This window comes from Triticum urartu, chromosome 4 (genome assembly GCF_003073215.2).
Source record: "Triticum urartu cultivar G1812 chromosome 4, Tu2.1, whole genome shotgun sequence".
NCBI classification, from domain to species: domain Eukaryota; kingdom Viridiplantae; phylum Streptophyta; class Magnoliopsida; order Poales; family Poaceae; genus Triticum; species Triticum urartu.
The window spans coordinates 153,348,503-153,420,591 of NC_053025.1; positions in this window are offsets into that span (position 1 = coordinate 153,348,503).

A 72,089-nucleotide genomic window follows, 5' to 3' on the forward strand; every position below is an offset into this window, starting at 1 on the left:
TGTCAAAGCAGAGATCGTGTCCCCTTATCACGGGATTCTCATCAATACGGGCGTCGATTATGGCGCTTGTGGGATAAGCGAGTTTTACAACGCTAGTGGGGATGCATAGTTTCATCCGCCCATATAAAGGGATAAGGATTCACCTTTTCATCCACGCCTTCTTCCTCCTTTGCTCATCCATTTTCGCACACTCGAGCTCCAGCGCCCATGTCCGCACTTCCCATCTCAACCTTCTCCAACCATGTCCGGAGCGGGAGGCAAGTGGATGGTCTCCTCCGTCACGGAGGGACACATCAAGAAGCTGAGGAGAGCCGGATACCTGCCCGACGACATCTCGCACCGGCTCCCAGATGAGGGGCAGCTTATCCCCACCCCCAGGCCCCATGAGAGAGTAGTGTTACTTACCCATTTCCTCTATGGACTGGGATTCCCTCTCGACCCATTCGTCCGGGGGCTCATGTTCTACTACGGCCTGGATTTCCACGATCTGGCCCCGAACTTCATCCTCAACATCTCGGCGTTTATCGTCGTGTGCGAGGCCTTCCTCCGCATCAAGCCCCACTTCGGCTTATGGCTGAAGACCTTCAATGTCAAGCCGAAGGTTGTGAGCGGCTGCCAGGCGGAGTGCGGAGGCGCCATGGTGGGCAAGATGCCCAACGTCACATGGCTCGAGGGCTCCTTCGTGGAGACCGTAAAGGGGTGGCACTCGGGGTGGTTCTACATCATCGAGCTGCGTGACACTAAATGGGCAGCGGCCCTCGAGTTCCGATATGGCATCCCCACGCGGCTCACCTCCTGGCAAGAGAAGGGCCTATCCTGGGGTAGTTCGGGAGAGCTGACCGGACTCCAAACATGTATTCAAAACATGGTGAACAAGAAGGTCAAACTCATCGACGTAGTCCAGGTCATGCTCATCCGCCGGATCCTCCCGTGCCAACAACGGGCTTTCAACTTGTGGGAGTTCGACCCGGCCCAGCTCCGAACTCTAAACAGGCTCTTCGACACAACTCACCAGGATGCCTGGAAGGTTCTATTCAAGGGTGCCGAGGTTCCCCCTCCTACTAACGAGGATCACGGATTCTGCGTGAAGTGCCAAGCCAGCGCGGTAAGCTGTTTTACCTCTCACAGGATACTTGTTTTTCATAGATTGACTCTATGCGGGATCTAAGCACCCGTACCTTTGACAGGACTGGCAGGCGGCCGGACAGATTGACTGTCCGGCTCCTTTGCCCGAAGGCCCAGCGGACGCTCTCATGACGAAGATGTTGACTCTGGCTCCTTACAAGGTGCCGGAGAAGACCAAGAAGGCCAAGGGAACCCGAGAGATCTCCCGACGCCAGGCATCATCGGACTCATTGTCTGATAACTCTGCGACACACTCCTCCCCCGAAGACGAGGAGGAAGAAGAAGATTATCCCCCTTTAGATGGGGAGACAAGAAAAGGAAGGCCGCCCCAACTGGGGAGATCGAGGGGTCCAAGAAGGGAAGGACTCTCCTTCCAGACAGTTCCACCACCGACGCCGAAGGCGAAGACGACTGGTTGCTCAGGGCCAAGCCCCTGGCGAAGTCGTAAGTATTCGGATACCAGAGTAACTCATAGCATTCCTTTGTCGCACTACTTCCCATAACGCCGAATATGATTATGCATGCCACCATGAGCCAATATCGATGTATCATTGGACGGATCCCTGGGCTCGTCGGATATGGATAGCGATCCACTTCCGACCGCCACCTCCCCTTGCCCTACGGACGACGCCGAGGTATTGTCTCAAGAGGCAACGGGTCGAGGGGAGACAGTCCCGGAGGCGCCTCAAGGCGACCTTCCGGACTCCGGGAGCAGAGGGGACAAGGCCCCTGAGGGCTCTGAGTTCGGCCCTCAGCCGAACACCGTGCCAGAACCTCCAGTGGTTGCGGACTCGAGCAGGCGGCCTCCTTCCAAGAGGGGAAAGACGCTTGTGACGATGACCTCTGTCCATCCAGAGGCGCCGGACAATCTGCTGGGAGCGCTTCGCAGCGCTTCCATCGACGAGGAGCACCGTACCATTATGAGTACGGTGGTCCAGAATGTTCAGTCCGCCAAGAGCGGATTGACTGAAGCCTGTGCCAGCCTTCTAACAGGCTTTGAGGTAAGTGTTTGAAATATAGGAAAAATATTACCGCATTGACAATAGCCCCTGATGCTCTGTTCGGTGTTCAAAAAGAAAAGCCGAATAGAGGATCAAATAATACCGCAGGAGTCTTACATAATTATGTCTATGTGCGTATGCAGGCTTCGCTGTTGGCCTCAGCCGCACTGACTGCGGAGGTCGCCACCCTGAAGCAGGACCTCGAGGGGTCCAAGAAAGAGCTCGGCCTTGCCAAGAGACAGCTCAAGGAGAACAAGGGTAAGTAGTACCCTGTCTATAGATATGTATATATAAAAGAAGACGCGATTGCAAAATGACAGGATCATCATATGTTTGCCAGGGGCCATGACCGAGGTGGCGACCCTGAAGCAAGCACTATCCAAGGCTGAAGACAAAGCGGCCAAGGAGCGCACCGAGCGGGAAAGGCAAGAGGCACGGGTGGGCGAGGTGCAGCAAGAGCTCCAACCTCTCGTGTCGAAGCATGAGGCGTTGGAGCGTGACTCAAAGACGCGAGAATCTGAGCTTGCCGCCGCCCATGACAGCGCAAAGAGTGCCAAGGCCGAAGCCCAAAAGGCCCTCCAGGAGATTGACGCGATGAAGAAAATAGTGGCGGGTAAGGCATTCTATATGCGAAGCAAGCATGTGAAAGTAAATTACCTATTACTTACCCAAATCCGGAGCTCTGGAGGAGCATTCGCAGATTTGCCCCGCGGCGTGTCGGATGCCGCACAGTTTTACTAGTCCGAGGAGGGGAGCTCAAATGGAGAAGTTGTTCTGGTCTCAGTATACTGGGACCGAACACCCGGTGCCTATGAGCGACCAGCTGAAGTAGTTGGTCGATCTACACAAGGCGGCCGAACAGGCCATGAAGGGCTTTATAGTCCGGCTGTGGCCTGGTGACGCCCTTCCGAACAGCTACTTTGGCATGGTGAGGCAGATTTTGGATGCCTGCCCTCGGCTGGAAGTCGTCAAGCGGTCCGTCTGCATCGAAGGTGCACGCCGGGCTTTCGCCCGTGAGAAGGTGCAATGGGCCAAGCTAGACGCCGTGAAGCTGATCAAGGAAGGACCGCCGCAGGGCAAGGAGCATCGCACCCCCGAAATTTATTATGAGGGTGTCCTGAAGGGTGCCCGTCTTGTAGCGGATGAATGTCCAAAGGATGTAATATTTAAGTAAACTTGCTCGTGTGATCCTGTATGATGAAAACTTGTTTCATATGCGCTATGCAATGCTTGTTTGAATTTAAAATATTACCTTCTGTTTGGTTGTTTATCCAATCTGAGAGATGGCTAGTCCTCGGCTTCTGCCCCCATGCCGCGAGTGCTGGGGTGTTCGGGATAAACCTGAGCACTCTTGTTCCCATTTTTGGGTCCTTCGAGGGAGGTGCTCAGCACAGCGAACAAGGCAATCGGACTAATAATGGTTTATCAATCTCACTTAGCAATAGAATCCTATAATTTAAATTTCGGCGAAGCCCCTGGTATTCGGAAGGCCGAATTCGGGGCGCGATACACGCCTTTAAGCCGGACAGGACCGGCTCCTCGCTCTAAGCGGCATAAGTCTTTAGGGACTCGAAACCTCACCGAACAGCGACCAGTCTCTCGCCTTATCATGACAGTCAGTTTTACCTTTCTCTACTGAGGTGCTTAGCCTAGCAGAACGGGGCACAATCACAGTAGTTCTCCTAGTGCTACCTTAGCCGATAGAGCGAAACGTAAGGTACCAAAACATAGGAGCCGGGCAAACCCAACATTTGACCAAAGACATGATTAGGAGCTGATGCATATAGTGCTATAAGTTCGGGGTGCCGCAATTGTGAAAGTGTTCGGACTTCTCACACCATATTGTGGGGTACTTAAGCCCCTAGTGTATTGGTCGTACCAAAGTGTATGGTTGCAAGGCGTCATTAATGAACACATATATATAAAACAAGAATGCAAGAATACTCATAATGTTATGCATTGTTTATTCAAAAAGGTGCGTTAAAGCAGAATGATACAGATAGTGCGGTAAGCAAAAAGTAGGACTATGTCCCTTCCAAGGGCAAGCTGAGGAATAGTATTAAAACAAATACTTCACTCGTTATCGTAATCCACCTGGGAGTTATGTGGTGTGACGTAGCTTTCTGCCTCCTTGGTTGCTGCATCATGTGTTCGGCAATCATGCTGCCGGACAGGGTTTCCAGAGATTAAAGTCCTGAAAGAGAAAAATAACAAAGCGAGAAGCCCCTAGTGCGGTTTAAGCCGCGTATTGGGGCGTGCCGTAGTTGTGCCCCCCTCCCCACCTATGCCCATGGTATTTTTAATGCGTAATTATGTATGCGTGGCACGGATTTCACCGTTAGGCTGGGATTGGGGTGGGGGCGAATTGCTACGCGAGAATGGGTCATGCCAGGCGGTCTAGTTGCCGATTAGTCCGAGCGCGCTTGAAGGTGTCCGGGTCTTGAAACGCCGAACTAGTGGATTGCCTTGAGAGGCTGCTTTGCGCTTCTGCTGTGAGGGCCGCAGTGTGCTCCTCCATGCAGAGAGAGCGCTATGTGTTTCCATTAACTGTGATGACCCCCCGAGGTCCTGGCATCTTGGGCTTGAGGTATGCATAATGCGGTACCACATTGAATCTCGCAAATGCGGTTTGCTCGAGCAGCGCATGATAGCCACTGTGGAACGGGACTATATCAAAGATTAATTCTTCGCTTCGGAAGTTATCCGGGGATCCGAAGACCACTTCCAGTGTAATTGAGCCTGTGCAATGGGCCTCTACACCTGGAATGACACCTTTAAAGGTCATTTTTGTGGGTTTTATCCTTGAAGGGTCTATAACCATTTTGCGCATCGTGTCCTGGTAAAGCAGGTTCAGGCTGCTGCCGCCATCCATAAGGACTCGAGTGAGGTGAAATCCGTCAATAATTGGGTCTAAGACCAGTGCGGCGAATCCGCCATGACAGATACTAGTGGGGTGGTCCCTGCGATCGAAGGTGATCGGACAGGATGACCATGGGTTGAACTTTGGGGCGACTGGCTCCAACGCATATACGTCCCTGAGCGCACGCTTCCGCTCCCTCTTGGGGATGTGGGTTGCGTATATCATGTTCACCGTCCGCACTTGTGGGGGGAACCTCTTCTGTCCTCCAGTATTCGGCTGCCAGGGCTCTTCCTCGTCATCGCTATGTGGCCCCTTATCTTTGTTTTCGGCAATTAACTTGTCGGCCTGCTTGAATACCCAACAATCCCTATTGGTGTGGTTGGCTGGCTTGTCGGGGGTGCCGTGTATTTGGCACGAGCGATGGAGTATGTGGTACAAACTGGACGGGCCCGGAGTGCTTCTTTTAAATGGCTTTTTCCGCTGACCGGGTTTAGAGCCTTTGAATCCGGCATTGACTGGCGTATCCTCGGTATTGTCATTGTTAATGCGCGCTTATGTTTATTTCGACGTGACCTGCCATTGACGTCCTTGGTATCCGAAGTACCATGGTTCTTTGATATGTTATTACTGCGAGCCACCAGCTGTCTTATCCCGCACAAAAGCGGGTCATGAGTGTCGTGAGGGCTGCCATAGATTTCGGCTTTTCCTGACCAAGGTGCCGGCTAGCCACTCGTTGCGTATGTTGTGTTTGAAAGCTGCTAGGGCCTCTGCATCCGAACAGTCGACGATTTGATTTTTCTTTGTTAGGAACCGTGTCCAGAATTGCCTGGCCGATTCTTCTGGCTGCTGAATTATGTGGCTCAAGTCATCGGCATCTGGTGGTCACACATAAGTGCCCTGAAAGTTGTCAAGGAATGCGGCCTCCAGATCTTCCCAACAGCTAATGGACTCTGCTGGCAAGCTTTTAAGCCAATGCCGCGTTGGTCCTTTGAGCTTTAGTGGGAGGTATTTGATGGCGTGTAAGTCATCACCATGGGCCATGTGGATGTGGAGGAGGAAATCCTCGATCCATACCGCAGGATCTGTTGTGCCGTCGTATGATTCAATATTTACGTGTTTGAAACCCTCTGGGATTTGATGATCCATTACTTCGTCTGTGAAGCATAGGGGGTGTGCGGCGCCTCTGTATTGGGCTATGTCGCGACGCAGCTCGAATGAGTCGTGTCCGCTGTGGTCGGCCCGGACGGACTTACTTTTACTGTATCCGGCGTGACGTTTATCGTCTTGCATAGTGGCGCGCCCTCGTGATCCGTAGATCGATCTTGCATGTTTTGCTTTGTCCTCCAATACGTCTCGCAGGTTTGGCATATTTCCCCATGCCTTTTTATTTGAATGGCGTCGGGGTGCAGGCTGATTTTTTGGCTGGAATGCCTCTCTATCGTGGCCACGAGGTGGCCGATCAGCCGCGTCATACGCTTTTTCCTCCAATCGGGGTAGCAACCTGCATTTTGGGTAACTCTTGGAGGGGCGCTCGAGTTTATATTCCTCGGCTTCGAGGACTTTAGTCCATCTGTCGGCTAGCAGATCTTGATTAGCTTGAAGCTGCTGCTGCTTTTTCTTAATGCTATTTGCCGTGGCTATAAGCCGGCGCTTAAAGCGCTCTTGTTCGACGGGATCCTCTAGCACGATGAATTCAGCATCGTCGAGGCTTGCCTCGTCTTCAGAGGGGGGGCATGTAATGATCATCCTCCGTCTCTCCATCTGCCGCTCTCTCAGGAGGGCTGGCTCCTCCATCCTCCTGTTCTAAACCTTGCTGGGGGGGATTGTTGTTGTCTTCGGCACTATCTGGAGTGTTATTATCTCCTGTGCCGGTATCACCACTTTTGCTTTTGCGGGACTTAGAGCGGCGCCGGTGACGTCGGCGCTTGGGTTGCTTCTTGGAGGGGTCATCCTCCGTTGTCTCATCGCCATTGCCTTCTTTGGGTGTGTCCACCATGTATATATCATATGATAAGGTGGCTGTCCAGTGCCCTGTGGGCAGTGGTTCCTCTTCGTCTCCCGCATCGTCGTCCATACCGTCGATGTCTTCGGAGTCGAAGTCGAGCATGTCGGTTAAGTCATCGACAGTGGCTACTAAGTGGGTGGTCGGTGGGGCGCGAATTTCTTCATTGTCCGCATCCCAATCCTGTCAGACATAGTTCGGCCAGGATCCTCCTGACAAGGAGAGAGACCTTAATGAGTTCAGTATGTTGCCGAAGGGCAAGTGCTGAAAAATAACCGTGGAGGTAAACTCCATGATGGGCGCCCAATCGGATTCACTAGGAACGGGCGCAGGCGGTTCGCAGTCCGTGGCCGGAGAAGGATCCGGCAGTTTGACGACACGGCTCTTGTGCAGGGTAAGGTCGATGTTCGGCTCGATCACCGATGAGGGTAAGGCCTCCGTGGCGGGGTCCATCCACCTGTCCATGGACGGCACAACTGGCTCCGAATTTAGGGTCGGAGCGGCTGCCGGTGCGATCTCCTGAACACTATATGATGGTAGAGCCAAATCATACTCATCGTGACCGCGTGACGCACAAGGCAGAGGATCAAATCCGTCGAAGATCAAGTCTCCGTGGATATCGGCCGTGTAGCTTAAGCTTCCGAACCTGACCTGGTGGCCAGGGGCGTAACTTTCGATCTGCTCCAGATGGCCAAGCGAGTTGGCCCGCAGTGTGAAGCCGCCGAACACAAAGATCTGTCCGGGGAGAAAAGTCTCACCCTGGACTGCATCGCTATCGATGACTGTAGGAGCCATCAAGCCTAACGGCGATGACACAGAGGAACTCTCAATGAAACCACCAATGTTGGTGTCAAAACCGGCGGATCGCGGGTAGGGGGTCCCGAACTGTGCGTCTAAGGCGGATGGTAACAGGAGGCAGGGAACACGATGTTTTACCCAGGTTTGGCCCCTCTTGATGGAGGTAAAACCCTACGTCCTGCTTGATTAATATTGATGATATCGGTAGTATAAGAGTGGATCTACCACGAGATTAGAGAGGCTAAACCCTAGAAGCTAGCCTATGGTATGATTGTATGTTGTCCTACGGACTAAAACCCTCCGGTTTATATAGACACCGGAGGGGGCTAGGGTTACACAAGGTTGGTTACAAAGGAGGAGATATGCATATCCGTATTGCCTAGCTTGCCTTCCACGCCAAGTAAAGTCCCATCCGGACACGAGACGGAGTCTTCAATCTTGTATCTTCATAGTCCAACAGTCCGGCCAAAGGATATAGTCCGGCTGTCCGGAGACCCCCCAATCCATGACTCCCTCACACGTCCCTTGGCACAAGTGAAGGAGCTGGAAATGACACATAGGCCAAATTACGGACGAGCATCGGATCATATTGGTGCTAGTGGTGAAAGCGGCCGAAAGTGCTAACGACGTCTGCAATATACTATGTGCGTCTGTAATCTAATGGCACACCTAACATCATGATCCATCCATGACAAAAAAAACCCGGGTGGCTCTGTAGTTTACACCCTCATCATGCGGAACAAAACGAACTAATCTATCATTGCCCAGATTATAGGGAGGGTGATCAACTAAAGCTTGTCTAGCCACAGCACTATGAAAGCGGAAGAGCCCAACCCCTTGAATCCATGGCTGCGCATCCAGGACCGCCCTCCCAAGAGTGTTAACAACAAAATCACTGACCATGTTATGGAATATGAGAATCTCTTCAGGCAACAGAGCCGGCTCGACGATGGCGATGGCGTAGCCCTCATGCTGACCTATATATATATATATGTGTGTGTGTGTGTGTGTGTGTGTGTGTTGTGCTAAGAATGATCATGATGCCCTCATGTCCGTATTTTATTTTATTGACACCTCTATCTCTAAACATGTGGGCATATTTTTCGATATCGGCTTCTGCTTGAGGATAAGCGAGGTCTAAGCTTGGGGGAGTTGATACGTCCATTTTGCATCATGCTTTTATATCGATATTTATTGCATTATGGGTTGTCATTACACATTATGTTACAATACTTATGCCTTTTCTCTCTTATTTTACAAGGTTTACATGAAGAGGGAGAATGACGGCAGCTGGAATTCTGGGCTGGAAAAGGAGCAAATATTAGAGACCTATTCTGCACAACTCCAAAAGTCCTGAAACTCCATGAAAGTCACTTTTGGAATATATAAAAAATATTGGGCGAAGAAATCACCAGAGGGGAGCTAGCCACCGTCCATGATACGTGTCCAATGTATCTATAATTTTTTATTGTTCCATGATATTATATTATCTGTTTTGGATGTTTATGGGCTTTATTAAACACTTTTATATTATTTTTGGGACTAACCTATTAACCCAGAGCCAAGTGCCAGTTTCTGTTTTTTCCTTGTTTTAGAGTATCGCAGAAAAGGAAAATCAAATGGAGTCCAATTGACCTCAAACTTCACGAAACTTATTTTTGGACCAGAAGAAGCCCACGGAGTATCGGAGATGGACCAGGAGAGTCCCAGGCTTCCCACAAGGGTGGGGGGCGCGCCCACCCCCTGGGCGTGCCCGCCTACCTCGTTTACAGCCTCGAGATCCACCGACGTACTTTTTCCTCCCATATATACCCATATACCCTAAAAACATCGGGGAGCATAATAGATCGGGAGTTCTGCTGCCAGAAGCCTCCGTAGCCACCAAAAACCAATCTAGACCCGTTCCGGCACCCTGCCGGAGGGGGGAACCCTCACCGGTGGCCATCTTCATCATCCCGGCGCTCTCCATGACGAGGAGGGAGTAGTTCTCCCTCGGGGCTGAGGGTACGTACCAGTAGCTATGTGTTTGATCTCTCTCTCTCTCTTGTGTTCTTGAGGTGATACGATCTTGATGTATCGCGAGCTTTGCTATTATAGTTGGATCTTATGATGTTTCTCCCCCTCTATGTACTCTCTTGTAATGGATTGAGTTTTCCCTTTGAAGTTATCTTGTCGGATTGACTCTTTAAGGATTTGAGAACACTTGATGTATGTCTTGCGTGGCATTCCCGTGGTGACAATGGGGTATTCTATTGATCCACTTGATGTATGTTTTGGTGATCAACTTGCGGGTTCCGCCCATGAACCTATGCATAGGGGTTGGCACACGTTTTCGTCTTGACTCTTCGGTAGAATCTTTGGGGCACTCTTTGAAGTACTTTATGTTGGTTTGAATAGATTAATCTGAGATTGTGTGATGCATATCGTATAATCATGCCCACGGATACTTGAGGTGACAATGGAGTATCTAGGTGACATTAGGGTTTTGGTTGATTTGTGTCTTAAGGTGTTATTCTAGTACGAACTCTATGATAGATTGAACGGAAATAATAGCTTCATGTTATTTTACTACGGACTCTTGAATAGATCGATCACAAAGGATAACTTTGAGGTGGTTTCGTACCCTACCATAATCTCTTCGTTTGTTCTCCGCTATTAGTGACTTTGGAGTGACTCTTTGTTGCATGTTGAGGGATAGTTATGTGATCCAATTATGTTATTATTGTTGAGAGAACTTGTACTAGTGACAGTATGGACCCTAGGCCTTGTTTCCTAGCATTGCAATACCGTTTGTGCTCACTTTTATCATTAGTTACCTTGCTGTTTTTATAATTTAAGATTACAAAAACCTTTATCTACCATCCATATACCACTTGTATCACCATCTCTTCGCCGAACTAGTGCACCTATACAATTTACCATTGTATTGGGTGTGTTGGGGACACAATAGACTCTTTGTTATTTGGTTGCAGGGTTGCTTGAGAGAGACCATCTTCATCCTACGCCTCCCATGGATTGATAAACCTTAGGTCATCCACTTGAGGGAAGTTTTCTACTATCCTACAAACCTCTGCACTTGGAGGCCCAAAAACATCTACAAGATGAATGTTGTGTAGTAGACATCATGCTCTTTTCTGGCGTTGTTGTCGGGGAGGTTAGCGCTTGAAGGTATGTCTTTAGATCTTGCAATCGAGTCTTTTAGTTTCTTGTTTTATCACTAGTTTTGTTTATAAAAGAAAATTACAAAAAAATGGAATTGAGTTTTCCTCACACGCTTCATCTTTTTAATATCTTTCATGAGTATGATGGAAAGGAAAATTGTGCCAAAGTGTTAAAAGAAGAATGCATTAAAACGTTTGGCACTAAATCTTTGAATGATGAGCATGATTGCAATGTTGTTAGTATGAACCCCTTGAATATCCATAGTACTAATGATGATTGCACTAGTTATGATGAAAATGTCTCCTATAAACATGTCAATTTTTGGGGAGTGCATTGGGTTTGCAAGTACACACAAAATAGGGAAGATAGATATTGCAAGAGGCATAAGCATTTAGAAACTAAATTGTTGCAAGAAAGGCTAGATGTTTGTGCTGAAAGATTCAATATTTATCGCCATCCTTGTGAACTTTGCAATGAACATGGTCATTTAAAGCTCCAATGCTATTTGTTTCATGATCAAGTCATGTCCAAAAATTGTGATAACTTGATTACCCTTGAGCATCATAAAGAGCTTAGTCTTCTTTTGGGTTATGAAGAAATGAAACGTATAACTGAGGGTATTCCAAAATTTAATCTCGATAAATTTCTTGATTTTGATCTAGAGGAAATTTATATGTATTGTGCGGTAAATTGCATTGAAAACCCTTATATTTCCAATTACATAAAGAAAAGAAAACAAATAGAGGATGAAGAGAATACTAATGAAAGGGAAGAGACTTCCTAATATCCTCCTATTATTTCTTATGATGAATCAGGTAACAAGGAGGAGCCTTCTATTCAACCAATGTCATTAATAAGGAGCTCCAAAAATAAGATTAAACCCACACATGATGTGAAGAAGAAAAACAAAATATGGAGAAGCAAAGGTAGAAAGGTATCTCTCCCAAATAATGTTGCTCCTATTACTCATTGTGATGATGATAATTGCTATACTATCGGTGCTATCCATACTATTGATGATGAGAGTGATTATGCTTATGATATGAAAAGGCCCAAGCTTGGGGATGCTATATTTCATGAAGATGATGTTTTTGAGAATATATTTGCTGCAATTAATGTTTGTCCCAAGATTGGGGATGCTATGTTTAATGAATATGATATTTTTAGTCTCCCAAGTTTTGATATGAAAATTTACAATGATGATAGCATGCCTCCTACTTATCATGATTATATTGTTGAAAGTGGATTTGGAGAGGTCATGACTTTATTTAGTAATGATTCCACTATCTTGGAAGAGGTTTCAATTGATTATGATGAGAACAAAGTTGCTAGTTATGATGATTATTGTGATGACACTTATGCTATAAAAAGTAGTGATGATTATATTTATAAAACTTGTCATGATTATGATTAACCTTTTTCTGAACATTACTCTTTTAATGTGGAAACAATTTATAGTATTTGAGTCTCTTATGATACTCCCACTATTCTGAATGAGAAGAATTTTGCTTCTGTGGAGAGTAATAAAATTTCTATGCTTGTAGATCATGAAAAGAATGCTTTAGGTGCTGGTTATATTTCTGAATTCATTCATGATGCTACTGAAAATTATTATGAGGGAGGAATATATGCTTGTAGGAATTGCAATAATATAAAGTTTCCTCTCTATGTGCTTAAAGTTTTGAAGTTATGCTTGTTTTACCTACCTATGCAAGTTGATTCTTGTTCCCACAAGTTGTTTGCTCACAAAATCCCTATACATAGGAAGTGTGTTAGGCTTAAATGTGTTAGTCATATTCTTCATGATGCTATCTTTATGTTTCAACTTTTATCCTTTATGTGAGCATCATTGAAATCATCGTGCCCAGCTAGGGGCGTTAAACGATAGCGCTTGTTGGGAGGCAACCCAACTTCATTTTTGTTCCTTGCTTTTTGTTCCCGTTTAGTAATAAATAATTTATCTAGACTATGTTTATATGTGGTTTTATGTTTATTTACTGTTTGTTCCAAGTAGAACCTTTGGTAAGACTTGGGGAAAGTCTTTGCGATCTTGCTGTAAAAAACAGAAACTTTAGCGCTCACGGAAATTACTGCCATTTTTATGGGAAAGTGATATTTAGTTAATTCTTTTTGCAGCTGATTAATATATAAATTATTCAGGTCCACAAATTTATTTGATAATTTTTTGGATTCCAGAAGTTTGCGTTAGTTACAGAGTACTACAGACTGTTCTGTTTTTGACAGATTCTGTTTTTCGTGCATTGTTTGCTTATTTTAATGAATCTATGGCTAGTAAAATAGTTTATAAACCATATAGAAGTTGGAATACAGTAAGTTTAACACCAATATAAATAAAGAATTAGTTCGTTACATTACCTTGAAGTGGTGTTTTGTTTTCTTCCGCTAACGGAGCTTACGAGTTTTCTGTTAAGTTTTGTGTTGTGAAGTTTTCAAGTTTTGGGTAAAGATTTGATGGACTATGGAATAAGGAGTGGCAAGAGCCTAAGATTGGGGATGCCCAAGGCACCCCATGGTAATATTCAGGGAAAACCAAGAGCCTAAGCTTGGGGATGCCCCGGAAGGCTTCCCCTCTTTCGTCTATTTCCATCGGTAACTTTACTTGGAGCTATATTTTTATTCACCACATGATATGTGTTTTGCTTGGAGCGTCATTTTATTTTATTTAGTTTTGCTTGCTGTTTGGATAAAATACCAAGATCTGAAATCCTTAAATGTTAGAGAGTCTTCACATAGTTGCATAATTATTCAACTACTCATTGATCTTCACTTATATCTTTCAGAGTAGTTTGTCGTTGCTCTAGTGCTTCACTTATATCCTTTTAGAGCCAGGTGGTGGTTTTATTTTATAGAAATAATTGGTCTCTCATGCTTCACTTATATTATTTTGAGAGTCCTTTAGAACAGCATGGTAGTTTTCTTTGGTTATGAAACTAGTCTAATATGATGGGCATCCAAGATGGATATAATAAAAACTTTCATATAGAGTGCATTGAATACTAAGAGAAGTTTGATACTTGATGATTGTTTTGAGATATGGAGATAGTGATATCAAAGTTCTGCTAGTTGAGTTGTTGTGAATTTGAGGAATACTTGTTTTGAAGTTCGCAAGTCCCGTAGCATGCACGTATGGTAAACGTTGTGTAACAAATTTGAAATATGAGGTGTTATTTGATTGTCTTCCTTATGAGTGGCGGTCAGGGACGAGCGATGGTCTTTTCCTACCAATCTATCCCCCTAGGAGCATGCGCGTAATACTTGGTTTTTGATGACTTGTAGATTTTTGCAATAAGTATATGAGTTCTTTATGGCTAATGTTGAGTCCATGGATTATACGCGCTCTTACCCTTCCATCATTGCTAGCCTCTTCGGTACCATGCATTGCCCTTTCTCACATTGAGAGTTGGTGCAAACTTCGCCGGTGCATCCAAACCCCGTGATATGATACACTCTTTCACACATAAACCTCCTTATATCTTCCTCAAAACAGCCACCATACCTACCTATTATGCCATTTCCATAGCCATTCCAAGATATATTGCCATGCAACTTTCCACCGTTCTGTTTATTATGACACAAATCATCATTGTCATATTGCTTTGCATGATCATGTAGTTGATGTCGTATTTGTGGCAAAGCCACCATTCATAATTTTTCATACATGTCACTCTTGATTCATCGCAATCCCGGCACACCGCCGGAGGCATTTATATAGAGTCATATCTTGTTCTAGTATCGAGTTGTAATCTTTGAGTTGTAAATAAATAGAAGTGTGATGATCATCATTAATAGAGCATTGTCCTAAAAAAGAGAGAGAAAGGCCAAATAAAAAAATACAAAAGGGACAATGCTACTATCCTTTTTTCCACACTTGTGCTTCAAAGTAGCACCATGAGCTTCATGATAGAGAGTCTCTTGTTTTGTCACTTCCATATACTAGTGGGGATTTTTCATTATAGAACTTGGCTTGTATATTCCAACAATGAGCCTCCTCAAGTGCCCTAGGTCTTTGTCGTGGAATTGTCACGGCAGATGTCCTAGAGCAAGGACTTAGTCGTAGGGCCATCGCACTAGGAAGCTTAAAGGGGTTAATCGGGACAAAGGACACGAGAGAGTTTTATACTAGTTCGGCACCTTACGATGAAGGTAAAAGCCTACGTCTAGTTGGGTTTGATATTGCTGAGGTTTCGATCACCAAGAGGCTTAACTCGCCAGCTTGGTTATCGACTTCTTGTTTTTTTTGCCCTAAACCGCCACCGGGTCGTCCCCTTATATACACGGGTTGACGCCAGGTGGCCTACAGAGTCCCGGTCGGCTCATAATCGTGTCCGGCTCGGTGACTTCCTCTACATGCCTTTATTTACAAGTCTTTCCATTCCTATGGCAGTTTACAATAACGGGCTTTTAAGCTAGCCCGAGGCCTTTGGGCTTTTCTATATATACTAATAAACTATCATCTTGACTGTATATTGGGCTTCTTATGTAACCCGCCATTTAGGTTGACCCGGCCCCTCCTGGGCGGGTCCCGGCTAATAATAATATCCCCAACATTAGGCCCCAGGTTGACTTTGAACTTTGTTCTTTGTCAATCATCAATATTTAGGCAAAATCCATCCTCTGTCTAAAAATTTCCTTAACCCACCGTCACGTCATCTTTTTGAAACACAAAAAACTTTCATGATGTCATCTTCCAACGGATCTTTCATTTTTAATGCTTTCTGGGAATCGAGGCGTCTGTTCAGTTGGATAATCATTATTGGGTCTCCTCAATTTTCGCGCCCGCCTGTTCGCGCATTCCCTTATAAATAGGCATAACTTAAGTCCTTCTCATTCTCCTTTCTTCCTCATATTCTTCCTCTCGCAACCTCCGTCGCTGCTTGAGCTCCTCCATCACCGCAACTCTCATCGTCGTCGTCAAGCTTGGCCACTGCATCACCCTGAGTTCATCCAGAGAATGCGGCGACTTTTCATGGCAGGCCTGCTTCCTGTAAGCTTTCCTCTCTCTCCCGCACCTAGATCTGTTTCTAGGTTTCACGAGTTCTTCGTCGTTCTTCATCTGTTCATCACGGGCCATCTTGTAGATCTTCTCCGCAACTTATTTTGATCCAAAAAAGAGATATAACTCGCACGGTAGTTGTTTGGCATTCGTTTTTGATATCCGTAGATCCCTTTTACCTGTACAGATGCTTCGTTTTAGTCGACGAACTCCTCTGTACTATGTTTTTTAGGTCTAGAATATTTCCCTTTTTGAAACAGCCCTTTGATCCAAAATGATAATAAGAACTTGGTGAAACTTGTTTATGCCAACACTTAACTGAATTCTGCCTTCTAAGAAAATCTATAGTCATGGCGGCTTACCACTCCGGCTTTATTTTCCTTATATACCATTAGCCCTTAGTTAAACCACCATTACTTGCTTTATAATTGATCATAGACTGAACCACCATATTGTTATTTATTTTTCAGTTCATTGCTCATCATGCTGTCGAAGTCACCGACCGTCCGTAACTGGGTCCCTTCTTCCGTAACTGAGGAACGGTTAAAAGAGTTCTTCATCGTTGGATTTCTGCCTTCAAAGAATGTCATGTCCTATCATGCTCCTGACCCGGAGGAAGAACGTCCCAATCCGAAAGATGGAGAAGTGATTATCTTTACTGACCACATGAACCGGGGATTTTCACCACCCGGTTCAAAATTCTTCAGAGAGGTCCTTCATTTTTTCAAACTCCATCCTCAGGATCTTGGACCCAATTCTATTTCCAATATTTGTAACTTCCAAGTGCTCTGTGAGGCGTATCTTCAGCAAGAGCCCACCGTAGAATTGTCTAGAGAATACTTTTATCTGAATCGCCAGAATGAATGCACCAACGGTTCTAGCTTAGAACTTGGAGGCATTTCAATTCAGCGCCGTCAGGGTGCTGTTTTTCCTCTCATCGTCTTACCGATCCACCCAAAAGATTGGAACCAAACTTGGTTTTATTGTTAGGATACTTCTCCAGCAAATGAGAAGCCTCTACCGGGTTATCGCTCTAGCCGTCTTGACTCCAAGTTCACCCTTCCGGATAAGCTTACCGTCGCTGAACGTAGGAAGCTTCTTCCCTCCATTAGAAGAATCAATGGCTTATTGGGTAATGGTCTAACCGGAGTAGATCTGACCCGTTGCTGGATTTCATGGCGGGTTATCCCATTAAGTCGTCGATCTCAACTGATGTATGAATATGACGGTAGCCGGGACCACCCTCTTCGTCACAGCCCAGTTGTACTCACCGAAGAAGACATTGTTTTGATGTCAACCCTTTTGGTAAATGGGAAGTACGAAGATTGCAGTATTGTTGGGTTAAGTCCCTTCTGCAAGATTAATCCGGTGCCAGAAGTAAGTATATTCTGATCTCTTTTTCTTTGTGTTTTGCCCAGCTATTAGTACTTAATACTGATCTTTCTTCTTGTCTTTATAGGCCAATTCTGACTTCTGGAAGGTGAAATATGACCACGAAGCTGCCAAGAAGGCGAAACTCGCCGCCATGAACGCCAAGAAAACAGCCCGGAAATCCAAGAAGAAGAAGAAGAAAACCACTGCTGAACATTTAATGACGCTTGACGACTCGTCTAACTCAGAGGTAGCCCTTGACTCCCTTGGCCAATTTTTAAACACTCTTATTGACACTTGGGCCAGTCAGGCTGAGGAAGTAGAGGTAACTATTATTTCCTCCGACTCAGAGCCCTTACCAAGACACAAAGTTCGTCGAGTGACCCGTAAAGTAAGGTTTTCTAACCCTTTAGCTCACTTGGATCCCAACTTTCATTTGAAAAAGCAGCAACATGAAAGCCACCGTGAAGTTGGAATTGAGGATGAACCGGTTGTTGTCCTTCAACAAACCCCTCGGAAACGCCCGAACGAGGTTTAATTATTACTGTCTTTAACCCGTTTTGATGAATCCTGCTCCTTACATTTCTTTTAACTCTTTCCTTTATCCTTTCAGGAGGTGTCTCGGTCTTCAGATGACTCATCTCAAACACAATTGTCGGCTTTCAAGACTGCTCCTGGGTAATCAGAACTTTTTCTTTCTTCCAGGTTGCTCAACTGTATCTTAACGCAGACAATTCTGCTATATTATTCTTTAGTGGCCAGGCTAAATCCAAGAAATCAAAGGTGGCTAGACTGGCAGAAGACCCGCCAATACCAGCATCTGAGCCGGCCAGACCACCTTCTCCATTAACTACCGCCCCAGAAGACCCGTCTATCAATGAAGCAAATCCTTCAGAGCTGTCCCTTGACAACACCACTATGAATCCTTCCACCGTTGGACCGTCAAGCTCAACTGACCCGCCGTCTCCATGTGTTCAAGATGTTCAAATTACTAGGAGTCACTTCATTGAGCCGGGGAACCCAACGGTGTTGGCTAAATGCACAGCTAAGTAGGAAGCATTGGAAAGGCAAAAGGTTTGCTTTGATGTTGCCAACTACGACCGTCTTAATGCCAGTGATATCTTATCCGGCTATCTCAGTCATGTCCACTCCAGTCGTGATTCTGAGATCGAGATGGTCAAGCAACTTCAGTTGAAGTATGAGGTACGTTATTTCCGGTTTACCAATATTCCTTCAGCCCCAAGTCTTCAACTTTATGAGAGAAGCGAAATAACCTGTAGACTTAAAATATAAGCCGAGACTTTTTACCTCTGAATCATTGCCTGATAGAAACAAAACTTGACCCATAGTCCCCAAGGACCGGTTTATTTTGAGCATAAATGAATCGGTACATTTAGAATTAAAAACGCCTTCAAAATACTTAACACTCCGGTTTAAACTTTAAAAACTTGCTGAACTGCATGCATTAGCCCCCAAGTGCCAAGTGTTGTTACTTTGTAAAGGACTTGGGACTTCAAATATGTTGGTAGAATCATAAAAATTTAATTTAGCATACATTAGCCCCCAAGTGTCTAGTGGTTTATTCATAAAGTATTTGAGACTTGAATCTTGAAATTGGATACTGGAATTTGAAACCAAGTCTTGATTTATCTGAATGTTTTCACAGAATGCATTGTCTGAACTGAACACCGAATTGACTAATACAAAGACCCAGCTAGCGAACCAGGAATCAGAAATTAAATCTTCCACCTCCCAACTGCAAATAAGCCTTTCTGAAACGGAGAAGTTGAAGACCGACTTTGCTGCCAAAGAGAAAACTTGGGCAGATGAGAAAATACTTCTGACCCGGTGAGCTGAGACAGCTGAAACAGCTCTGAAGGAAATTTCAATCGAACTGAACGGTTTAAAAGGCCGGGTGTCTCAGATGGTCGCTGCTATCTTTGGTAAGCTTCCTGATTTGATCTTTCATATGTGTTTCTTATCAAACCGGAATATGATCCGTCAACTGACTGTGAAAAATTCATGTAGGTCCGTGAAGTAAGAATCTAAACCAAAACCCGTTGAATAAGATGAAAGCCGTGTACACTTTAACTGCACAATTGTATATCGGCGCACAACGAGCTCTGGCTGCCATCTCTCCTACTAATCAAGGGTCTAACCGGATCAGTGATGTCTTGAAGAAGCTGTCCATTCTCCCTGCCAGATTCCAAGAGGTGAAACGCTCTTGCGCGTGAGCCAGAGCATTGACTGCCCTAAGCTGCTCCAAGGCTTGGGTACCAGATCTAGACCCGGCAGACGTGGCCAGAGGTTATCCTACCGTGAAGGAGGACGGGTCTCCTTTTGATCAGGACGACTTTATAGCCTGCATCCGCGAAGTCCGGCCTCAGGCGACTAGCCTTGGAGATGATACCAATGTGGACAAGTATCAGCCGGGTTTTGATATTGAGAATAAGAAGATGACCCCTCCTTCCTATAAAGTAACCGACTTGATCCCACCGGTGAGAGAAGACACATTTGCCTCGGAAATTGATCCGGTTGGCCTGATTGACGACGAAGCTGAATTTGTCGCCATGAATGGCTATGACTGGTCAGAATCCAACTTCCAGCAGATTCAAGATGTTGAACCGGTGAGGGCAGGACAATGATCATGTTCATGGGCTTTAGAAAGCCTTGTAATGGCTTAGCTGCTAAAAATACCGTATGTCTGCTTATGCCATCGCGCATAAAACACTTCTATGTGAATCTGTGCTTCCGGGTGCCTCGTTTAATGCTTTTCTTATGCCTCGTTTAATGCTTGTCTCTGCAATGTTTAAACTCTGTTCCTGTGAACACAAGGAAAAAAGAAAGGCATGGCAAGGTGGTTTAGAAACAACTGGGTTTAAACACCTCTTTTACAGCCCATATTTCCACCTCAGAAACAGAGACAAATATAAATAAAGGATAAGGTTTAATACCAACTCTGAAGTTAACGCAGCCGATAAGCGCGTGTAAGTAAAAACCATACCTTGTCCTTGGTGATCCTTAGATCGCCGGTTTAAATAACCCGGGTGATGAATTTGAGAATTCAATATAAAAGTTAAGACTCCTTGAACATTCAAGAATCATCGTATCGCAGTAGCTCGTACCTTCGGATCTTTAGACCACCGGCTTGGATAACCCGGCAAAGAGAATCAGGCCATCTCATTTGTAATATTGAAACAACAAAAACTCAAAGGCAAGCAACAGATAACAAACATAATTTTAACTCTGTATTTAAAAGATTGGGGGTTTCTGATTCGAATACAATCAGTAAACCGGACCAAAGGGGTTAAGCTAAGGTTTGAATACGACCATATAGCCCCCAGTGGCTTTGGCGTTGCGCCGATCAAGAGGGTACCGACAGCTATGTTCTCTTTGGTTCGAATACGACCTATGTTTGAACAGGAAGCCCCAAATGACCTTGAGAGGTTTTTAACGACCCTAATTCAAATACGATCCAAGTCGGCTCAGAAGGGGTTAAGCTATGATTCGGATACGATCAAGAAGCCCCCAAGTGAGTTTGGACTTGAGCCGATCAAAAGGGTTAACAGCTATGTTCTCTTTGGTTCGAATACGGCCTATGTTTGAACAGGAAGCCCCCAAGTGACCATGATATTTACAGCTAGATTCGAATACGATCATAAGCCGGACTAGAAAAGGTTTAAACTTGATTCAAATATGATCAGCTCCTTAATAGTCATTTGTGAAAAAGTAATAAAGATGCATAATCTTTGAAAAGAAAAGAGACCGATGGTCTTACTTTATTGCTTATCATCGTATATACAGGATGAACGTATGTACAGGATGAGAGCCGGTGGCTCAGGTATAGTACGGCCGAAGTTGAGCAATGTTCCACGGCCAGCGGGTCTCCTCTTCCAACTTACGTGAGTCTGCATGCTCTCGAACGTCAATGAGGTAGTACGACCCATTGTTTAAATTTTTACTGACCACAAAGGGTCCTCCCCAAGGTGGGGATAACTTGTGTCCATCTGAAAGATCTTGGATGAGCCAGAGCACCAAGTCGCCTTCCTGAAAAGTCCTGGTCTTAACCCGGCGGCTGTGATAACGACGCAGGTCCTGTTGATAGATTGTTGACCGTGCTGCTGCTAAGTCTCTTTCTTCATCCAACAAGTCAAGCGCATCCTGTCTTGCTTTTTCATTGTTAGCTTCAACATAAGCTGCCACGCGGGGCGAGTCATGATGGATGTCACTGGGCAATACTTCTTCTGCCCCATAAACCATGAAGAAGGGTGTGTAACCCGTAGACCTGTTGGGTGTAGTATTGATGCTCCATAACACTGAAGGCAACTCCTCTACCCAACAACCCGGTGTTCGCTGTAAAGGAACCATAAGCCGGGGTTTTAGCCCTTTCAGAATTTCCTGATTGGATCTCTCAGCTTGACCATTGGATTGAGGATGAGCTATAGAAGAAACATCAAGCCGGATGTGCTCTCGCTGACAAAACTCTTCCATAGCCCCTTGGGATAGATTGGTGCCATTGTCTGTGATAATACTGTGTGGAAAACCAAAACGGAAGATTATTTTCTTCATGATATGAACCGCCGTGGCTGCATCACACTTACTCATAGGCTCCGCCTCAACCCATTTAGTGAACTTATCAACAGCCACCAGGAGATGTGTCTTCTTGTCCTTAGAACTTCTGAAAGGTCCCACCATGTCAAGCCCCCAGACTGCAAATGGCCAAGTGATTGGAATCATCCAGAGCTCTTGAGCCGGCACATGCGCTCGCCGTGCAAATTTCTGACATCCATCACATCTACTGACCAGATCTTCTGCATCAGCGTGAGCCGTCAACCAGTAAAAACCATGACGAAATGCCTTGGCCACTAAAGATTTTGACCTGGTGTGATGACCACAATTGCCTTCATGGATCTCATGAAGGATTTCTTCACCTTCTTCGGGGGAAACACACCGTTGAAACGCTCCGGAAACAGTGCAACGAAATAACTCTCCATCCGAAATCGTCATGGATTTGGACCACCGGGTTATCTGTCGAGCCAGAGTCTCATCTGCTGGCAATTCTCCCCGGCTCATGTAAGCCAAGAACGGCACCGTCCAATCTGGGATGACATGAAGAGCCGCCACCAACTGCGCCTCCGGGTCAGGAACAGCTAAATCTTCTTCTGTGGGCAACTTGACAGAGGGGTTATGCAAAACATCTAAAAAGGTGTTGGGTGGTACCAGCTTACGTTGAGACCCCAGCCGACTCAAAGCATCAGCTGCTTCGTTCTTTCGACGGTCAATGTGTTCCACCTGATAACCTTTAAAATACCCTGCAACAGCATCGACCTCTCGACGATAAGCCGCGATGAGAGGGTCTTCGGAATCCCACTTGCCAAACACCTGCTGAGCCACTAGATCTGAATCACCAAGACATCTGACCCGGCTCAAGCTCATCTCCTTTGCCACTCGAAGACCACGGAGCAATGCTTCATACTCTGCTGCGTTGTTAGTGCACGGAAACATCAATCGTAACACATGACAAAATTTATCACCTCGTGGGGAAGTTAATACAACTCCAGCCCCCGAGCCCTCCAATTTCCTGGACCCATCAAAATGAATAGTCCAATATGTGTTGTCCGGCTTTTCTTCTGGCATCTGCATCTCTGTCCAGTCATTGATGAAGTCAACCAGGGCTTGAGACTTAATCGCAGTGCGTGGAACATACTTTAGCCCATGAGACCCAAGCTCAATTGCCCACTTGGCAACTCGCCCTGTAGCTTCTCTGTTTTGAATAATGTCTCCCAAAGGAGCAGAGCTAACCACAGTGATTGGATGTCCTTGAAAGTAATGCTTAAGCTTCCGGCTTGCCATGAACACCCCATAAACAAGCTTCTGCCAATGTGGATATCGCTGCTTAGACTCAATTAGCACTTCACTAACATAATAAACCGGCCGCTGAACCGGATGCTCCTTGCCAGCCTCCTTGCGCTCTACCACCATAGCCACACTAATGGCCCGTGAGTTGGCAGCTACATATAACAATAGTGGCTCTTTCTTAATTGGAGCAGCTAGGACCGGCGGCTCAGCCAATTGCGCCTTCAGATCCTCAAAAGCGGTGTTCGCAGCATCGCTCCAAACAAACACATCTGTTTTCTTCATCAACTGATACAGAGGCATAGCCTTTTCCCCTAACCGGCTTATGAACCGGCTCAAAGCAGCCACACGACCCGCCAGTTGTTGAACATCATTGACGCGGGTTGGTTTAGCCAGGGATGTAATTGCCTTGGTCTTCTCCAGGTTAGCTTCAATACCTCGGTTGGACACCAGAAAACCCAAAAGTTTGCCGGCTGGCACTCCAAAAACACACTTGGCCGGGTTAACCATCATCTTGTAAACCCGAAGATTATCAAAAGTCTCTTTCAAGTCTGTGACCAAAGTTTCCTCTTCCCTGGACTTTACTACTATATCATCCAAATAGGCATGAAAATTGCGCCCAATTTGATCATGAAGACAATTCTGCACACACCGTTGGTAAGTCGCCTGAGCACTCTTGAGCCCAAAAGGCATAGACACATAGCAGAAATCCCCAAAAGGAGTTATAAATGCCGTCTTCTCTTGATCCTTGACTGCCATCTTAATCTGATGATACCCGGAGTAAGCATCTAAGAAACTCAACCGTGCGCAACCCGCCGTAGCATCAATGATCTGATCAATACGGGGAAGAGCAAAAGGATCAGCCGGACAGGCCTTGTTTAAATCTGTGTAATCCACACACATATGCCAGGTGCCATTCTTTTTTAGCACGAGCACCGGGTTAGCTAACTGTTCTGGGTGAAAGACCTCCACAATGAACCCGGCCGCCAAGAGCCGGGCCACCTCTTCTCCAATGGCCCTACGCCTTTCTTCATTGAACCGGCGAAGAAACTGTCTGACAGGTTTGAACTTTGGATCGATATTAAGAGTGTGCTCAGCGAGTTCCCTCGGGACACCCGGCATGTCTGAAGGTTTCCATGCAAAGATGTCCCGGTTCTCACGGATGAACTCGATGAGCGCGCTTTCCTATTTCAGATCCAAGTTTGCGCTGATGATGAACTGTTTGGATGAATCGCCAGGCACAAAGTCAACCATCTTAGTGTCATGTGCCAATTTGAACTTTAACTCCGGCTCATGCTCTGTTGTTGGTTTCTTTAATGACGTCATGTCCGCCGGGTCAACATGATCCTTGTAGAATTTCAACTCCTCTGTTGCACAAACAGATTCAGCATAGGCAGCATCCCCCTCTTCACATTCCAAGGCGATCTTCCAGCTCCCATGGACTGTAATGGTGCCCTTGTGACCCGGCATCTTGAGCTGTAAATACACGTAACACGGCCAAGCCATGAACTTGGCATAAGCCGGTCGCCCAAACAGAGCATGATATGGGCTTTTGATCTTAACCACTTCAAAGGTTAATTTTTATTCCATGGAGTCATACTCATCCCCAAAGGCTACCTCCAGCTCGATCTTACCAACTGGGTATGCCGACTTACCGGGTACTACACCATGAAAAATAGTGTTGGATTTTTTAAGATTTTTATCCGTCAATCCCATCCGGCGGAACGTCTCATAGTAAAGGATGTTGATGGTGCTGCCTCCATCCATGAGTACCTTAGTAAACTTGTACCCACCAACCTGAGGTGCCACTACCAAAGCCAAGTGACCCGGATTATCAACCCGGGGCGGGTGATCCTCTCTGCTCCACACAATAGGCTGCTCTGACCAACGTAGATAACGTGGGATTGCCGGTTCAACGGCATTGAGGGCCCTCTTGTGGAGTTTTTTGTCTCTCTTACATAAACTGGTAGTAAAGACATGATACTGTCCGCTACTCAACTGCTTCGGGTTGCTCTGATAGCCGGATTGTTGCTGCTGTTGATTCCCTTGGTTGTGTTGCTGATTATATCCTCCTTGGTGACCGGGATGTCCCTGACCATGAAAACCTCCTCCGCTTGAACTGGCGCCCGGGCCCTGAAAGCTGCCTCCACCTGTGCCGCCACCCGGGCCGTGACCCCCATCAAATGCATTTGAATTTTTAAAAGCCTTCATGATCATGCAATCCTTCCACAAGTGGGTGGCTGGCTTCTCTCGGGTGCCATGTTTTGGACAAGGTTCATTCAACAACTTCTCAAGGGTGGGGCCTGACCCACCCGATCGAGAGGGTTGTCTTCCCTAGCGCCGCTGATTACCACCTTGCGCATTAGTATTAGCAACAAACTCATCAGCCTTATGCTTATTACCTCCTTGATTTGCCGGGTTATGCTGGTGAACTTTGCCGTTCTTCTTTCCCTTCGTTGATTTTTCTTCATCAGATGCCGGGTCTTTGGTGGTGTCAGAATCGGCATACTTGACAAGAGCCGCCATCAACGTTCCCATGTCATTACAGTCACGTTTATGCCGCCCCAACTTCTGCTTCAGAGGCTCAAAACGGCAATTCTTCTCCAACATCAAAACTGCTGAGCCGGCATCCATCTTATCAGATGAATGTATTATCTCCTTGACCCGGCGCACCCAATGGGTTGTAGATTCTCCATCCTCTTGCTTGCAATTGGTCAGATCCACAATCGACATTGGCTGTTTACACGTGTCTTTAAAGTTCTGGATGAACCGTGCCTTTAACTCTGCCCATGAGCCGATGGAGTTGGGTGGTAATCCTTCCAACCAGGTCCGAGCCGTTCCATCCAACATCATGGTAAAACACTTGGCCATTGCAGCATCACTAACCTCCAATAGCTCCATAGCCATCTCATAACTCTCAATCCAAGCCCCCGGCTGTAAGTCAGCCGTGTAGTTAGGCACCTTACGAGGTCCCTTCAAATCCTTGGGCAACCGCTCATTGCTTATGGTAGGGACCAGGCAAGGTACGCCTCCAGTTCTTGTAGCCACCCCTGCCTCAACCGAGGTCGATGGATAAGCCGGAAAGGTTTTGTGAGCCGTCTGCTCTGCTGCTATCTGAGCCTCCCATTCCGCCTCTTGACGAATCCTCTCCTGATCCGCCAAGTTAAGAGCTCCAGCCCGCACCAGCTCATACCTATATGGCCGGTTGTGACGTTGAGCATTACTTGACATTTTTGCAGATTCCATGCGCCTACTGTAACTCGGGCTCCGGCTTGAGCGAGGAGTTGAATGAATCCTGTCTTAGCTATAGGAGTATGCATCCTGCTGGGCCAAAGCTATCTGAAGTAGTTCTCTTACCCTCCGGGTTTCAATTGCTGCTGGCGAGTCACCTTCCATCGGGAGAGCTGCCAATCAAGCCGACGCCGCAATGAGGTTCTCCATGGGGTTGGAGAAGTGACCCGGGGGTGTTGATATATAACGAGGATGAGTTGTATTCATGCGTGGCGGCTCCACGGTGCGTGGCTGAACTGGTGCTCCGGGCGTCTCGACCCGGTTCACCTCCGGCAGGTTGCTCCCTCCAGCTCCGGGTGTATGGAACAGATTCCTCGGATCCAGTGTTAGAGGCAGACGCGACTGAGTTTTCTGACGCCTCCTCCTCATGAATTCGTTTGATGCATTAAGATCCACGAAGAGTCGGAAGGTTTCTGTTTGAAGTTGCTGAGCACGAGCATCCAAAGCTGCTCGTTCTGCTGCCATCCGGGTTTCCTCCGCAGCCAAATTTTCCCTAGCTTGCACCATCTCCTCCCGCACGCGTGCTACTTCCGCGTCATGCTGGGCTTTATCCGTCGGCTCTACCGCAGCTGTTAACAGAGTCGTCAATTTATCCATGAGGTCCATGAGAACCTGAGCCAGGGGGAACGCGGGGTCTCCTGACCCGGCAGCTGCCGTCCCGGTGGCGGCTGCTATCGCTGCGGTGGAGTTCTGCCCGGGTTGTGTCCGTGCCATGAAGACTCCGGCCCAATTTGGCGGCTCAAGGGGGTCCGGAATACTGCTGCCGTCGGAACAGCCCCCGAGCAAGCCGTCTTGCAGTTGGTACAACCGTATCAGAGCAGATGGTCGTCTCCCCACCTTCCATTGATCCTTCGGAGTATTCACCTCCATGGATGCAGCCTACGAAGGCATGCTTCACGACAGATTGAACACGGGTGGACCCGGCGCGCCGAGCTGTTTCGATGAGGTCGGTATGGACATCCGGCTCAGGCTCTGACTCGCCGATCCGGCCAATGAAGACGTGATTTCCGCCGAAGGGGACCCGGTACCCGTACTCGATTGAGCCGGCCTCGGGGCCCCAGCCTTCATCGTCGATGTAGATATTGCTGCAACGACTCTTGGTCATCCGGCCCACAGCGTATCCCTTGAGCCCTTCGAAGTTGCCCTTCAAGAACTCAAATCCACCATGCGCTGGCCCCACGGTGGGCGCCAACTGTCGTGGAATTGTCACGCCAGATGTCCTAGAGCAAGGACTTAGTCGTAGGGCCATCGCACTAGGAAGCTTAAAGGGGTTAATCGGGACAAAGGACACGAGAGAGTTTTCTACTAGTTCGGCCCCTTACGATGAAGGTAAAAGCCTACATCTACTTGGGTTTGATACTGCTGAGGTTTTGATCACCAAGAGGCTTAACTCGCTGGCTTGATTATCGACTTCTTGTTTTTCCCCTAAACCGCCACCGGGTCGTCCCCTTATATACACGGGTTGACGCCAGGTGGCCTACAGAGTCCCAGCCGGCTCAGAATCGTGTCTGGCTCGGTGACTTCCTCTACATGCCTTTCTTTATAAGTCTTTTCGTTCCTATGGCGGTTTACAATAACAGGCTTTTAAGCCGGCCCGAGGCCTTTGGCCTTTTATATATATACTAATAAACTATCATCTTGACTGTATATTGGGCTTCTTATGTAACCCGCCATTTAGGTTGACCCGGCCCCTCCTGGGCGGGTCTCGGCTGATAATAATATCCCCAACAGTCTTCGTGAGCAAGCAAGTTGGATGCACACCCACTTAGTTCTTTTGTTGATCTTTCCTACATTTATAGCTCTAGTGCATCCATTGCATGGCAATCCATACTCCTTGCATTGACATCAATTGATGGGCATCTCCCTAGCCCATTGATTAGTCGCGTCGATGTGAGACTTTCTCCTTTTTGTCTTCTCCACATAACCCCCTCATTATATTCTATTCCACCCATAGTGCTATATCCATGGCTCACGCTCATGTATTGCGTGCAAGTTGAAAAAAGTTTGAGATTACTAAAGTATGAAACAATTGCTTGGCTTATCATCGTGGTTGTGCATGATGAGAGCATTCTTGTGTGACAAAAATGGAGCATGACCAAACTATATGATTTTGTAGGGATGAAATTTCTTTGGCCATGTTATTTTGAGAAGACATGATTGCTTAGTTAGTATGCTTGAAGTATTATTATTTTTATGTAAATATTAAACTTTTGTCTTGAATCTTATCGATCTCAATATTCTTGCTACAATAAAGAGAAATACATGATGAATATGTTAGGTAGCATTCCACATCAAAAATTATGTTTTTATCATTTACCAACTCGAGGACGAGGAGGAATTAAGCTTGGGGATGCTGATACGTCTCCAACGTATCTATAATTTTGATGGTTCCATGCTATTATATTATTTGTTTTGGATGTTTATGGGCTTTATTAAACACTTTTATATTGTTTTTGGGACTAACCTATTAACCCAGAGCCCAGTGTCAGTTTTTGTTTTTTCTTGTTTTAGAGTATCGCAGAAAAGGAAAATCAAATGGAGTCCAATTGACCTGAAACTTCACGGAACTTATTTTTGGACCAGAAGAAGCCCACGAAGTATCAAAGATGGACTAGGAGAGTCCCGGGCTGCCCATGTGGGTGGGGGGCGTGCCCACCCCCTGGGCGCGCGCCCCTGTCTCATGGACAGCCCGGAGATCCACTTACGTACTTCTTCCTCCCATATATACCCATATACCCTAATAACATCGGGGAGCACAATAGATCGGGAGTTCCGCCGCCATAAGCCTCCGTAGCCACCGAAACCCAATCTAGACCCGTTCTGGCACCCTGCCGGAGGGGGGAATCCTCACCGGTGGCCATCTTCATCATACCGGCGCTCTCCATGATGAGGAGGGAGTAGTTCTCCCTCGGGGCTGAGGGTATGTACTAGTATCTATGTGTTTGATCTCTCTCTCTCTTGTTATTGAGGTGATACGACCTTGATGTATCGTGAGCTTCGCTATTATAGTTGGATCTTATGATGTTTCTCCTCCTCTACTCTCTTGTAATGGATTGAGTTTTCCCTTTGAAGTTATCTTATCAGATTGAGTCTTTAATGATTTGAGAACACTTGATGTATGTCTTGCGTGGGATACCCGTAGTGACAATGGGGTATTCTATTGATCCACTTGATGTATGTTTTGGTGATCAACTTGCGGGTTCTGCCCATGAACCTATGCATAGGGGTTGGCACGCGTTTTCGTCTTGACTCTCCGGTAGAATATTTGGGGCACTCTTTGAAGTACTTTTTCTTGGTTTGAATAGATGAATATGAGATTGTGTGATGCATATCGTATAATCATACCCACAGATACTTGAGGTGACAATGGAGTATCTAGGTGACATTAGGGTTTTGGTTGATTTGTGTCTTAAGGTGTTATTCTAGTACGAACTCTATGATAGATTGAACGGAAATAATGGCTTCATATTATTTTACTACGGACTCTTAAATAGATCGATTAGAAAGGATAACTTAGAGGTCGTTTCGTACCCTACCATAATCTCTTCGTTTGTTTTCTGCTATTAGTGACTTTGGAGTAACTCTTTGTTGCATGTTGAGGGATAGTTATGTGATCCAATTATGTTATTATTGAAGGAAATATGCCCTAGAGGCAATAATAAAGTTATTATTTATTTCCTTATTTCATGATAAATGTTTATTATTCATGCTAGAATTGTATTAACCGGAAACATAATACATGTGTGAATACATAGACAAACAGAGTGTCACTAGTATGCCTCTTCTTGACTAGCTCGTTAATCAAAGATGGTTATGTTTCCTAACCATAGACAAAGAGTTGTTATTTGATTAATTGGATCACATCATTAGGAGAATGATGTGATTGACATGACCCATTCCGTTAGCTTAGCACCCGATCGTTTAGTATGTTGCTATTGCTTTCTTCATGACTTATACATGTTCCTATGACTATGATGTTATGCAACTCCCATTTACCGGAGGAACACTTTGTGTGCTACCAAACGTCACAACGTAACTGGGTGATTATAAAGGAGCTCTATAGGTGTCTCGAAAGGTACATGTTGGGTTGGCGTATTTCGAGATTAGGATTTGTCACTCCGATTGTCGGAGAGGTATCTCTGGGCCCTCTCGGTAATGCACATCACATAATCCTTGCAAGCATTACAACTAATATGTTAGTTGTGAGATGATGTATTACAGAACGAGTAAAGAGACTTGCCGGTAACGAGATTGAACTAGGTATTGGATACCGACGATCGAATCTCAGGCAAGTAACATACTGATGACAAAGGGAACAACGTATGTTGTTATGCGGTCTGACCGATAAAGATCTTCGTAGAATATGTAGGAGCCAATATGGGCATCCAGGTCCCGCTATTGGTTATTGACCGGAGACGTGTCTCGGTCATGTCTACATTGTTCTCGAACCGTAGGGTCCGCACGCTTAAGGTTTTGATGACAGTTATATTATGAGTTTATGAGTTTTGATGTACCGAAGGAGTTCAGAGTCCCGGATGAGATCAGGGACATGACGAGGAGTCTCGAAATGGTCGAGACATAAAGATCGATATATTGGACGACTATATTCGGACATTGGAAAGGTTCCGAGTGATTCGGGTATTTTTCGGAGTACCGGATAGTTACGGGAGAAGCAATGGGCCTTGATGGGATTTAGTGGGAAGAGGAGAAAGGGCCAAGGGGCTGCTGCGCCCCCCCTCCCCTCTGGTCCGAATTGGACTAGGGAAAAGGGGGCCGGCCACCTTTCCTTCTCCTCCACTTCCTTCTCCCTTCCTCCCCTCTTGGTGGACTCCTACTAGGACTTGGAGTCCTAGTAGGACTCCACATCCTGGCCGCACCAAGCCTTGGCCGGCCTCCTCCTCCTCCATCCTTTATATACTGAGGCAGGGGGCACCCCATAGACACACAAGTTGATCTTCGTGATCGTTCCTTAGCCGTGTGCGGTGCCCCCCTCCACCATATTCCACCTCGATCATATCGTTGCAGTGCTTAGGCGAAGCCCTGCGCCGGTAGAACATCATCATCATCACCACGCTGTCATGCTGACGGAACTGTTCCCCGACGCTTTGCTGGATCGGAGCCCAGGGAACGTCATCGAGTTGTACGTGTGCTAAGAACTCGGAGGTGCCGGAGTAACGGTGCTTGGATCGGTCGGATCGGGAAGACGTACGACTACATCCTCTATGTTGTGTCAACGCTTCCGTTGTCAATCTACCAGGGTACGTAGATCACACTCTCCCCTCTCATTGCTATGCATCACCATGATCTTGCGTGTGCGTAGGAAATTTTTTAAAATTACTACGTTCCCCAACAAATATTGTTGAGAGAACTTGTAGTAGTGACAGTATGGACCCTAGGCCTTGTTTCCTAGCATTGCAATACCGTTTGTGCTCACTTTTATCATTAGTTACCTTGCTGTTTTTATAATTTCAGATTACAAAAACCTTTATCTACCATCCATATACCACTTGTATCACCATCTCTTCGCCGAAATAGTGCACCTATACAATTTACCATTGTATTAGATGTGTTGGGGACACAAGAGACTCTTTGTTATTTGGTTGCAGGGTTGCTTGAGAGAGACCATCTTCATCCTACGCCTCCCACGGGTTGATAAACCTTAGGTCATCCACTTGAGGGAAATTTGCTACTGTCCTACAAACCTCTGCACTTGGAGGCCCAACAACATCTACAAGAAGAAGGTTGTGTAGTAGACATCAGTCCACGAGGGTGCTGTCGGTGTCAAAACTGGCGGATCTCGGGTAGGGGGTACCGAACTATGCGTCTGAGGTTGATGGTAACAGGGGACAGGGAACTCAATGTTTACCAAGGTTCGGGCCCTCTCGATGGAGGTAAAACCCTATGTCCTGCTAGATTAATATTGATGATATGGGGGTTACAAGAGTTGATCTACCACGAAAACATAATGGCTAAAACCCTAGAAGTCTAGCCTATCTGATTATGATTGTCCTTGTCCTTACGGACTAAGCCCTCCAGTTTATATCGACACCAGAGGGGACTAAGGTTATACAAGGTCGGTTACATAGAAAGAAAATAGTATATCCGTCCGCCTAGCTTGCCATCCTCGCAAAGAAGAGTCCTATCCGGACATGGGAGAAAGTCTTCCATCTTGTATCTTCATGGCCCAATAGTCCGGCCCATGTCCAACAGGCCGGACGCCCGAGGACCCCTTAGTCCAGGACTCCCTCAGTACCCCCTGAACCAAGCTTGAATGACGAGGTGTCCGGCGCATAAATGGTCTTCGGCATTGCAAGGCCGGTTCCTCCTCCGAATACTCCGACACTGTTTCCGAACATAAAGATCATGTCCAGATCTGCAAAACAAGTTCCGCACACCACTACAGAGAATATAATATTTCATGAGTCCAATCCGCTGACAACTTTCTGCAACGTAACACTACACATCACCTCCCGGTCGTTATTTCGAACCGTTTTTCGGCCCGCAGGTCCATGTTTCGAGACGCGGCTTTATTGGCACGTCTTGTCAAAGCAGAGATCGTGTCCCCCTATTGCGGGATTCTCATCAATACGGGTGTGTGGGTAATCCAACTGCGCCATTCGCATCGCCCATGGGAACAGAAGAATTTTAAGGCGAGTTGGGAGGCGCTTGATATTCACCGCCTTTATAAGGGGATAAGGATTCCCTTATTTCACCCACGCCTTCTCCTTCTCTTTGCCCTCCCTTTCTCAAGCTCCAGCGCCCGATTCCTTGTCTTTTCCGCCTCTAGAAAGCACTCGACCATGTCTGGATCTGGAGCGCAAGGCAAATGGATGGCCTCCTCCGTCAAAGAGAAGGACATCACCAAGCTTCGGGAGGCCGGGTATCTGGCGAAGGAAATTGCCCATAGGCTTCCGGCCAAGGGGCAAATCGTCCCCACCTCGAAGCCCAATGAGAGGGTGGTGTTTATCCCCCATTTCGTCCGCGGGTTAGGGTTTCCTCTCCGCCCTTTCGTCCGCAGACTCATGTTTTATTACGGGCTAGATTGCCATGATCTAGCTCCAAACTCTTTCCTCAACATCTCGGCGTTCATTGTCGTGTGTGAGGCTTTCCTCCGTATTCCACCCCACTTCGGACTGTGGCTCAAGATCCTCAACGTGAAGCCGAAGGTGGTGGATGGCCAACACGCGGAGTGCGGAGGCGCCATGGTGAGCAAACTCCCCAATGTCACATGGCCCAAGGGTACTTTTGTGGAGACCATGAAAGAGTGGCAGAAATTGTGGTTCTATATCACAGAGCCCCGAGATACCACCTGGGCCACAGCCCCCGAATTCAAGTCCGGAGCTCCAATGTGGCTCACCTCCTGGATAGAGAAGGGCCCAAATTGGTCCTCGTCAGACGAGCTAATCGCACTAAAAATGCACGTCCAAAGTATGGTGGACAAAAGCATGAAGCTTGTCAACGTGATCCAGGTGATGTTAATCCGGCGGATCCTTCCATGCCAGAGCCGGACATGCCCTTTGTGGGAATTCGATCCGGAGAAGCACCTGACCTTGGAGAGGCTCTTCGAAACCACACACGAAGATATCTGGAAGTTTCTCTTCAAGGGCAATGAGACACCGCCGAAGATGGACGAGGACCACGGGCACGATCTGGCCCATCCTGCTAGTGTGGTAAGTCTTTCGTGTTTCAAGGTGTATCATCTACTTTCTTATTCAAGGGAGATACCTAAACTCCACTAGCAATTTTTTCAGGTATGGACAGAGAAAGCGGAGCGGATTAAGTGTCCGACTCCACTTCCCGAGGAACCAGCCATCCCTCTTCCGATGAAGATGCTGGTTCCAGCGCCTTACCAGGCGCCAGAGAAGAAGGACAAGGGGGCCCGGGGTGGCCTCCACCGCAAAGGAGCTTCGGACAGGATGTCCGAAGATGATGAGACTCCCTCCTCCGCCGCCGAAGACGATGATGAGGACAAGGAGGAAAGCAGCTCTCCCCCTGAGGGGGGAAAGAAGAAAAGGGCGGCCTCCACAAATCTGGAGGCCGAGGCGTCCAAGAGGGGGAAGAGCTCCATCGCGGATAACTCCGCGTGGGACGTCGACGGCATCCCAGAGCCGCACCGCCGAAACAAGCCCCTGGCCGCATCGTGAGTACTGAAAAGACTCTGACATATTCATGTATTCGGCCTCTTCAGTTCGCAATTTTAATACTTTAAATCATGCGCTTGTAGTCCGGCCGACGACAGCTCCCTGCGATCCTCATCAGGAGGTTTGCTGGATTCAAAGGCGATGGGCAGCGAGTCACTGCCGGCCACACAATCTTCCACAGCCAGGGGCGATGACGAGGTGTTGTCCAAAAGGACCTTCCCGGGTCGGGGAGAGGTTCAGGAGGTTGTCCGGGTGACGCCAGAGGGTGACCCTTCGGCTGTCGGACACCTGGGAGAGAGAACCCCTATGGAGACTGGCGATGGGGGCCGTGTCCAGTTCGGAGCCCAGCCGAATACGGTTCGGGAGACCTATACGGCTCCAGAATCTGATAAGCAACCTCCTTTGAAAGAAGGAGGTGTGCCTATTCCGCCGGTGACCTCTGTCCAGCCAGAGGCACCGGATAATCTACTGGAAGCGTTGCGAGGCGCTTCCATTGTGGAGGAACACCGTATCATTATGGGTACAGTGGTTGAGAGGGTTCAGTCCGTCAAGAGCAGACTGACCGAACCCTACACTAGCCTGCTGACAGGCTTTGAGGTAAGCCGTGCGAGAAAAATGTCCATAGTATAGACAGTGTAGCCCCTGAGACACTGTCCGGTGTTTGGAAAGGGAAAGCCGGACAGAGGATCAAGTAATTTTCGCAGGAAACTAACTAAATATGTCTTATGAACACAGGCGTCACTGCTGGCCGCCACCTCTCATGCCGCTGAGGTCTCTGGGCTAAAGCAGAGTCTGGAGTGGGCCGAAGAAGATCTCGGCCTTGTGAAAAGGCAGGTGGAGGACAAGCAAGGTATGTGGAGACTTGGCCGTATATTCGTAAAGAATAAATTATGTATATTCATTGTAGTGCCATGATATTTGTAGGAGCAGTGACTAAGGTTGAAACCCTCAGGAAAGCGCTGGCCGAGGCCGAGGAGAGGGCGGCGAAGGAGCAAGCTGTCCGGAAGAAGCATGAGGCCAGGGTTGGGGAGGTCCAGCAGGAGCTTCAGGATGCTTTCAAGAAATACGAGTCCTTGGAGCGTCAGCATGCGGACCGAGAGTCCGAGCTTGAGAAGGCCCACCAAAGCGCACAAGAGGCCCAGACCAAAGCCTAAAGCGCCCTCCGGGAAATCCAGGAGGCCAAAAAGATCATGGCGGGTAAGGCTTTTATTATGGTAAGTGAGTATGTGAAGAAGAGGTATCTCTTACTGACCCGGATTTGGAGTTCTCCAGGGGCGTTTGTGGATCTGGCGCGTAGCGTATCTGACGCTACGGAATTATTTTGAGCTTAAGAGGGGAGCTCGATGGAGAAGCTATTCTGTTCGCAATACCTTGCGCCAGATCATCCGGTGCCCTTGAGCGACCAGCTAAAACAGTTGGTCGAACTGCATAGGGTGGCGGAACTGGCCATGAAGGACTTGATAGTCCGGCTGTGGCCAGCCAAAACTATACCCAACAGTTACTTCGGTCTCGTGAAGCGGCTAGTTGACACATGCCCTCGGCTTGATGCCATCAAGCGGTTGGTTTGTATCGAAGGTGCGCGGATGGCCTTCGCCCGTGTCAAGATGAAGTGGGAAAAGATGAATGCTGCCACAGTCGCGACTGAAGGACCGCCCGTGGGCAAGGAGTACCGCACGCCCGAGTGATATTTTAGCGAAGTCCGTGAGGGATCCCGCATTGTGGCAGAGCAGTGTACGAAGGATGTAATCTTTGAATGAATACTGTTATATTGTCTTGCCATGTATTATAAAAACAAGTTTGGCTATGTAATATAATGTTTGTTTAATATTTTACCTCCTGTGCGACCGTGTTTATGAAATTTTGAGAGTTGGCCAGTCGTCGACTTCAGCCCCATGTAGGTAGTACATGGGTGTTCGAGATCGAATCAAAACACTCTTGATCCAATTTGTTTGGTCCTTGAAGGAGGTGTTTAGCGCAATGAACCACGCAATCGGACTATGTGGCTTTATCACCCTCACTTAGCCATAGGAGTTCTACAATAAAAAAAATAGGCGCAGCCCCTAGTGTCCGAAGTAGGGTACTCTAATCACCTGATCAGGTAAAAAGCCGATTCACCGCATAATGCGGAAAAAATCACTAAAGATTTGAACCCCCCGAAGAGCTGACCAGCTCTCGCCGCATCATGACAGTCAGTTCAGCTTTCTCTACTGAGGTGCTCATCCGGATAAACCAGGACACAATCGCAGTAGTTCTCCCTTTACAACCCTAGCCGATATAGAGGAACGTAAGGTAGACAGCACAACAGCCGGGCAACCCAACTATTGACCAAAGACATGATTCGGAGCCACTGCATATAATGCTAAATTTGGGGTGCCGAACTATGTTGTAAAAAGTGTTCGGACTTTGTTGCCATATTATGGGTCGCGATGAAGCCCCTGGCAGATTAAAGTGTACCAAAGTGTACGGTCGCAACTTTGAGAAAATCATCAAAGAAAAAGGGCAAAAGGGTAGTAAGCCAGTGCCACAGAAGTTGGGCCGCAAACTGTTTCCATTATAGTTTGATTAATACGTCAAAGCATATTCATACAAGTGGTGCCATAAGCAACCGGCCTATTTAACATGCCCTGACCAAGGGACAGCTGTGTGCGGATCCTGAAGGCAGGTAGAGTGATCGTTAAAGAGACCATCTAAGAATTCCCTTGTACGCCAGTGCTTCTTGCCATCTTGGTATATCCATCCTGCCGAGAGGACGGATGATCAGGTCGTCAGAAGAAACCTGCGGAAAAAGGACCTGAAAAGGATAAAAAGGAAAAATGGGAAGTATGTGTGTCCAGGAGTAGTTGAGCCATATTATGGATCACAAGATAGTTATGCCTCCTTCTATGCCCATGGTATTTTGAGTAAGTAATTATGTACGCGCGGTACGAATGCCGCTTCTCGGTTGGGATGGGGATGGAGGCCGAGTTGCTAGTCGCGCTCTTGACGAGCTGGGTTGTCCTACTGCAGGGTAGTCCAGACTCGTTTGACAGTGTCCGGGAGTTCGGCCGACGAATTAAGGTTCTGCTTGAGGAGGTCGCTCTGTACTTCTGCCGCTAACGTGGTGGTGTGCTCCTCGATACGGAGGGAGCGTTCCATGTTCCCATTGACAGTTCTGACACTGCGTGGACCGGGCATCTTGATCTTAAGATAAGCATAGTGTGGCATCGTGTTGAAGCGTGCAAATGCGGTTCGTCCGAGCAGTGCTTGATAGCCGCTGCGAAAGGGGACAATATTGAAGATCAGCTCTTCGCTTAGGAAATTGTCCGGAGATCCGAAGACAACCTCTAGAGTGATTGAGCCCGTACAGCGGGCCTCTACACCTGGTATGACTCCTTTAAAGGTAGTCCTTGTGGGCTTAATTCTTGATGGATTAATGCCCATTTTGCGTGATGTATCCTGATAGAGCGGGTTCATGCTGTTGCCACCATCCATGAGGACTCGCATGAGGTGAAATCTATCAATGATTGGGTCGAGGACCAGTGCAGCTGAGCCGCCATGACGGATACTGGTCGGATGATACCTGCGACCAAAAGTGATCGGGCAGGAAGACCATGGGTTAAACTTTGGGGCGACTGGCTCCATCGCGTAGACGTCCCTAAGCGCGCGCTTGCGTTCCCTCTTGGGATGTGGGTAGCGTATATCATGTTTACTGTTTTAACTTGGGGGGGGGGACTTTTTCTGTCCCCCTGTGTTCGGTGGCCGGGGATCCTCATCATCGTCTTCGCTTTGCGACCCCTTCTCCTTGTTCTCGGTGTTTAATTTGATGGCATGTTTGAAAACTATTAAGTGGGCGGGGTGGGAAGCGAAATTCATCAGCCTCCAGTTCGAACCGGATATAATTCGGTCGTGAGTCCCTCGCTAAGGAGAGTGTTTTTAATGAGTTTACCACATCTCCTAAAGGCGAGTGCCGGAAGATGTCCGTGGAGCTGAATTCGACGATCGACGCCCGATCAAGCTCGTCGTGCACGGACGCACATACTTTGGAACCTGTAGCCGGAAATGTGTCCGAGGTTCTGGCATCACAGACCTCACTTGGGGTTGGCTCTGTGTGCGGCTCCAACACCGCTGAGTCTGCGCGACCTCCGTGGCGGGGTTGAGCCTCCCGTCCTCGGATGGCGTGACCTGCTCCGGATCTAGAGTTGGAGCAGTTGCAGGTTCTGTCTCCTGGATGTAGTTCGATGACAGATTTAAGCCATGTTCATCGTCGTGACAGGGAGCGGCTACTGCCGCGGTCTCGAATCCGTCGAAGATCAAGTCTCTGTGGATGTCCGCGACATTGTTCAAGCTTCCAAATTTGACTTGATGGCTAGGGGCGTACCTATCGATCTGCTCTAGATGGCCAAGCGAGTTGGCCCGCAGTGCGAAGCCGCCGAACATGAAGATCTGTCCGGGGAGGAAGGTTTCTCCCTGGACAATGTTGTTGTGGATGATTGACGGGGCAATCGAACCTCTTGGCGGCGAGACAGCAAAACTCTCAATGAAAGCACCAATGTCGGTGTCAAAACTGGTGGATCTCGGGTAGGGGGTCCCGAACTGTGCATCTGAGGTTGATGGTAATAGGAGACAGGGAACTCAATGTTTACCCAGGTTCGGGCCCTCTAATGGAGGTAAAACCCTACGTCCTACTAGATTAATATTGATGAGTATGGGGGTTACAAGAGTTGATCTACCACGAGATCGTAATGGCTAAAACCCTAGAAGTCTAGCCTATCTGATTATTATTGTCCTTGTCCTTATGGACTAAGCCCTCCAGTTTATATAGACACCGGAGGGGACTAAGGTTATACAAGGTCGGTTACATAGAAAGGAAATAGTATATCCGGCCGCCTGGCTTGCCATCCACGCAAAGAAGGGTCCTATCCGGACACGGGAGAAAGTCTTCCATCTTGTATCTTCATGGCCCAATAGTCCGGCCCATGTCCAACAGGCCGGACGCCCGAGGACCCCTTAGTCCAGGACTCCCTCAGGTGGGGGGCGCGCCCTACACCCCTAGGCGCGCCCCTTGCCTCGTGGGCCACCTGGCAGGCCCCTGATGCCCCTCTTCTGGTATAAGGTGTCTTTTGCCCTAAAAGATAAGAAGGAAGCTTTCGGGACGAAGCGCCGCCATCTCGAGGCGAAACCAATCTAGGGCTCCAGAGGATCTGTTCTATCGGGGAAACATCCCTCCGGGAGGAGGAAAACGTCACCATCGTCATCACCATCGACTCTCTCATCGAGAGGGGGTCAATCTCCATCAACATCTCCACCAGCACCATCTCCTCTCAAACCCTAGTTCATCTCTTGTATCCAATCTTTGTCTCAAAACTTCAGATTGGTACCTGTGGGTTGCTAGTAGTGTTGATTACTCCTTGTAGTTGATGCTAGTTGGTTTATTCGGTGGAAGATTATATGTCCAGATCCGTTATGCATATTAATACCCCTCTGATTATGAACAGGAATATGATTTGTGAGTAGTTACGTTTGTTCCTGAGGACATGGGAGAAGTCTTGTTATAAGTAGTCATGTGAATTTGGTATTCGTTCGATATTTTGATGAGATGTATGTTGTCTTTCCTCTAGTGGTGTTATGTGAACGTCGACTACATGACACTTCACCATTGTTTGGGCCTAGGGGAAGGCATTGGGAAGTAATAAGTAGATGATGGGTTGCTAGAGTGATAGAAGCTTAAACCCTAGTTTATGCATTGCTTCGTAAGGGGCTGATTTGGATCCATATGTTTCATGCTATGGTTAGGTTTACCTTAATTCTTCGTTCGTAGTTGCGGATGCTTGCGAAGGGGGTTAATCATAAGTGGAATGCTTGTCCAAGGAAGGGCAGTACCCAAGCACCGGTCCACCCACATATCAAATTATCAAAGTAACGAACGCGAATCATATGAGCATGATGAAAACTAGCTTGACGATAATTCCCATGTGTCCTTGGGAGCGCTTTCCTTTATATAAGAGTTTGTCCAGGCTTGTCCTTTGCTACAAAAAGGATTGAGCCACCTTGCTGCACCTTGTTTACTTTTGTTACTTGTTACCCGTTGTCGGTGTCAAAACCAGCGGATCTCGGGTAGGGGGTCCCGAACTGTGCGTCTAAGGTTGATGGTAACAGGATACAGGGGACACAGTGTTTTACCCAGGTTTAGGCCCTCTCTATGGAGGTAATACCCTACGTCCTGCTTGATTGATCTTGATGAATATGAGTATTACAAGAGTTGATCTACCACGAGATCGTAATGGCTAAACCCTAGAGGTCTAGCTTGTATGGCTATGATAATGTATCCCCTCTCCGAACTAGGTCCTTCGGTTTATATAGACACCGGGAGGATCTAGGGTTACACAAGGTCGGTTACAAAGAAAGGAATCTACATATTTGGTCGCCAAGCTTGCCTTCCACTCCAAGGAGAGTCCCATCAGGACATGGGTGCAGTCTTCGGTCTTCGTATCTTCACAGCCCATCAGTCCGGCCCATGGCTAACAGGCCGGACGCCCGAGGACCCCTTAGTCCAGGACTCCCTCAGTAGCCCCTTGAAAGGATCGAGAAGAGGTGTCTAGAGGGGGGTGATTAGACACTAAGTACCAAAAGTTGCAATTTTTAATTTCTTTAAGTTGAAGTGGAGTTTTGGCACAAGTTTAACAAATACAATACATATCAAGCAAGCATGCAAAGAGTATATGAGAAGCGGAAAGTAAAGCATGCAACTTGCAAGAATGTAAAGGGAAGGGTTTGGAGAATTCAAACGAAATTGGAGACACGGATGTTTTTGTCGTGGTTCCGATAGGTGGTGCTATCGTACATCCACATTGATGGAGACTTCAACCCACGAAGGGTAACGGTTGCGCGAGTCCACGGAGGGCTCCACCCACGAAGGATCCACGAAGAAGCAACCTTGTATATCCCATCACGGCCATCACCCACGAAAGACTTGCCTCACTAGCGGTAGATCTTCACGAAGTAGGCGATCTCCTTGCCCTTACAAACTCCTTGGTTCAACTCCACAATCTTCTCGGAGGCTCCCAAGTGACACCTAGCCAATCTAGGAGACACCACTATCCAAGAAGTAACAAATGGTGTGTTGATGATGAACTCCTTGCTCTTGTGCTTGAAATGATAGTCTCCCCAACACTCAACTCTCTCTCACAGGATATGGATTTGGTGGGAAGAAGATTTGAGTGGAAAGCAACTTGGGGAAGGCTAGAGATCAAGATTCATATGGGGGGAATGGAATATCTTATCCTCAACACATGAGTAGGTGGTTCTCTCTCAGAAAATGTGTATTGGAAGTGTAGGTATGTTCTGATGGCTCTCTCCATGAATGAAGAGTGGGTGGACGGGTATATATAGCCTCCACACAAAAACTAACCGTTACACACAATTTACCAATCTCGGTGAGACCGAATTGAGAAACTCGGTCGGACCGATTTAGCAAACCTAGTGACCATTAGGATTTTTGGTGGGACTAAGATGCAACTCGGTAGGACCGATATGGTTAGGGTTAGGGCATAACGTAATCTCGGTGAGACCGATTACACAAATTTGGTGGGACCGATTTTGGTAATGAGCTAACCAAAGAGTTGGTCAGGCAAACTTCGTGAGACCGATTACACAAACTCGGTGGGACCGATTTTGGTAATAAGCTAACCAGAAAGTTTGCATTGTAATCTCGGTAGTACCGATTGCTCAATCTCGGTAATCTCGGTGGGACCGATTTTGGTAATGGACATACACAGAGAGATTACAATCCCATCTCGGTGAGACCGAGATCCCTATCGGTGAAACCGATTTGCCTAGGGTTTGTGGCAGTGGCTATGACATCTGAACTCGGTGGCGCCGGATAGAAAGAATCGGTGGGGCCGAGTTTGACTTTTGGTTTAGGTCATATGTGGATGTGGGAAGTAGTTGAGGGTTTTGGAGCATATCACTAAGCATTTTGAGCAAGAACCTCATTAAGCAACACCTCATCCCTCCTTGATAGTATTGGCTTTTCCTATAGACTCAATGTGATCTTGGATCACTACAATAGAAAATGTAGAGTCTTGATCTTGAGCTTGAGCTAATCCTTTCCTTAGCATCTTGAAGGGGTTCCACATCCTTTAGTCCATGCCACTATTTGTTGAACTTATCTGAAACATACTATAAAGAGTATTAGTCCAACAAGAGATATGTTGTCATTAATTATCAAAATCACCCAGGGAGCACTTGTGCTTTCAATCTCCCCTTTTTGGTAATTGATGGCAACATACATCAAAGCTTTAGATAAAGATATAGAGAATAGCAAGTAAAGCTTTGGAAAGACATGTAACAAGCATAGGCTCCCCCTACATGTATGCAATCATGTGAATATGGAATATAGAAGCATGTGAGAGCATAACCATGACAGAGTAGCAATGTGTTACATGTATCTTGTATCTTGGCTATATGCATCAAGGCAAAAGACATGAATATGGGAAATGTACCTTCATGCCCATGAGTCCTTCTTGCAAACAGTATGTACAGCAGCAAGAATTTCTCATACACATGACTATGATGCATATACTTACCTTGTGGTCTTGAGTTGGCTAGGATGGGATGAGCCTGCGTAAACAAGGATAGATAACACAGATGCACCCACTAGCTAGAGCAAACAAAACAAACCACAAGAGTACCAAGACTGGGATGACATGTAGAGTGAGTACAGAGTACAACGATAGATATTGACATGTCCCCAAAGAGAAAGATATGCAATGAATTTAATAAATTTCTTTCCCTTGGATGTCTTGCTCCCCCTGAATCTAGCATGGGATACTGGGAGAAGATAGGGAACAGAAAAACAGAGTTCAAATGAACAGAGCTAATGCAAATAAGCACATATGAACATGTCTTTCCCCCAAGAAGACATGTGGCATCTCTCCTCTTGAACATCAAGCATCTGGGATCCTTGAAGATTACTCTTTCCTGGAGTATTCCCTCCCCCTAGAGATCTCTTCCCCCTAGAGATATGATTAAGCTTTGATGTGATCTCTCTCTCCCCCTTTGACATCAATTTCCAAGAAGGGTCTTCTGGAATTTGTTGTGAATGGGTTCGGTCCTTGAATCACAGTACCAAGAATTAAGGTAAATGTGATGCTTGCAGAGGACAAGATTCATTGAGTGGAGCTGGATCAAGAATAAAGCAGGAATAAATGGCAAAATGTTTTTCCTGTAGTGAAATCGGTGTCACCGAGTTGTATGCTTTGGTTGCTCCGAAAATCTTCGGCAAGACCGGAGACATGAAACCGGTGGAACTGAGTTCATCACAGAGAAAAACACTTGTCACCTCAGCTCACTGGACAAATAAGATCTCACAAAGATTTGCAATGAATTGGATGCAGAAAATGAAGAACAAAAAGCAAAGAAAAGAAACTAAAAGATCTAGATGAAGTAAAGCTAAAAGAAATATGCAAAGAAAAGAAACTAAAAGGGGAAACAAATATGCATGAGACAAATGCAAGAAGACGGAAAAGAACACAAGAGAACTTCATCTAGAGTTGCGCGGTGACAAAGTCACCTGTGTTAGAGTATATTGACTTAGGAGTCAAGTGAGATCACTTGATCATATGTCGTACTCATCGTTTAAGCTCAAAATGGGGTTACCATTTTTCATTTAAGTATCTTGATGTATTCACATCTTGTCGAGTTTCTTTGACTCGTGACTTGGAGTAAAGCTACTCTAAGATGGAATAACATACCTTGGGTGGCGGTGTTGATCTTGATCATGTAGTTGAACTTGTGTGGGTTGCTCAAGGTTGATGTAGCCCATCAAGAGTTGGGAGCACCCTTTGGATTTTGAGTTCATCTACCTACGTGGGTTAGTTTTCGCAAGGAAGAGCACTTGTGTATCCAACATGACAATCATGAAACTCAACATAGAATTTGTCAAAGGATATGTTTGAAAGGTTTCGTGCTTCCTTGTCATCAACCACCATTGTGTAGAGACTTGGTGATGTAGAGATTGCTCAAGATGTGAGTGAGTTGCAATCTCATAGAATTAGATTCATCCAAGTACCTACAAGGGTTAGATAACATGCAAGATGCAAATTTTCAAGACATAGGATCATCATCATAGGAGAAATATCAAGTGATTAGTCGTAAGCTCAAGTCTTGCATGTATCCAATGGAGTTCCTACTCCAAGTTTGAAGCATCAATGATGTTCAATTCACCTCTTAACTTGCAAAACACTTTCTGATCAAGTGGTTTAGTGAATATATCCACTAATTGCTTATCGGTGCAAACATGCTTAAGGTTTATGTCACCCTTATCAACGTGATCTCGAATGAAATGATGACAAACTTCAATATGCTTAGCTCGAGAGTGTTGCACAGGATTGTGAGCAATCTTGATAGCACTTTCATTGTCACAAAGTAATGGAACATGTTTCACATATATCCCATAATCTTTAAGAGTTTGGGTCATCCAAAGTAATTGAACACAACATGAACCAGTGGCAATGTATTCCACTTCGGCGATGGATAAGGATACCGAGTTTTGTTTCTTGGAAGACCAAGACACAAGAGATCTACCAAGGAATTGACAAGTACCCGAAGTAGACTTTCTATCAACCTTGTCGCCGGCATAGTCCGAGTCGGAGTAGCCAACAAGATCAAAGGAAGCCCCCTTTGGATACCAAATGCCAAAATTTGGTGTATGTATTAAGTATCTCACTATCCTCTTCACGGCCTTAAGATGACATTCCTTAGGAGCAGCTTGATATTGTGCACACATGCACACACTTAGCATGTTATCGGGACGTGAAGCACATAGATATAACAATGAACCAATCATAGAGCGGTAAACTTTTTGATCAACTGGTTCACCATCTTTGGTCAAATCAAGATGTCCACTAGTAGGCATGGGTGTAGTCATACCTTTGCATTCTTGCATATTGGACTTTTTGAATAAGTCCTTGGTGTACTTCGTTTGAGAGACAAAGGTGCCTTCCTTAGTTTGCTTGATTTGCAAACCAAGAAAGAATTTGAGTTCGCTCATCATAGACATCTCAAACTTCTCCGACATTAGCTTCCCAAACTTTTCACTAAAATGAGGGTTAGTTGATCCAAATATAATATCATCAACATAAATTTGGCATACAAATAGTTCTCCATTAGCCCTTTTAGTAAAAAGAGTAGAATCTATTTTTCCAATTTCGAAGCCTTTTTCAATAAGGAACTTGGTCAAGCATTTATACCATGCTCTAGGAGCTTGTTTAAGACCATAAAGGGCTTTGTGAAGTTTGTAGACATGATTAGGTTTCTTAGGATTGACAAAGCCGGGAGGTTGCTTAACATTAACTTCCTCCTCAATTTCACCATTTAGAAAAGCACTTTTAATGTCCATTTGGTACAAAGTGATATCATGGTGATTAGCATAGGCAAGTAAGATGCGAATGGACTCAAGTCTAGCAATGGGAGCATATGTCTCACCATAGTCCATACCTTCCACTTGTGTGTAGCCTTGGGTGACGAGACGTGCTTTGTTGTGAACCACTTGTCCATCTTCATCTTGCTTGTTGCGAAACACCCATTTGGTACCGATGATGTTGTGGTTGTTTTCGGGCTTCACGACCAATGTCCACACTTGATTTCTCTCAAAGTTGTGTAGCTCTTCATGCATAGCATTTATCCAGTCCGGATCCTCCAATGCTTCTTCAACCTTCATAGGTTCAGTGCTAGACATGAATGAGTAATGTTCACAAAAGTTAGCCGAATGAGTTTTAGAGCGAGTGATTCTCCCGGTTTGGATATCATTGTAGATTTGCTCCACGGGATGATCTTTAGCAATTCTTGCTCGAACTCGTGAAAGCTTTTGCTCGGGTCTTGGTTGAACATCTTCTTCATCTTGTTCTTTTTGTTGGCATTCTTCATTGTTAGCGTTGTCGTTCTCTTGTTGTGGTGGAGAAGGAGGTTGTTGACGTTCTCTTGGTGCACTGCCTCGTTTTCTTCATCTTGGTGTGTCCCACTCGTGGATGCTTCCGTATCAACTCTTGGTTCACCTTGTCGTGAGGTAGAAGCTTCCACTTAGACAGACGAGGTACTCTCCTTTATTTCCGTTGGACGAATCTTGCCAATAGACAAGTCTTGGATTGCTTCTAAGGGATCTTTGTCTCCTACATCAATTGGCAATTGCTCTACTTGCGAGCCGTTAGATTCATCAAACTTCACATCTACCGTTTCTTCAACCTTTCGGGTGAAATTTTTGTAGACACGGTATGTGTGAGAGTTTGAGCCATAACCAAGTAAGAAACCTTCATAAGACTTAGGAGAAAATTTAGAACGACGATGCTTATCAATAATGTAGCACTTTGAGCCGAATACTCGAAAGTATCCAACTTGGGGTTTGTTACCGGTGAGGAGCTTGTATGTCGTCTTGCCGAGTAGCTTGTGAAGATACAAGCGATTTGTTGCATGACAAGCTGTCTCAACCGCTTCCGCCCAAAAGTGTTTTGGCGTCTTGTACTCATCAAGCATCGTTCTTGCCATCTCGATAAGAGTCCGGTTCTTTCTCTCAACGACTCCATTTTGTTGAGGTGTGTACGTAGCGGAGAACTCATGTGCAATCCCTTCTTCATCAAGAAAGGTATCTACATTTGCGTTCTTGAACTCCGTTCCGTTGTCGCTCTGAACCTTCTTGATCTTCATGTCAAATTGATTTTGGGCCTTCCTAGCAAAGTTTTTGAAGATATTTTGGACCTGCGATTTGTCATCAAGAAAGAGCACCCATGTAAATCTTGAAAAATCATCAACTATGACTAGACCAAATGAGTTACCACCGAGACTCTTGTAGGCATTTGGACCAAAGAGATCCATGTGAAGTAGCTCGAGTGGTCTTCTTGTGGTCATGATGTTCTTAGCGCGATGACTTCCTCCAACTTGTTTCCCTGCTTGACAAGCACTACAAAGTCTATCCTTGTCAAATATGACATCGTTAACGCCAAGGATATGGTTTTATTTAATGAGTTTGTCAAGGTTTTGCATGCCCACATGGCCTAGCCTTCTATGTCACAACCAGCCTTTAGAAGATTCAGCAATTAAGCAAGTTCTAGTTTGAGCGTTTTTAGTGAAATCAACAATGTAAAGATCTCCTCTACGTATACTGGTAAAGACCATTTTATGATTATCTCTACGAAACACTTGGCAGTCTACTTCAGTAAATAGGACATTGAAACCGAAATCAGCAAGTCTAGATACTGAAAGTAAGTTGTAGCCAAGAGATTGAAAGAGCATGGCATTTTGTATGGAGCTATCATGTGAGATGGCCACCTTACCAAGGCCAACACCTTACCCTTTGAATTATCACCAAAAGTGACATACTTTCGAGGGCCGTCGTTTCCAGCAAGCTCACGGAACATGTCTTTATCTCCGGTCATATGATCAGTACATCCACTATCAAGGACCCATTCCTTTCCTCCAGCCATGTAGCCGCAAAGATTTGCCATAAGACCAAAGTGTCTCATCGCATCATCGAGATCATAGTCACTATCATCATCCTTATCATAGTATCCATTTTCAACATCATTTTGTGATTGATCAATTCCTAGAGAGGGTAATTCATTAGACAAATGATCATCACAATGGTCACCTTTATGAATTCTAATAGCTTTGGATAAGATATCGCTAATGATCCCAACATTTCCTATGGCACGCATGAGATTGGTAAGCTCAAATAGACAATCACCAAAGCTAGGATCACTAGAATTTATCTTACTCAAAGCAATAGACTTATGGAGAATTTCGTCTAAATTTTTCAAGGAATAATCTGGAAATCGTTCCTCAAGAAATTTCCATATAGTATAGGCACAATCAAGAGTAGGCAAACTAGCAATCAAATTTTTGGGCAATCCTCTTATGATAAGATTGATGGTTCTAAGATTGCGAATCATGTCAAGATCCTCTTCGGGTGTGGGATGCAAGGGATCAATATGAGGTGCACAAGGGCTAGCAATGTACTTGTTCAAGTGATATTCATTGAAAATCTCAAGAATTTCATTTTTCCACTCATGAAAATATTCTCCATCAAGAATAGGCACTCTATGTCTAAGACTCCCCAAAGTAGACACATCCATCTTCCTCCAAAGGTGTTTAAACCAAGGCAATGGAGACTGAGGAAATCCTGGATTAGGGGGTCTCCGGACGGCCGGATTATCTCCATTGGCCGGACTGTTAGACTATGAAGATACAAGATTGAAGACTTCGTCTCATGTCCGGATGGGACTCTACTTAGCGTGGAAGGCAAGCTAGGCAATGCGTATATGGATATGTCCTCCTTTGTAACCGACCTTGTGTAACCCTAACCCTCTCTGGTGTCTATATAAACCGGAGGGTTTTAGTCCGTAGGACAACAACCACAACATACAATCATACCATAGGCTAGCTTCTAGGGTTTAGCTTCTCTGATCTCATGGTAGATCTACTCTTGTAACACCCATATCTTCAATATTAATCAAGCAGGACGTAGGGTTTTACCTCCATCAAGAGGGCCTGAACCTGGGTAAAACTTCGTGCCCCTTGCCTCATGTTACCATCTGGCCTAGACGCACAGTTCGGGACCCCCTACCCGAGATCCGCCGGTTTTGACACCGACATTGGTGCTTTCATTGAGAGTTCCTCTGTGTCGTCGCTGTTAGGCTTGATGGCTCCTACTATCATCGATAGCGATGCGGTCCAGGGTGAGCCTTTTCTCCCCGGACAGATCTTCGTATTCGGCAGCTTTGCACTGCTGGCTAATTCGCTTGGCCATCTGGAGCAGATTGAAAGCTACGCCCCTGGCCATCAGGTCAGATTTGGAAGTTTGAATTACACGGCCAACATCCGTGGGGACTTGATCTTCGACGCATTCGAGCCACAGCCGGGCGTGCCGCACTGTCGCGATGAGTATGACCTAGCTCTGCCATCCGACGGTAACCCAGAGGCCGCGCCCGCATCAGCTCCGACCCCTAGCTCGGAGCCAGCTGCGCTAATCGAGGAAGGGTGGCTAGACACCACCTTAGGGGCTGCAGTCTCAACGGCGATCGAGCCGAACACCAGCATAATCCTCTGCGCAGCCCGTGACTCCAAGGTGTCGGACTCTCCTCCGGACCCCGAACCATCCGCGCCCCTGCCAATCGAATCCGACTGGGCGCCGATCATGGAATTCACCGCTGTGGATATTTTTCAGCACTCGCCCTTCGGCGACATTCTGAATTCACTAAGGTCTCTCTCTTTGTCAGGAGAGCCCTGGCCGGATCATGGCCAACAGGACTGGGATGCGGACGACAAAGAAATTCGATGCCCACCCACCACCCACTTTGTAGCCACTGTCGATGATTTAACTGACATGCTCGACTTCCACTCCGAAGACATCGACGGTATGGACGACGATGTAGGAGACGAACATGAACCAGCACCTATAGGGCACTGGAAAGCCACCTCGTCGTATGACGTATACATGGTGGACACACCAAAAGAAGACGATGACGAGGAACGGAAGGATGCACCGAAGGCTTGTTCCCTCGAGAAGCAGTCAAAGCGGTGGCGCAAGCGCCGCCCCAAATCCCGCCTCGCCAGAAATAACAATCACACAAACCCAGCGTTGGAGCAGGGCGAATCACTGCCCGACCATGGCAATACGGAAAATCAAACCGAACAAACCAATTCTGTTAAAGATAATAGTCCGGATGACATAGCGCCGGACAGGCACCCGGAGTAGCAGAATGCCCGTCAAAGGCTTGTTGCCACCGCGAGGAGCCTAAAAAAGCAGAAGCAAAGGCTCAAGGCTGCGCAGGACACACTCCAAATCAGATGGAGTAAAGTACTCAACACAGCTGCGAAGTACGGTGATAATCGCCCCACCAAGAGACACCCAAAGCGGAAGTTGCTACCTGAATTCGATGAGGAGGCCTCAAACCCCTCGGAACCCAAAATCAAAACAGCCACCTGGCCGGATAGACGACTTCACGGCCAACATAGAGCGGCCAACAATGCCACTCACAAGACAATATGCGATTCACGCGGGAGCTTGCACCAAAAGAATAGCGCAACCAGATCCATCTATGGACCACGCAAGCACGCCCCAGCATACGATATAACATCCGAACAACGCGGTACACCCAGATACAGGGGTGCCGCACACCCCCTATGTTTCACCGATGAGGTGTTGGATCATGAATTTCCAGAGGGATTCAAACCTGTAAACATAGAGGCATACGACAGAACAACAGACTCGGGGGTCTGGATCGAGGACTATATCCTTCACATCCATATGGCTCGAGGAGATGATCTCCACGCCATCAAGTACTTACCACTCAAACTCAATGGGCCAGCCCGTCACTGGCTCAAAGGCCTCCCCAAAAACTCCATTGGAAGCTGGGCAGAGCTCGAAGACGCTTTTCGGGCAAACTTTCAAGGGACTTATGTCCGACCTCCGGACGCGGATGATTTGAGTCATATAACTCAAAAGCCCGGAGAGTCAGCCTGAAAGCTTTGGAATAGGTTTCTTACTAAAAAGAACCAAATTGTCGACTGTCCGGATGCCGAAGCCTTGGCAGCTTTGAAGCACAATGTCCGTGATGAATGGCTTGCCCAACACCTCGGCCAAGAAAAGCCGAGAACGATGGCAGCATTAACAAGCCTCATGACCCGCTTTTGCGTGGGTGAGGACAGCTGGCTAGCCAGATGCAACACCAGCAACCCCAGTACATCCAAAGTTAGAGATGGAAACGGGAAATCACGGCACAACAGCAATAACAAACGCCGGAACAAAGGAGACAGCACGAAGAACACGGAAGTAAACACCGGATTCAAAAGCTCTCGGCCAGGTTCGTAGCCGCCCTCTAAAGGCGCCAGAGACGACCTGTCCAGCCTGAATAAAATTCCGGACCAAATATGTCAGGTCCATAGCACCCCTGGCAAACCAGCCAATCATACCCATAGAGAATGTTGGGTCTTCAAGCAGTCCAGCAACCTCCACGCCGTACACAAGGGGGAGGATACACCAAGTGAAGATGAGGATGAGCCTCTCAAGGGAGACGCTGGGGAACAAAAGAAATTTACACCAGAAGTCAAAACAGTAAATGTGTTGCACGTGATCAATGGAAGAAACAAAACGGCACTCCAAGAAAAATACGCCCGAAGGCCTGTCACCGCGGAGTCCTGCCACTGGTCTTCTCAACCGATCACTTTTGACCATCGTGATTATTCAGCAAGTATCCAGCGTGCAGGATGGGCTGCCCTGGTATTAGACCCAATAATTGACAGATACCGCTTCGCACGAGTCCTGATGGACGGTGGCAGCAGTGTAAATCTGATATATCAGGATACAATCCGCGAAATGGGGATAGACCCAACAAAAATTCGCCATAGCAATATTACCTTTAAAGGAGTAACGCCAGGCCCAGGGGCTCGTTGCACGGGCTCCCTGCTACTAAAAGTTATATTCGGCCTCCCCGATAACTTCCGTAGCGAACATCTAACCTTCCACATCGCTCCGTTCCAAAGTGGCTATCAAGCACTACTCGGACGCGAAGCTTTCGCTCACTTTAATGCAATATCACACTACGCTTCCCTCACACTCAAGATGCCCGGTCCACATGGCATCATTACAGTGAACGGAAATGTTAAGCGATTTCTGCGCGCCGAAGAGCATGCGGCTGCCATGACAGCCGCACACTAAAAACGGCCTCACCAACTAAAACATTTAGCAGGTCGTCGCGACCTCGGACACAGTTAGACGAGTCCAGTGCAGCTATATGCAATTTTTACCGGATCAATGAGCATACCCCTATTACAAATACAAGGGGCTCAGCGTGCGCAGACAAGTGGCAATTCTTACTCACCTTGAATTATACATGGTTTATTTAAAAACTACTTTTTGCACGACAGCTTTTTTACCTAAGCTCCTCTCTTTTACAAATAATCATCGTGCTGCACCCATCCAGGATACGGCACAACGGAGACACAGGCGCAGAGGTGCAGCAGGGACCCGCCCCAAGGATTCTTTTTAGATTAAGACCCTGTGTAAACCTTTTTTACTGTCTCTTGTCGATACATATCCACCAAACTCTCAGCACAATTAAGAAGGATGCTGATGTCTTGGCATGTGGCCATGTTAGAATAATGCACGTACCTCGACACAAGGGGCTTCTTACAAGCGGCACTATTTTGGCCCGGTTTATACCATAAAGACCGATACCTTAGGGAGTGTTCGGCGTCGCGAGTTCGGCCTTATATGCATCAGCTCCGAATCATTGTTGAAAGTGCAACTATCCCTAGGTGGTTTTGGTAATTCATAACAACATATAGCTCATTGAGCTAATGCTATTCCAAGATGATTATTTCAGGAAAGCTCAATGATTGGCATGGCATGGATGTGAAAGTGGAACCCTCAAAATACTAAGGACAAAGGATTGGCTCAAGCTCAAAAGCTCAAGACTCTTCATTTTATATTTTAGTGATCCAAGATCACATTGAGTCCATAGGAAAAGCCAATACTATCAAGGAGGGATGAGGTGTTGCTTAATGAGCATCTTGCTTCATGTGCTTAATGATATGCTCCAAAATCCTCAGCTACTTTCCCATATCCACAAATGACCTAAACCCTAAGCCAAACTCGGTCCTACCGACTCTTTCTATCCGGCGCCATCGAGTTTTCATTTGTCATAAGCCACTGCCAAACCCTACCAATTCGGTCCTACCGATAGGGATCTCGGTCTCACCGAGATGGGATTGCAAACTCTCTGTTTCCCTTTCGTAACTTTTCGGTCTCACCGAAAGAGCGAATCGGTCCCACCGAGATTGGGATGTAAACTCTCTGTTTCCTTTCTGTAACTTTTCGGTCTCACCGAAAGAGCAAATCGGTCCCACCGAGTTCACCTGACCAACTCTCTGGTTAGCTTATTACCAAACTCGGTCTCACCGAGTTTGTGTAATCGGTCTCACCGAGATTACATTATGCCCAAACCCTAACAGAATCGGTCCTACCGAGTTGCATGTCAGTTCCACCGAAAATCTCTAACGGTCACTAGGCTTACCTTTTCAGTCCGACCGAGTTTGTTGATTCGGTCCCACCGAGATTGGTAAATTGTGTGTAACGGTTGGATTTCGTGTGGAGGCTATAAATACCCCTCCACCCCCTCTTCATTCGAAGAGAGAGCCATCAGAACACACACACAATTCCAACTCATATGTTCTGAGAGAGAACCACCTACTCATGTGTTGAGACCAAGATATTCCATTCCTACCATATGAATCTTGATCTCTAGCCTTCCCCAAGTTTCTTTCCACTCAAACCTTCTTTCCACCAGATCCAAATCCTATGAGAGAGAGTTGAGTGTTGGGGAGACTATCATTTGAAGCACAAGAGCAAGGAGTTCATTACCTACACACCATTTGTTACTTCTTGGAGAGTGGTGTCTCCTAGATTGGCTAGGTGTCACTTGGGAGCCTCCGACAAGATTGTGGTGTTGAACCAAGGAGTTTGTAAGGGCAAGGAGATCACCTACTTCGTGAAGATCTACCGCTAGTGAGGCAAGTCCTTCGTGGGCGATGGCCATGGTGGGATAGACAAGGTTGCTTCTTCGTGGAACCTTCATGGGTTGAGCCCTCCGTGGACTCGCGCGACCGTTACCCTTCGTGGGTTGAAGTCTCCATCAACGTGGATGTAGGATAACACCACCTATCCGAACCACGGGAAAAACATCCGTGTCTCCAATAGCGTTTGAATTCTCCAAACCCTTCCCTTTATATTCTTGCAAGTTGCATGCTTTACTTTCCGCTGCCAATACACTCTTTGCATGCTTGCTTGAATTGTGTGATGATTGCTTGACTTGTCCTAAAATCCCTAAAATCTGCTAAGAACTAAAATTGGGAAAAGGTTAAGTTTTTATTTGGTCAAGTAGTCTAATCACCCCCCCCTCTAGACATACTTTCGATCCTACAAGTGGTATGAGAGCTTTGGTCTCCATTTGCCTTGATCTCCATAGCTTTTGGTGATCATAGCCTTGGTTTCACAACCTAGGAGAGTATGGCGTCTAGCGAGGGAAATTATCACCATAGAGGTCCTTACTTTGATGGTACTAATTTTGCTAGTTGGAAGCATAAAATGAAAATGCATATTCTTGGACATAACCCCGCCGTTTGGGCTATTGTGTGTGTTGGTTTGCAAGGTGACTTCTTTGATGGGAGAGAACCAAACCGTGAAGCTACCGCGGATGAGTTGAAGATGTTGCAATACAATGCTCAAGCTTGTGATATTCTCTTCAACGGATTGTGCCCCGAAGAATTCAACAAAATCAGCCGTCTTGAGAATGCAAAGGAAATTTGGGACACTTTGATTGATATGCACGAAGGTACCGACTCTGTCAAGGAAACCAAGTTGGATGTGCTTCAAAGTCAACTTGACAAGTTCAAAATGAAGGATGGTGAAGGTGTCGCTGAAATGTACTCTAGGCTTGCTCTCATCACAAATGAGATTGCCGGCTTAGGAAGTGAAGAGATGACCGATAGATTCATCATCAAGAAGATTCTAAGAGCCTTGGATGGAAAATATGATACCGTGTGCACATTCATCCAAATGATGCCCAATTACAAAGATCTCAAGCCAACGGAGGTGATTGGAAGAATTGTTGCTCAGGAGATGTCACTTAAGGATAAAGAGGAACTTCACAACAAATCAAGTGGTGCCTACAAAGCCTCATGTGAAGCCCCTACATCATCAAGTGAGAAACAAAACTTCAATGAAGAATTGAGCTTAATGGTGAAGAACTTCAACAAGTTCTACAAGAGTAGAAGCAAAGATAGAAGCTTCAAGTCAAGGTCCTACAATGACAAAAGATCTTCTAGTCGAGAGCGAAACTGCTACAATTGTGGAAGTCCCGGACACTATTCCAATGAGTGTACGGCTCCCTACAAGACAAGAGAAGATTCTCCAAAAAGAAGAAGTAAAGAATCACCACCAAGAGAGAGAAGGAGTAGAGATGATCGTTATGAACGAAGATACTCACGGAGAAGCAAGGATTCGGAGAGGAAGGAAAAATCATCAAGGAGCTACACAAAACGAAGACATCAAGCTCATGTTGGTGAATGGGTATCCGGCTCCGACTCCGACAGCCACTCCGAGAGAAGTTATCACTCTGACTCCGAAGATACTCAAGAGTAAGGTGTTGCCGGTCTAGCACTTGTGTCAACCAACTCCTACGACATATTTGACTCACCAAATGAAGGAATTGGAAGATGCTTCATGGCCAAAGGTCCTAAGGTAACACACCCCGAGTATGTTGATTTTAATAGTGATGAAGATGACTTGTTAGGTGATGATGATTTACTTGTTGACAACTCTAGTGATCAATACTATGATGAAACGTCAATTAATCATGCTAATCAAGATAAAACGAATGACAATGATAAGGAGAAGATTGAGGCTCTAACTAAAGAACTAAACACTCTTAAGTTAGCTCATGAAACTATCTTCGAAGATCATTGAGAACTTTTAAAAGCTCATGAGAAGTTATGCTTTGAAAAGCTCAACCTTGAGCAAGAGCATGAGTTTTTAAAGGCAATCAATGATGATCTCCGCAAGAAAAGTTCTTCTTACATTGCCAAGCGTTTACTCTTATCCACTTACATGCCTCAAGTCAATTCTAGTAACAAGAACAAAAAAGATTCTTCCTCTAGTAGTAACAATGATCATGCTAAATCCAATATTGTTGCTTCTAGTAGTTCTCTTGATTCCACTAATGATTCTCTTAGCCAAGTTACACTTGAGCAAGAAAATATCTTATTGAAGGGAATTATAGAGAAAGGAGTGTACAAAAGCCTTGCCGGGAGTAAGCAATTCGAGGAAATTGTGCGCAAGAAAGGAATGCACCGGAAGAATCAAGGTGTTGGTTTTGAACGAAAGTTCAATGCCAATGGAGTTGAGTGGGAAGAAGATCAATACCCCAAGACAAAGTTTGTTCCTCAACAAGAGAAGTATGATACTTTCTTCAAGGGAACACAAGCTCAAGATGATCTTCCACCACAAGACTACAAGCAAAAAGGCAAGGACAAGCTTCAAGAGGAAATTGATGCATTTGAAGAAGCTCCTAAGACCTTAATCAAGTGGATTCCCAAGACTACTTCAAGTTCCACTTCATCAAGTACGACTACAACTCCAAGGATTCCCATCAAGATGGTGTGGATCCAAAAGAAGAAGAACTAGAGAGTTCTTGAGGGTGACTCCGCCAACATACTTCACTCTTATCATTTTGGCAAGAACAAGTGCAATCAACTTCCACATATTGCACTAGTTCAAGGAGTCACAAACCCTCTTGTTGGTAAGACAAGGGACAAGGTAACCTAAAAGTTTTCATGGACATCATCTTGTGTGTGCATCACTCTATGTCTATGGATATCCTTGTTTGTTCCTTCTGGGACTAACCCATGTAGGTATTGAAAGTGCAATTCACTCAAATGGATAGCTCCAAGTGATCTACATCAACATTGAGCATCCACATCTTCAACATCTACATGAAGTCATCATCGACAATACCCAAGGTTAGTTCATCCCTCTTAGGGGGGGTATCACATCTAGGGGGAGCTTTACTCTAAAACTTGAGCTAGAGCAACTCTAAAGATGTGAACACAACAATGCTTTATGTAAAAGTGGTAACCCCACTTGAGTTTAAACGATGAGTATGACCTACAATCAAGTGTTCTCACTTGACTCCTAAGTCAATATACTCATATATAGATGACCTAGTCATCGCAAATTGCTTGATAGATGCTAGAATTGGTTGTGCATGCTTTGCCACATATTTCATTTGCCATCTTATTGTGTGAGCTTGTTGGTTGCATATTTTACTCATTCGAGGACATCCACTTGTTGTTTTGATTGTTTGGTTTTATTTCCTTTTGCCAAGTGGATGGACAAGAATGCCTAAGAACCTCCTCTAGCTATCTATGCTTTTCTCGTCTCAAACTCTATTCATGCTACATCACAAAATTTGATCAAGTCAGATTCGAACCACTCTATGTGAGGAGCACTCGGAGTCCCTGATTCGTCATAGACTTAAACTTCCAAAACCTCTTTGTGATTCTCGGTCTGACCGATACCCTACTTTCGGTCCTACCGAGATCATTAAGTTGATCTAGGTTTTCGATCTCGGTGCAACCAATTTGAACCTCTCGGTCACACCGAGTTGCAATAACTGTATACAGTTTTGCATCTCGGTGCCACCGAGTTGTTCCACTCGGTCACACCGACAGGGTCGGGCTATATATAGTCACGGGCAAAATTTGGAAATTTCTCCGAACCCCTTCCCCCGCGCGATAGCCTGCTCTGCCATCGTGGTCTCCGGATCGTCTCCTTGCTGCCAGCCGCCTCCAGTCGCTGGTCTCCGTCACCGTCAATGGGAATTCTACCCCGCCGTTGCCGCCGTAGCGAGTCTCCGCCGAACTAGGGTATGGACTCGATCTTTGTGCTATTCTCCAATCCGATTCCTAGCACATTGTGATCATCATGATTCTTTCCACGTTTGATAAACTCCTATCCAGTCAATGAACTCATAGATTAGGTTTAATTCGAAAATTTTAGGGTTAGGTTTCCGCCGAAACCATCTCGGACCCACCGAGTTGAAAACTCGGTCCCACCGATTTGGCTTATGCCATTGCACAAGTGAAACTCGGTCTGACCGAGAATTACTTATCGGTGTGACCGATTTTGGAACTCTGTGAAACCCTAGCAGTCTCGGTGCCACCGAACTATGACTCGGTCTGACCGAGTTCACTAGTTTAGGTGCCAAAACTGCTTCGGTATCACCGAGTTTGAAAATCGGTAGATCCAAGATGATTTCAGTGGGAAACTAAAACTAAGTTTTTGAATTATTCTTTTGCAAAAATCTCTGCATTTTGTGATGCTCATCCACTCTATCTCATCTATAACCTATTCACAGGGTCAGCAATCAGAATTTGCATCATGTCAGACCAAAGTGATAGCCAGAACTTGTCAGAGCAGCAAGTGCAGATGAGTGAGGGCACTAGTCCCTCAAGTTCCTCAAATGATGGCAGCAGAAGTACTCCAAGAAATCTGCCTAAAGCTGCCACAAGACAGAGAAAGAAGAGAACCTCAGACTCAGAAGATGAGGATTATGTGGCAGAAGAGGAAGCAACTTCCAAGGGAATTGAGCCAGCTCAAGGCACAAAGCCAGGACTAAAGATCAAAAGGCCAGCAGGTAGGCAGCCTATGTCAAAGGCCAGAGCTTCAACTGAGAAGCCCATAGAGCCAGTTGCTACTGAAGGCAAGAAGAGGAAAGAAAGGGTGAAGAAAACTGTAGCCAGAGTACTTGGCAAAGCTTCCATCATGGAAGATGAGGAGGAAGAAGAAGAGGTAGCTGCACCAGCACCTAAGGCACCCAAGTTGATGGGTGATGCCATAAGATCAGGGGCAGCTGCTTCCAAGGCCAAGACAGCTCCAAAGTCAAAGCCAAAGAGGAACACAAGAAGCATCCCAGCTACTGAGAAGAACAAGGCCCCAGCGCCTGAAGCTGCAGAAGAAGAGGAAGAGAATGTTCTTAGAAAGCTCAAGCCCAAGATCCCAGACCACAATGATGCTCACCCTGTGGCTGAGGATATGAAGCTCGGGAGAGATTCAGGGCTGAGGAAGTGGAGAGAAGCAGACCCGTATGCTTCAAGGAGAAGGACTGCTGTGGACTACAGATTTCACACCAAGGAGCAGCAAGATTTTTATGAGACAGTGCTGCTAGATAAGAAGCCCATTGTCTGTGATATGAGATGGGTCGATTGGCAATACATCAAGGACAACGAAGAGTACTACCCTGGAGTTCAGGACAGCTTCAAGGCGTGTGGAGTAGAAGACTTTGTTGGGCAGAAGCTCACAAAGTGGAATGAGGAACTCATCTTGCAGTTCTACTCCACAGCCCATTTTCATCCAGATGGCAGGATTGTATGGATGTCCGAGGGTATGAGGTACCAGTCTACAGTTGCTGAATGGGCTCAGCTGATCAATGCCGCAGAAGTGCATGAGGATGACTTGGACATTTATGCCAAGAAGAAGATGGATCATAACTCAATGTCAAACATGTACAAGGAGATCCCAAATGAAGCACTTGATGCGTTCAAATTTGGCTCAGTGCACTATCTTCTGTCAGGTCTGCCCACTATCAACTGGATTTTGAGGCACACCCTACTGCCCAAGTCTGGAGATCACAAGATGATCAGAGGCCACGCGATAAATTTGCTTCATGTGTTTGATGTGCCTCAGAAGTTCAAGGTCATGAGCCTCATAGTGGAAACAATCAAAAGGACTGCAGCAGATCAGAAGAGGAGCTGTGGATATGCCCCACAGATTCAGGAGCTCATCAACTCAAAGATGGGCACGGGCATATACTTATTGGACAAGGAACACCTGCCCATCCATCCAGACTTTGAAGATAATCAAGTGGTCATGACTGAGAATGAGCCATCATCTTCCCAAGCACAAGCCAAGAAGGAGAAGGCGAGGAAGGAGAAAGCTGCCAAGATGCCTACTCAAGAGGAGGCATCTGAATATTTCCTAAAAACCAAACAAGAGCAGCTTGGTTACTTGATTGCATCCACCTTGCGGATTGAGCAAGGACTAGCCACCCTAACTCAGAACCAGGCAAGCTTAGAGAGGATCATGGAACAAAAGTTCTATGACTTGGATGTCAAAGTGACAGAGATTCAGACTGCAGTGGAGCAGCTCCAGGATGACATGCAGGAGAGGAGAGGCAAGACCACAACTGATGCCTTTGCCAGAGTGCCACGAGGTCCAAGGTCGTCTGCAGTGCCAGTTGCTGACACCAGAGCCACCACATCTGCACCAGCTACAGCCTCAGTTCCACCAGCCCCAGCGTCCACTTCAGCCTCGACTCCGACCACGTCTACAGAAGGCTTCGTCCTTGGAGTGCTCCGGACTCCACCACCACCTGAAGATCAAGCCTGAGTGTCGACTTAGCACTATGCATTTTCTAGGAACTTTTTGGTAACTTGTTGCCAAAGGGGGAGAAAATGTATAGATCATAGGCTTCGAGAGAGAGAGTGTTGTTTTTCTCTCTTGCTTTATTTGGTGGTTTTTCGAACTTCGTTTGCTTTTGCTTGAGATACTACGTCATTATCTGTGAGACATTGATGATCATGTGTTTGATCATAAGCTACACTTAATGTTTGCTTAATATTATTATCCTATCTATATTATGTGATCATTCACTATTCTTGGTGATGAGTGCATGTATTTCATTCTTATCATTTTCAGCGCTCCACCAAGATGTATGTGACATGGAAGAGTAACCCATGACTCTCACTCTTTGTGCATTTGCAGTCCAAAGCAAATTTTAAATATGCAAAAATTTAGGGGGAGCTCTTACTTGTCACGTACTTCTCAAAGCGACGATATATTTCATGCTTATTATCATTTGTCGAAGCTTTGATTACCAAAAAGGGGGAGATTGAAAGTGCAACTATCCCTAGGTGGTTTTGGTAATTCATAACAACATATAGCTCATTGAGCTAATGCTATTCCAAGATGATTATTTCAGGAAAGCTCAATGATTGGCATGGCATGGATGTGAAAGTGGAACCCTCAAAATGCTAAGGACAAAGGATTGGCTCAAGCTCAAAAGCTCAAGACTCTTCATTTTATATTTTAGTGATCCAAGATCACATTGAGTCCATAGGAAAAGCCAATACTATCAAGGAGGGATGAGGTGTTGCTTAATGAGCATCTTGCTTCATGTGCTTAATGATATGCTCCAAAATCCTCAGCTACTTTCCCATATCCACAAATGACCTAAACCCTAAGCCAAACTCGGTCCTACCGACTCTTTCTATCCGGCGCCACCGAGTTTTCATTTGTCATAAGCCACTGCCAAACCCTACCAATTCGGTCCTACCGATAGGGATCTCGGTCTCACCGAGATGGGATTGCAAACTCTCTGTTTCCCTTTCGTAACTTTTCGGTCTCACCGAAAGAGCGAATCGGTCCCACCGAGATTGCAACGTAAACTCTTTGTTTCCTTTTTGTAACTTTTCGGTCTCATCGAAAGAGCAAATCGGTCCCACCGAGTTCACCTGACCAACTCTCTGGTTAGCTTATTACCAAACTCGGTCTCACCGAGTTTGTGTAATCGGTCTCACCGAGATTACATTATGCCCAAACCCTAACAGAATCGGTCCTACCGAGTTGCATGTCAGTTCCACCGAAAATCTCTAACGGTCACTAGGCTTACCTTTTCGGTCCGACCGAGTTTGTTGATTCGGTCCCACCGAGATTGGTAAATTGTGTGTAACGGTTGGATTTCGTGTGGAGGCTATAAATACCCCTCCACCCCCTCTTCATTCGAAGAGAGAGCCATCAGAACACACACACAATTCCAACTCATATGTTCTGAGAGAGAACCACCTACTCATGTGTTGAGACCAAGATATTCCATTCCTACCATATGAATCTTGATCTCTACCCTTCCCCAAGTTGCTTTCCACTCAAACCTTCTTTCCACCAGATCCAAATCCTATGAGAGAGAGTTGAGTGTTGGGGAGACTATCATTTGAAGCACAAGAGCAAGGAGTTCATTACCTACACACCATTTGTTACTTCTTGGAGAGTGGTGTCTCCTAGATTGGCTAGGTGTCACTTGGGAGCCTCCGACAAGATTGTGGTGTTGAACCAAGGAGTTTGTAAGGGCAAGGAGATCGCCTACTTCGTGAAGATCTACCGCTAGTGAGGCAAGTCCTTCGTGGGCGATGGCCATGGTGGGATAGACAAGGTTGCTTCTTCGTGGACCCTTCGTGGGTTGAGCCCTCCATGGACTCGCGCGACCGTTACCCTTCATGGGTTGAAGTCTCCATCAACGTGGATGTAGGATAGCACCACCTATCCGAACCACGGGAAAAACATCTGTGTCTCCAATAGCGTTTGAATTCTCCAAACCCTTCCCTTTATATTCTTGCAAGTTGCATGCTTTACTTTCCGCTGCCAATACACTCTTTGCATGCTTGCTTGAATTGTGTGATGATTGCTTGACTTGTCCTAAAATCCCTAAAATCTGCCAAGAACTAAAATTGGGAAAAGGTTAAGTTTTTATTTGGTCAAGTAGTCTAATCACCCCCCCCCTCTAGACATACTTTTGATCCTACAATTGTCTTTGGTCAAATGTTGGGTTTGCTCGGCTACTATGTTTTGGTGCCTTACGTTCCGCTTTACCGGCTAAGGTAGCACCAGGAGAACTACTGCGTTTGTGCCCTGGTTCATCCGGACGAGCGCCTCAGTAGAGAAAGCCGAAAACTGACTGTCATGATATAGCGTGAGACTGGTCAACCACTCCATGACCTATCGGAATGCTAGAATTTCTCCGCCTTAACGAAGGGCCGTTTTCCGGCCAGGCATATACGCACCCCGCGATCGGGAGAGTGCGGAGCCACCAGGGGCTATCTAGTAGCCCCACTGTCAAACTCCTATGGCTAAGTGAAAGTGTTAAAGTATTATAGTCCGGTTGCCTCGCTCGCTGCGCTATCACCTCCTTATCAGGACCAATATGTTGGGTTAAGTGTGAACACGCGTTTTTTGCGAGCACCTCTGCATAATATGCGTGGGGGTTGAAGCCGATGGCTGCAATCTTTCAGGTTGTACACATGTATATATAAACGGCCGCACAGGAGGCATCATACTACTTTCAGGCAAAAGTATAAACATAGCCTTATAAAACCTTCATAAAAGCATTATGATTACAATGAGAATACATATCACTCAAACATAATATTTTTCGAGCACTGGGCCTCTATTAAACGAGCACCCTCGAGAACTTCCTCGAAATAGTGTTCGACAGTCACACGGCCTATGGCCGAATCCTGCGCCGCAATAGTGGTAGCGCCCATCTCCGCCCAGTATGCTTTAACACGGGCAAGGGCCATCCGTGAGCCTTCTATGCACGCCGACCTCTTCATCGCATTAATGCACGGCACCGCATCAAGGAACTGCTGCACTATGCTGAAATAGATGTTCGGCTTAGGCCCTTCCGGCCATAGCTGATCCACAACAGACCTCATGGTGAGTCCGGACAACCTATTCAGTTCGGCCCATTCGGCTAGCTGGTCAGTCAATGAAAGAGGACGCTCTGGAACGTGGAATTGCGTCTAGAACAGCTTGTCCACTTAACGATCTGTCTGACCATGGAAGTACTTGGCCGCATCGGCAGCGCTCGCCGCCAAATCCATATACGCATCTGCCGAACTTCCTCTGTAACATGAAGGGTTTCCCAGCCGCAATATCCTCGGCTTCCCGCAGCTCCTCCTTCTTCGCCCTCATAGCAGAACGGGTGTCTTTGTCTGCCGCCGCGGCCTTCTCAAGGTCCGTTGCCTTCGCTCGATTTTCTTCCTCAAGAACCCAGCAACGGTCGGCAGTATCTTTTAACTCTACGGCCATCTTGGCCATCTTCTACTGGCTCCTGCAATGCGCGGCCTTCTCGGCTTTTAGCTCTTCGGCTGCCTTCAAAGCAGCCGCATTACTAATCCTCGCTTGTTCCTTGGCTCGGGCAAGTTCCGCCCGCAAGGCTTCCACGGTGGCAGCTCCATCTACAGTCACAACATATTAAAGATACAGGCATTATGCTGCTCTTACTATGTGGCGTTCACCGGATGATAACACTTACCCTGTGCCTCATCAAGCCTCTTGTTAACAAGCTCGATGTCGGCGTCTGCCGCATCCAGTTGCCGTTTTAATTGAGCAAACTCATTAGTCCGGCTAGCCACCGGAGCTTCCACCACCTGCACATAGAGGCAGTCTGGTTATTGCCTGGGAGTACGATCCTCTGTTCGCCGCCGGTCTCGACGACAACCAGAGTCTCAGGGGCTACTATCTACACAGGGCACACCAAACATGTGCAGTACTATCACATATTATCTCACATACCTCAAAGCCTGTCAGTAGACTCATAAAGGCTTCATGTAATCCGCTTTCAGCGGACGAGATTCTCTCCATCATCGTGCCCATCAACATACGGTGCTCTTCTGAGATGGCCGCTCACCCCACCAACTCCCTCAGAACGTCCGACCGCACACCAGGCGGTGCCGGACTATTTCGTATGCTCTCTTCTGGAGCCGGACACTGCGGACTTCTGGGGTCTACGGGACTATCTTCTTGCCTCACCAGATCCGGAGAGGCCCTCCGTGACGACACTTCGGGGTCGCCCGCTTCTGCAGCGGAGGAGTCCGGGGGAGGCGTCTTGCTCTCCATCATCTCCGGAAGAAGATCCCCCAAAGACGAACTCATTTGAGAGGGGCTGAGGCGCGAACTGCAAGATATATGCGGTGGTTGTTTTCTAAGAGGAAAAAGATGGCATACTCTTACTATTAAAATATTTTGGATCACTTACGACTCGTTGGAGGGCTGATCCCCTCGCGGACTTTGTGCGGCAAAAGCACCCCCCGAGGCAAGACCCTCTGTGGGAGACTTCTTCTCCCGTTTGGAGGATTTGGCTTCCGGATCCTCGGAAGCAGTCCTTTTCCTCCCCCGGTCGTCCTCCTTCGTGGAAACGCTCGTTCCCTCGGTCGGAGCGGGAAGCGATGGGGGCCCGTGTTCGCCCGTATTATCCCCCTCGGTATCTTCCTTCAAGGGCTCCGGGCAAGGTGCGACCTCGAGCATCTTCTCCAATACCGGATCTTCCAAACCCTCAGGAAGGGGGGCCAAACACCGAATCATCTTTTCCTTCATCAGCCAGTCCTGGTCAAAAGGCGAACTCTCAGAAATAACCTCGAATAAAAGATAGTGTGTTCGGCTAGAGGATTTCTTACTTGTTCGGTGGCGTGGTTACTGCTCAGGCCCACGTCCTCGGTGATATCCGGACATTCCACTTGAGGTCCGAAGAATGACTTGTACATCTCCTCGTGCGTCAGGCTGAGGAAACTTTGAATGGCACGTGGTCCCTCTGGGTTGAACTCCCACAAGCGCAGGGGCCAGCGTTTGCAAGGCTGGACTTGGCGAACCAGCATAACTTGTATTACCGCAACCAAATTGAAATCTCCCTCGAAGAGATCTCGGATGCGGCTTTGCAGCATAGGCGCGTCCTTGGCTGGACCCCAGCTCAGACCCCTGCTAATCCACGACATCAGTTGTGGTGGGGGGCCCGAGCGGAAAGCGGGGGCAGCCGCCCACCTGGCACCTCTGGGAGCCGTGACATAAAACCACTCCCGTTGCCATAATTCGGGCACCTCTGGAAAGGAACCTCTCGGCCATGGAGCTCCTGCCATCTTGCCTATTGATGCACCTCCAAACGTAGCTTGTTGCCCCTTGATCATCTTCGTCTTTACTTCAAAGGTCTTGAGCCACAGGCCAAAGTGAGGGGTAACGCGGAGGAAGGCCTCACACATGACAATAAATGTCGTGATGTTGAGAAAGGAGTCCGGGGCTAGATCGTGGAAATCTAACCCGTAATAGAACATCAAGCCCCTGACGAAAGGATCCAGAGTGAGGCCTAGACCTCGGAGAAAGTGGGAGATGAACACAACATTCTCGTTGGGTTCGGGAGTAGGGATGACCTGCCCTCGAGTAGGCAGCCGATGCGACACCTCGACGGTCAGATATCTGCCCTCCCTCAACTTCTTAATGTCCTCTTCCGTAACAGAGGAGGGCGTCCATCGGCCTTGAAGGCTGGATCCGGACATGGTTGAAGATCCGGAGCACCTGACCTGAGCTTTGGGTGTTAGAACTCGAGGAGGGGGAAGGGTTTGATTGAGCACGGGAGGGAAAAAGCGAAAACCTTGTCCCCTTATAAAGAGGGTGAATATCAAGCGTCCTCTCCGTAGCCGTTTAGGACTTACCTATAATCTAGGAGTCCTAGACACGGTTGGGTTACCCACGAGCCGCATTAATGAGAATCCCGTAATTAGGGGAACACGATCTCCGCTTTGGCAAGACGTGTCAAGAAACTGCCTCGCGTTATGTGTGGGGCTCGTTAAAAGAAACGGTTCGAATAGTCACCGGGCCATGACATGACGGCATGCTGTCAAAACAAGCCAGCAAATTAGATCTACGAAAAAACATTATTCTCTCTATGGTGAAATGTGGGACTTATTTTGCAAGGTCGAACACTATCCTCGTATTCAACTTCTTCCGTAATGTATTCAGAGAAGGAACCCGCCTTGCAATGTCGAAGACAACTGCGCGCCGGACTCGTCGTCATTGAAGCCTGGTTCAGGGGCTACTGAGGGAGTCCTAGATTAGGGGGTCTCCGGACGGCCGGATTATCACCATTGGCCGGACTGTTAGACTATGAAGATACAAGATTGAAGACTTCGTCTCATGTCCGGATGGGACTCTACTTAGCGTGGAAGGCAAGCTAGGCAATGCGTATATGGATATGTCCTCCTTTGTAACCGACCTTGTGTAACCCTAACCCTCTCTGGTGTCTATATAAACCGGAGGGTTTTAGTCCGTAGGACAACAACCACAACATACAATCATACCATAGGCTAGCTTCTAGGGTTTAGCCTCTCTGATCTCGTGGTAGATTTACTCTTGTAACACCCATATCTTCAATATTAATCAAGCAGGACGTAGGGTTTTACCTCCATCAAGAGGGCCCGAACCTGGGTAAAACTTCATGTCCCTTGCCTCCTGTTACCATCCGGCCTAGACGCATAGTTAGGGACCACCCTACCCGAGATTCGCCGGTTTTGACACCGACAGAGACCAAGGCTCTGATACCAATTGAAAGGATCGAGAAGAGGTGTCTAGAGGGGGGGGTGATTAGACACTAATTACCAAAAGTTGCAGCTTTTAATTTCTATAAGTTGAAGTGGAGTTTTGGCACAACTTTAACAAATACAATACATATCAAGCAAGCATGCAAATAGTATATGAGCAGCGCAAAGTAAAGCATGCAACTTACAAGAATGTAAAGGGAAGGGGTTGGAATATTCAAACGCAATTGGAGACACGGATGTTTTTGTCGTGGTTCTGATAGGTGGTGCTATTGTACATCCACGTTGATGGAGACTTCAACCCACGAAGGGTAACGGTTGCGCGAGTCCATGGAGGGCTCCACCCACGAAGGGTCCACAAAGAAGCAACCTTGTCTATCCCATCATGGCCATCGCCCACGAAGGACTTGCCTCACTAGCGGTATATCTTCATGAAGTAGGCGATCTCCTTGCCCTTACAAAGTCCTTGGTTCAACTCCACAATCTTTTCGGAGGCTCCCAAGTGACACCTAGCAAATCTAGGAGACACCACTCTCCAAGAAGTAACAAATGGTGTGTTGATGATGAACTCTTTGCTCTTGTGCTTCAAATGATAGTCTCCGCAACACTGAACTCTCTCTCACGGGATATGGATTTGGTGGAAAGAATATTTGAGTGGAAAGCATCTTGGGGAAGGCTAGAGATCAAGATTCATATGGTGGGAATGGAATATCTTGGCCTCAACACATGAGTAGGTGGTTCTCTCTCAGAAAATGTGTATTGGAAGTGTTGGTATGTTCTGATGGCTCTCTCCATGAATGAAGAGTGGGTGGAGGGGTATATATAGCCTCCACACAAAAACTAACCGTTACACACAATTTACCAATCTCGGTGAGACCGAATTGAGAAACTCGGTCGGACCGATTTAGCAAACCTAGTGACCATTAGGATTTTTGGTGGGACTGAGATGCAACTCGGTAGGACCGATATGGTTAGGGTTAGGGAATAACGTAATCTCGGTGAGACCGATTACACAAACTCGGTGGGACCGATTTTGGTAATAAGCTAACTAGAGAGTTGGTCAGGCAAACTTGGTGAGACCGATTACACAAACTCGGTGGGACCGATTTTCGTAATAAGCTAACCAGAAAGTTTGCATTGTAATCTCGGTAGTACCGATTGCTCAATCTCGGTGGGACCGATTTTGGTAATGGACATACACAAAGAGATTACAATCCCAACTCGGTGAGACCGAGATCCCTATCGGTGAAACCGATTTGCCTAGGGTTTATGGCAGTGGCTATGACATCTGAACTCGGTGGCGCCGGATAGAAAGAATCGGTGGGGCCGAGTTTGACTTTTGGTTTAGGTCATATGTGGATGTGGGAAGGTAGTTGAGGGTTTTGGAGTATATCACTAAGCACTACGAAGCAAGAACCTCATCAAGCAACACCTCATCCCCTCTTGATAGTATTGGATTTTCCTATAGACTCAATGTGATCTTGGATCACTAAAAATAGAAAATGTAGAGTCTTGATCTTGAAGCTTGAGCTAATCCTTTGTCCTTAGCATCTTGAAGGGGTTCCACATCCTTTAATCCATGCCACTTAATTTGTTGAACTTGTCTGAAACATACTAGGTAAAAGTATTAGTCCAACAAGAGATATGTTGTCATTAATTATCAAAATCACCCAGGTAGCACTTGTGCTTTCACCCCTCAACCTGGCTTCAATGATAATGTATCCGGAGCGTAGATTTGTCTTCGGCATTGCAAGGCGGGTTCCTCCTTCCGAAATCCAGGGTAGTCTTCGGATGTATTTGAACGTGTCCGGACCTGTAACACACACCACACACAACTGTAGAGAGAATATAATATTCCACCAGTCCAATCTATTGACAACTTTTCACAACATGACATCATGTCTGCCCGGTCACTATATCGAACCGTTTTGCCTGCCATCTCACGTTTCGAGATGCGGTTTCCATTGGCATGTCTTGTCAAAGCAGAGATCGTGTCCCCATATTGCAGGATCCTCATCAATACGGGTGTGGGTAACCCAACCGTGTCGTTTACACGGCCCTTGGGGAATAGGCGAGTTTTAAGGCGAGTAGGAAGGCATTTGACATTCGCGGCCTTTATAAGGGGATAAGGATTCATCCTCATTCACCCCTGCCTTCTCCTTCCTCTGCCCATCCATTCTTGAGCTCCAGCGCCCAAGCTCTAGCTACCCCCGCCGGAGCAAGCACTCCTACCATGTCCGGATCTAGAGCTGGTGGCAAGTGGATGGCCTCCTTTGTTAAGAAGAAAGACATCAAGGAGCTCCGAGAGGCCAGAAACTTGGCCAAGGAGATCGTTCACCATCTCCCGGCCGAGGGACAGATCGTCCCTACCCCAGAGCCCCATGAGAGGGTTGTGTTTCTCACACATTTCGTCCGCGGGCTGGGATTCCCTCTCCACCTATTTGCCCATGGACTGATGTTTTACTACGGGCTGGACTTCCATGATCTAGCCCCAAACTTTATCCTCAACATCTTGGCATTTATAGTCATTTGAGAGGCCTTTCTCCGTATCCCACCTCACTTAGGCCTATGGCTGAAGACCTTCAGTGTAAAGCCGAAGGTGGTGAGAGGCCAACAAACAGAGTGCGGAGGCGCCATGGTGGGCAAGATGCCCAACGTCACATGGCCTGAAGGCTCCTTTGTGGAGACGGTGAAGGGGTGGCAGTCGGGGTGGTTCAACATCACCGAGCCGCGTGACACAAACTGGGCGGCGACCCCCGAGCTTCGATCCGGAGCTCTGCTACGGCTCACCTCCTGGCAAGAGAAGGTCCTAACCTGGGGTTCTTCGAACGAGCTAACCGGGCTCCAGACGTGCGTCCAGAACATGATAACCAAGAGAATCAAACTTGTCAACGTGATCTAGGTTATGCTCATTTGTCGGATCCTTCTGTGCCAACTCCGTACTTGCTATTTGTGGGAGTTCGATCCGGCCAAGCACCAGACGCTGCTAGAGCTCTTCGGCATGACGCACGAAGACATCTGGAAAGTGCTCTTCAAGGCCGGTGAGACACCACCACCTACGACCGAGGATCGCGGGCTTAGCTTAAAACTCCAGGCTAATTCGGTAAGTTATTTCACGTTTTCAAGCTATAGCCTTTACTGGCATATTTTGAGGAGTCTAAGCCTTCCTATCAATTTTTTAGGCCTGGATCGACATAGCGGGGCAGATTAAGAGTCCGGCTCCACTGCTAGAAGACCAAGAAACCCCGCTTCTAACGAAGATGATGTTTTCGGTGCCTTATGATGTGCCGGAGAAGAAGGCCAAGAAAACGGCCAAGGGGGGCTGGAGTGGCCTTCGCCGAAAAGGCGATTCAGACGTGACATCCAAAGACGGGACTCACTCTTCGGCCGCCGAAGACGATGAGGAGGAGGAAGAAAGTGACTTCCCCCTGGGGGGAAGGAAGAAAAGGGGGGCCTCCCCGAACTTGGAGGCGAAGGCGCCCAAGAGGGGGAAGGGCTCCCTTGCGGATAACTCCGCGTGGGATGTCGATAGCAGTCCGGAGCGAATGCCCCGGACCAAGCCTCAAGCCGCCTCGTAAGTACCAAAAACCTTATGGATGTCCAAATGCCTGGCCTTTCCATTTTGTAATATTAATATGTTTAAATTATGCCATCGTAGTCCAGCCCGCGACAACTCCCTGCGATCCTCGACAGAAGATTCGCTAGATTCAAAGGAGATGGCCAGCGCGTCACCACCGGCCGCTCACTCCCCCAAGGCCAAGGACGACGCGGAGGTGTTGTCCTGAAGGACTTTCTCGGGCCGGGGAGAGGCTCAGGAGGCGCCAGAAGGCGATGCCTCCATCACTGGACACCAGCGGGAGCTGATACCCATGGAGACTGGTGGTAAGGAGGGCCGTGTTCAGTCTGGCCCTCAGCCGGACTCGATTCCGGAGACCGATGCGGCTCCCGAATCTGGCACGCAACCTCCTTCGAAAGAAGGGGGTATGCATATTCCTACGGTGACCCCTGTCCAACCCGGGGCACCGGATAATTTGTTGGAAGTGATGTGAGGCGCTTCCATTGTGGATGAGCACCGTGTCCTTATGGGCACGGTAATCAAGAAGGTTCAGTCCGCCAAAAGCGGACTGACCGAAGCCTGCGCTAGCCTTTTAACAGACTTTGAGGTAAGTAATGTAATTGTAGAAAGGATATCACAGTGTAGACAGTAGCCCCTGATGCTCTGTTCGGTGTTCGGAAAGAAAAAACCGAACAGAGGATCAAAATAATTTTTGCAAGAGTCTAATGTAAGATGTCTATGTGAATAAGTAGGTGTCGCTGCTGGCTGTTGCCGCTCATACTGCGGAGGTTTCCGGCCTGAAGCAGAGCCTGGAGCGGGCCGAAGAAGAGCTTGCCTCATGAAGAAGCAGTTGGAGGACAGCCAAGGTATGCAGTGACCTGCGCGTGTATTTAGGAAGGATGAATGTTTCGTGCTGACTAAAGTGTCATGAATTTATTAGGGGCCACGACCGAGGTGGCAGCCCTCAAGAAGGCGTTAGCCGAGGCCGAGGACAAAGCGTCCAAGGAGCACACCACACACGAGAAACACGAGGCCCGGGTCAGCGAGGTCCAGCAAGAGCTCCAGGATGCCGTCAAGAAGTATGAGTCCTTGGAGCGTGAATCTAAGACGCAAGCGTCCGAACTTGCGAAGGCCCACCAGAGCGCACAAGAGGCTTGAGCCGAGGCCCAGAGTGCCCTTCACGAAATCTAG